Source organism: Nicotiana tomentosiformis, chromosome 4 (assembly GCF_000390325.3).
Source record: "Nicotiana tomentosiformis chromosome 4, ASM39032v3, whole genome shotgun sequence".
Taxonomy (NCBI): domain Eukaryota; kingdom Viridiplantae; phylum Streptophyta; class Magnoliopsida; order Solanales; family Solanaceae; genus Nicotiana; species Nicotiana tomentosiformis.
In genome coordinates this window covers 14,261,552-14,333,640 of record NC_090815.1, presented here as the reverse complement: position 1 = coordinate 14,333,640, position 72,089 = coordinate 14,261,552, and the positions used below count along the sequence as shown (strand labels likewise).

At 37.9% G+C, this 72,089-nt stretch overlaps 3 protein-coding genes and 1 pseudogene across 4 annotated transcripts; 1 reads left to right on the top strand and 3 right to left on the bottom strand.

Annotated features, from left to right (window-relative positions):
• Positions 1-460: 460 nt before the first annotated feature.
• LOC104108354 (calcium-dependent protein kinase 1-like) lies at positions 461-5,567 on the bottom strand. Of its 2 annotated transcripts, XR_011415273.1 has the most exons (8): positions 4,185-5,567; positions 3,661-3,804; positions 3,324-3,476; positions 2,954-3,069; positions 2,692-2,859; positions 1,138-1,362; positions 902-982; positions 702-747 (listed from the first exon to the last, which is right to left on the bottom strand). XR_011415273.1 is itself a non-coding variant. In XM_009617367.4 (7 exons), exons 1-7 carry the CDS (start codon positions 4,996-4,998, stop codon positions 620-622), a joined length of 1,746 nt encoding a protein of 581 aa, XP_009615662.1. In that variant the 5' UTR covers positions 4,999-5,567; the 3' UTR covers positions 461-619. The 2 variants fall into 2 exon arrangements, 1 of the variants encoding a protein (XP_009615662.1); XM_009617367.4 differs by lacking the exon at positions 902-982 and having other exon boundaries at positions 461-745.
• Positions 5,568-21,558: 15,991 nt separating this feature from the next.
• On the bottom strand, positions 21,559-30,629 carry LOC104108355 (phosphoribosylaminoimidazole carboxylase, chloroplastic-like; annotated as a pseudogene).
• A 4,601-nt stretch (positions 30,630-35,230) lies between these two features.
• On the top strand, positions 35,231-36,064 carry LOC138909297 (uncharacterized). The gene is made up of 3 exons (XM_070200481.1): positions 35,231-35,329; positions 35,381-35,809; positions 35,948-36,064. The coding sequence occupies exons 1-3, from the start codon at positions 35,231-35,233 to the stop codon at positions 36,062-36,064; spliced, it is 645 nt and encodes a 214-aa protein (XP_070056582.1).
• Positions 36,065-51,987: 15,923 nt separating this feature from the next.
• Positions 51,988-61,989, bottom strand: LOC104116584 (protein PELOTA 1). Its single transcript, XM_009627470.4, has 16 exons — positions 61,774-61,989; positions 61,564-61,646; positions 60,566-60,641; positions 59,736-59,810; positions 59,597-59,653; positions 57,580-57,625; positions 56,969-57,044; positions 56,679-56,754; positions 56,556-56,588; positions 56,413-56,481; positions 56,135-56,241; positions 55,922-55,994; positions 55,763-55,801; positions 54,443-54,537; positions 52,707-52,813; positions 51,988-52,433 (listed from the first exon to the last, which is right to left on the bottom strand). The coding sequence occupies exons 1-16, from the start codon at positions 61,822-61,824 to the stop codon at positions 52,360-52,362; spliced, it is 1,137 nt and encodes a 378-aa protein (XP_009625765.1). The 5' UTR covers positions 61,825-61,989; the 3' UTR covers positions 51,988-52,359.
• Between the last annotated feature and the right edge of the window lie 10,100 nt (positions 61,990-72,089).

The following is a 72,089-nucleotide window of genomic DNA, read 5'->3' as shown; positions in this document are numbered from 1 at the left end:
TTGTGAGATTATACTGGGTTGTTGTTATACCTCTTGGATTCCATAATATCAAAACATCCATGCACCCTCCATCTTCAAACTGTCACTCAACATTCAGTAAACTCAGTAACCTCTCCCTAATAATTGAGTAGAACTTAGCAAATTATGTGATACAAGTTTCTTGCCATGCAGCATATAGACACAGAAGCAAATGAAACTATGTTGCACAGACTCTCCAGAATACTGCCGTACCTATGTTGGACCCTCCAAAAATGCACTATTTTTGGAGGATCCGACGCGCACCCACCGACATTTTCGAAGAGTCCGAGCAACATAAAAATGAACTCTATCCTAGAAGATGGAACTAAACAAGGTTACGAAAAGGTAGATTCTAATCTCCTTACCTCCAGAGTTATACATGATAACTCAGTAAGTTCACTGCTAAAGCTGGGGAGGGAAAAAAAGGATTTTTTTGCAAAACTGGAAAAAATGTGAAGTGCATTGGAAAAGCAAGGTTACTGCTTGGCAAGCACTAGTTTCTACTATACAATCCTAAAAACAAAAAACTTTTCCACATAGGAAATGAAGCAAATTAAGACAACCAAACTAAAGAAAAAGAAAATCTCGAAAGGCAAAGGCTCTAAAGTCTTAGAGCCTCTCTAAATCCGGTGCTGAAACTGTGTTCTAGACCTTTCTTGCCACCGCCAATCACTGGATTTCCCTTTTGCATCATAGCAACGAACTCATTGTAATCAATTCGTCCATCCTGAAAATTTAAGGTGAAGAGAGGTCAACATTTTACCATGAATGAAATTACACACTCAAGAAGCGTCTTGCACATATAAACATCATCGTTATATGATAAGAGATAGGTAATGACATTATTAACCCCAATTTAAATCAACAACGAAGACATTTTCCTTCATCCTTAAACGATGACTTCCATTAGATCTCCGACAAATGTCAACCAATACTACCTTTGGACATCTTTTGTTAAGTATGTCTGGTACCAAAAGAGAGTGGAGTAAAATCGGCAGTTTCTAATAGATAGATATTGTGGTTGAAAGATAGATTCATCTATTTCTTTCTACCACACTATTTATTAGCTAGAAAGTAGTTCCAAATATAAAAAAATAAAAGTTAAAAAATGAAACTTACATTGTCCTGATCGGCGTCTCTTATCATATCTTCCAGATGGACGTCCCCAATGCCAAATTCCTCACAAGCTTGTTGAAGCTCGTCTGCAGTAATGTAGCCACTGCCATCTTTATCAAAGTAAGAGAAAGCAGCAAATAGATGATCTTCTCTTTCAATTTTGTTAAAATGTAATGTTGCCGCTATAAATTCCCCATAATCAATTGTGCCGCTGTTATCAACATCTGCCTGCAATTTCAGACAAGATGGGGAGTTACTTGAGATTGCTATCATTTAGCTGTTGGTTGAACATGAGATGTAAGGATGTCATGGGAATATGAACCAACACAGAGAAAAGAGGGTGAAAAGTGCCAAATCATTCTGTCTGACTCTTTTTTGCCATACCGACTAGACCGCAAGTAAGTTCAAGAGCACAATTTCTTTTTTCCAATTGCTACTGTCTGTTTATTGCTTCATTTTCACTTCTTTTGAGCCGAGGGTCTTTCGGAAACAGCCTCTCTACCTTCATTAGGTAGGGGTAAAGTCTGCGTACACTTCACCCTCCCCGGACCCCACTTGTGGGATTTCACTGGGCTTGTTGTTGTTTACTAATATTAGTAGCTTCACATAGTCCCCTTCACCTTTTAGCAATCAAACCATGTAAGAATCTTCCACAATAATCTTGATGCTACTGAACAATGGATGAGGAGATGATTGATATTTTCATCCGAACCCTTGCACATAAAGCACTAGCTGACATAAGTAACCTACCTCTTCCTCGCTATTCAAAGTGAACTATTACCTTTCTTGGTACCTTACGGATCCAAATCGAACTATACAGAAAGTCCACCTCCTCCAAAATCTTTCAATAATAAGATTTAACCGAGAACATTCCATTATTCCCAGCCCCCGCCTCCATACATCATGGCTATCCTGTGGTGTACTTTGTTTGTGGAGTACATTAATTATATTTTGGAATCCTCCATCTTGTAATCTTCGAACGTGTTGGACGGTCATCTCCTTATGTCAAAAAATTCCATAGTTGTTTGGGAAAGTAATGCTCAAAGTATTATCCCCACACTACCTATGCCCCCAAACATAAATGATGTTGCTTCATTCTTATTTGCGCAATCAAAATGTTATCCAAGTATAATTAACTTCTTTAGATGATTCTACCCATGAAGCTTTTTAGCTTGACATAGACTTGAATTATCTACCGGGCTCCACTTGAAATAACAAGGTAATAAGAGCATGTCTATTTGGGTGCGGAGTGGGGCAGAGAACTTAAAGGAAGAAGAGATGATACTAAAGGATTGTGCAATTTTATCAGTTAGATTAATGCAATAATGTACCAACAAAAATCTCGGATATCTTCACAGAACAGAATTTCAGTACAGTCAATAAAGAAATTTATTTTCAAAAAGACGTGAACAAGAAGTTCGATGAAGGAAATACTAGTCCAGATGGTGTCCGACCTCGTCTATTTCTCTTTAAAACATAGATATCAGACTTATTGCTTGAATTAGAAAAGGAAAAAAAAAAAAAAAAAGAACTATAGAAATTTTTTCTGATACTTACTGCCTGCATAAGATCATAGATCTCGGACTCCTTGAGATTAGCGCCAACTCTTTTTAATCCAACTTTGAGCTCCTCAAAGGTTATTTGACCACTATTGTCTGTATCTATCATCCTGAACATTTCTTTCAGACCAGCAATTTCTTCTTCAGATAGGCTTTCGGCGATGACCTGTAACAGAGGTGTAACTCACAATATTTAGAGGACTAGTTTCAGTCCACAGTTTGTCTGATTCTTGGACGTGTATGTAAATCTATAGACTCACTCTCAAAGCCATTTTCTTGAGCTTGTTCATTGCAGAAAATTGTTTCATTCGACTCAGAACTGCAGAATCCAGAGGCTTATCTGGAGCCACACCATCAACTTGAACCCAACGATGGCCTGCAAAGGTTTCAACATTACTCCTAACTTTTATCCAAATTCGTCATCTCAAGAGAAATGTTTGCAATGGGAAGGATTATGTTCATACTCATAGGATTTTAGGGGATACAAAAATTAAACCACAAGGCTACAATGTACACAATAAGACGATCAATTATGAAATACCAACATAGAAGCTTTAATCCAGCATCTGTGAATTACCAAGTAGAGATGTAAAACCATTTAGCATTACGAACAATGATGAAAATACTTACACAAGACTTCATGAGCAGTTAAACGTTTTTTGGGATCTCGAACAAGCATTCTCCTGACTAAGTCTTTTGCATCTTCTGAAATACTAGGCCATGGATCTGATGAGAAGTCGAGATCACCATGTAGGACTTCTTCGAATATTCCTTGTTCATTTTCTGTATGATAGTATATATTAGTAAAGAGAAATCGTACGAAAAGATAAGATATCATCTGAAGAGCAGTATTTGGTTTCTGCAAAAACCTTTTCTACTTTCCGTTTTCACTGTACTCTCCTTTCTGGGAAAAACACAACCCCAATTTTCTTTTTGGATATTAAAGTTGATAACTTTGGAAACTCACCAGCCCAGAAAGGAGGTACTCCACTTAATAAAATGTACACAATCACACCAGCACTCCAAACATCAGCTTCGGGACCATAGCGTTTTTTGAGAACTTCTGGTGCAACATAGTAAGGACTGCCAACAACATCATTAAATCTGTCACCTGAAAAACGATACATTACTTAATGAGTTGTTTCGTGATATTAAACATTACAACTAATGAACATAGCATACAGGAGAAAGTGATTCAAATTGCGTAAGATGGTATACAGGAGGTTTATCAATAAGAGTTCAATACAATTTGAGTGCAAATGCTGAGTCGAATGCATCTAAATCAATAACAAAGTCATGGACAGAGTTCGATAGAATCTGCACCAAGAATGCCGGGACAAACATGCAAAATTCTTGGACAATACAGGTCAGTTCTCATAGGTCATCTTTTATATAGGAGTAATAAATTTCATGGTCATTACACTCATTAATTCAGAAAGCATCTTAAAGCAGCTTCCACTAAGGTAAATACAAACTAATCGAATGAAGTACCTGGTTTGAAGAAAATTGACAATCCAAAGTCAATTGTTTTGAGTAGTGAATCCTCCTTCTGATTAACAAAAAGAAAATTTTCAGGCTTAAGATCACGATGCATGACGCCCAGAGAATGACAAGCTTCTAGAACTCCAACAATAGTCCTGGTGAGCTCAGCTGCTTTTCTTTCTGTATAGTGCCCGCGCTGAATAATCCTATCGAAAAGCTCACCTCCAGCACAATATTCCATAACGACATGAACAGCGACAGCATCCTCATAAGCCCCTTTTATCGATATAACATTTGGATGCCCCGCCAAGTGGTGCATTATCTGAATTTCCCTTCTAACATCTTCCACATCATCATCTGTCAACAATTTCCTCTTAGCAATCGATTTGCATGCGTACTCCTTCCCTGTTGCCTTTTCGACACATTTAAACGTAGTTCCGAATTGTCCTTGTCCTAATTTCTTTCCTATACTGAAAAACTCCTTTAAGCTGCCAGTTTTCTTCTGTAATACAGAATCAATCCTAAGGCCTGCACTACCTACCCTCTTCATCTGTACCGGCTTCTTAGGCTTTTCCGGTCCCTCTTCCTTTTTCGCCAGTTCCTCTTCCTTCTGCTCAGACTTGGGCATTGTTATCTGTTCTGGTGGCTTACTTTGGACAACCAAATCAGGGTCCTTTCCAGATTCTGCTGTTTCACCTCTGGCACTATCATCATTAGTGGTGGAACCAGAATCATCTGGCACCCGAGTTCGCCACATTGCAGCTGAAACTGACTGAAAGATACCATTTTTAGAAATACTTGGTCCAACACAAGTGTTCCCCATTTAGTACAAACTCTTACTGCTTTCAATTCCTCACTCTCTCTTTATTAACCCCTCCACTTTCAACATCAAGATCTTATTTTTAACATAATGCCCCTTCAAAAATTCAACAAGATCTTGATTCCAAAACCCAAAAAGTCAAACCCCTCCTTTTATCAACTCCAAATTAGTCCAAAAATACTAAAATCAAGAACTTGTTCAAGCTTAGCAAATCAAGAATACAAGATGAACCCAAAATACCATCTAAGTAGCTAGAACTAAACTTGAAATAAAAACTCTAAAAAAACACAAGAATATCAATCAAATACTTCATGTAATCAGCAAAGAACTATAGTAAAAAAAATAAATTATATCAACCTCAAGAAGTAATGAGCAGCCATGGATATAGATTGAATAAGATAGAGCAAAAGCCAAAGTACCCCAAGAGAGAGAAAAAGTGTTGAACTTTGGATAAATATTCAGAAATTTGACTATGTCATGAGAAGGTCAAAAGAAGAGCTAGCGACTACGATATATACAAGGAAAAAAAGTTGAGATCTTGATTATAACATAGTAACAACTAACTAGAGCACACATTGAGCACAATGTAATACTAATTTTTAACACTAACATTAAAGTTAAATCTGTTATAATTATTGATTCAGTGACCTAATATTATAAATATTTAACATGATCCGTGTATATAAAAATAAATAAAAATTAAAAGGACTCAATAAGAATTGGTGTGCAACTCTTAATGAGGTTTTATTTATTTGGTGAAAAAATCCAATATATATAATATAATAATATATTTTACACGCATTTTCCATAAATATGTTGAATTGCCATATAGTATGTACGTGCACTATGTGAACATGTTATAATAATGACATACCCACGAGAAAACCGCGTTTTGTCCAACAGGCATTTAAGATTTTTCATGGGACAATTGTTTCTTGTCGTGTTAATTTGCGTAAACTTAGTGATTGGTTTACCTAGCTTTTTTGTTTCTCATCCCGTATTCAGTAGGTGTATTGGACTCCACTATATTCGGATTCGCACTGCGTAGAACCTCATTCGAGAGGAAGTGTTCATTATCAAAGATTTTTTCCATATTAAGGGCTCGAACTCGAGACCTCTAATTGAGGAAAGAACAATCATATTCACTGCACCACAACCTTGGTGGCCGGCTGCTTTACATTTAGGGATGGCAATGGGGCGGGCTTGATCTTATGCGGGGCGGTGTGGGTTTGATCTTATGCGGGAACGGTTGAAACTGTTTTTTGAAAATTTAATGCGGTGCAGGCGGTTGCGGGTATTGTCGGGTTTACTCCGGACTGCAGTTTGTACAAAGCAAGCATTTTCTTGTTTAATTTTGCTTCTTTATTTTAAAACCTTTTTAAGTAAAGATTTCTTTTATCATTAACCCGTGATTACATTATTTAAATTTTTTTCTGTCATAATGTGTATGTAATAGTAAAAGTTATACTAGTACGCTATATCATTGATTTATCTTATTCAAAAGAAATAAAGATACCAAAAGACTTTAACTTGTAAAGTATCTTGATACTAAAAAAATCGAAGATCTCTATAATAGAAAAATTCAAAAAACAAGTTGTACGTATATCTTAGTTGTAAAAGATGCGGCATAATTTGTTAGCACAAGTTTTTGTTTGGTTTCCTGCATAAAATAAAATTCCATTGAAAGTAGAAAAAATGAGAAGAAAATCATTGACTATTGTATTAAGACAAAAGAAAAATCACCTTCAAATAAATAAAAAGTTGAGTCATAGCATACGGGGATTTAACAATCTGGGAAAAAAAATATTAAACTTGTGTTATTTCATTATTTTTTAAAAATGAAAAAGGGAAATTTTTGGCTTTGCGGGGCGGGGTGGGGCGGGGCGGGTTGAAGTCTTTGCGGGTTAAGGCTAAACCCGTCCCGCAACCGCTCCGCCCCATTGCCATCTCTATATTACATTAGTTGTACTTTTCCATTTCTTTGCCAAACTTTTTTGTTTTCTATTTTCATGTATACATACTAAGGTAACAGTTGAAATTTAATATAAACACTAAAATGGAAGTGAATATAAAATCTTCGGTTTGAAGAGGGGTACTGAAGGTTTAAGGACTCACTTTTATTTCTACCATTATACAAATAGCTTGGTCTAATCTTGATTAGAAATCACATAAAAGTGAATGGAAATTCAACTGTTAAGACGACTTTTGGATTAAAATCTAATAGTATTCAAATGACACTTAAAATTTTGGATTAAAATCTAATAGTATTCAAACGACACTTAAAATTGAGCGAAAGTGGATACTACCGTTGTTGCAGTCATTTGACCAATATTAAATGTGCAAATAATCTCTTAAATGGGAGAGTGTTTATTGGATAAATGTCATTTTGCAAGGTATAAATCCTTAGCGTACCCTATTCAATCAAATTTCAAGGGTTAGCTCAAGTGATAAGGATAAAATTTCTAAGTTTTTGAGATACTTCATATTTGATTCACATCTATTTGAGAATTGAATTGTAATTTGTGGTTACTTTCCCAAGTTTGGTAGAGTTAGTTAATTCTCATCAAATTTCTCAATGGATTAATTAATTTTCTACACATATTAGAGTATTGTAGGGATTGATGTGACGTATTAGAACTGGATTAAGATAACTGGAAAATAATGAGGCAAGTGCACAGATAGTCATTCTCAGAGATGCTATTTAGAGATTAGTCAGTATTTATTTTGTCCTAAAATTTTAAACTAAAAATCTTAACTTCAGGATAATTCAGAATATTTTTGTCTTGAAAAATTAAAATTTATGACGCACTGACTAATTCCTAAATAATAGCCCTTTGGAGTATCTACCTGGTGTCATTTCTATGAAAATAATGTACTATGGGCCTAAGCATAATATTGTTGGGAAAATAACATTGTACAACCTCTCTCAAATTAATAGTCAAAAAAAATATATTTTTCGTATATATATATATATATTATATACAAAAATTATACAAATTTTATACACTTTTTTGACTACTAAATATAAATAATTTCTATTGCGCTAAAAGTGAAAAAACCCAATATTATTAGGTTAAAGTCACCTTTAATTGTTAATTTGTTGGAGGAAAAAAGATAAAAGAACATAGACTAAAGAAAGTGTCTTGGAATGAGGAGACTCGAAAAGAAACAATATTGTGCAGGAGTACCAGCGCAATTCTTGCCGGCCAATGTGCTCCATAATACGAACCCTTATGCATTTATGTCCGATTTGAAGGTCACAATTGAAATTATACATATTTTATTAAAAAAATTACAAATTTACCTACTTTACAAGCAACTCTAGACTTATTAGGTCTGAAGCTAAAAACAATAAGTCTAAAGTGAAAAAATTACACTGCAGATGCACTTAAGGCCAAATAGGTCTGATGTGCAACTAATGGTTTCATGCACTTAAGGCCAATAAGTCTGAAGTGAAAAATTGCACTTTAGATACACTTAAGACCAAAAGGTCTGAAGTGAAAAATTGTACTTCAGATGCACTTAAAGCCAAATAGGTCTGAAGTGTAACCCAACGGTTTCATACACTTAAGGTCTATAAGTCTGAAGTGAAAAATTGTACTTCAGATGCACTTACTGCCAAAAGGTCTGAAGTGCAACCAACGTTTTCATGCACTTAAGACCAAATAGACCTGAAGTGCAAATTGCCAGAAATTTATTTTTCGAATTATAACGATCCAATATATGATTTAATACCTAAATCTACTCCAAATGAACTCAAATTTTAAACATAGCCTCCAAATATCATCTAGAACAAACCTCAATCATCAATTTGTCAAAACAATAATAAATCTAACGAACTTATTTTGCAATTAAGAAAAGGAAGAAGAAACCCTAAGCAATAGTAAAAAAATAAAGCGTCATAATAGCTCACCATTGTAAAACATCATAAACTACCTTAAAATATATTCACAAACACCATATAAAATTACTGTCAAGAAGAAGAAGAAGAAGGAGAAGAAATCACTATCAAAAAGAAGAAGAAGAAGAAGGAGAAGGAGGAGGAGAAAAATGACTGAAGTTGTTTAAAAAGTAAGTACAAGTTAAAATCTTTTTTAAAAAATGGGTATAGATTAAATGGGGGCGACCAAATAGAGTGTTAGTGCAATTTTTCCCGTATTACACCCAAAATGCTATTACATAGTAAAAGCTAAAAAAAATTGTTTACACCAAATCAAAAAATTAGATCGTACTGAAATAAGAGCACGTATCACTTGGTCATAATAAGTGGTTAAAGCTTATGCAAGACACAAGTTTTGCATTCAATTTCTTGACTCAAACATCATATGCCAGTAAGTTTTTTCATCTTCGTGTGTGTCCTATAGTCGGTCAACTTTTTTATAGTTTCGACCGGTTCAACTACTCATTTACTTGTATATATAGTCATATTCATTACACATGAGCTCCCTTACGATGATTTTCCAACCTATTTCATAACGTAAGGAAGTTGGTTTACTGAGACGGCAAGTAATTGTTTATTCAGGACATGCATGTTGATGCTTCTATTAAATAAGCTAATGTTGCAAAGTGCCAAGTCTTAAAACCTCACCAACCAAATATTAAAATAAGAAGAAAAAAGAATGATAGAGATGGAAATTCATTGAACTCAATATTTTTGACGCATAGATTTAACCAGCAAAAACAAAAACAACAACAACAACAATAGCATTGTTTACCCGAAAAACGGATAGAGTTAAATTTGTACGTAGTTATAAGGGTATGTGGTAAAACTTGACACAAATCGTAAGAATGAATAGAAATATCGAGTGTTGACCGTAGAGAATGAAAAATAGGCAAAGTTGGAAAGAAGATGATTTATAGATTAAGCAGGATGAATCAATCTATGAAGCTAAAAAAGGATAACTCTTCAATATATGAGTGTATGACATCTCAGTTACAATGTATGCCAAAAACTTGATCCTTACAGAAATAATAACCATCCATTTTATAGTGGAGGGATCCTACTTTAAATATAATTAAAAATACATAGTGGCAGACCCACGATAAGTCAGATTTTTCATAATTCCTGCTAGGATTCTCTCTTCTAGTGCGATTGCAACAGCTCTTGTCTATGAGCTCGATATTGACTCGAGCTTGATATCGACTCGAGCTCTCGATCTTGACTCGAGCTCGATTCTGACTCGGATCCTTATATTGATTCGGGGTCAGTGTTGGTCGGTCTTTGCCTCATAAGCTCGATAACTTCACTTTGCGTCATAGTTCGATTTGGATTCGAGCTCGATAATGATATCGAGCTCGACATTAATCGGTCTCTAGGGCTCGAAGCTTGGTGACCTGACTTCGGACCTCAACCTGATATTATGAAGATGCTCTTCGATCTGATGCATTACCATTTCGACCAGTTCGTATGAAGGACTAACTGGTTTTGACCATATACAGATAGTCCACTCGTTTCTCAGGAAGGATGTAACGAGAAACGACATGATTTCCCAACGGCTCGATCAGATATAAGCTGACGTTTACATTGGGCTCGATCATGACGCATGTGATAGTTGTCCCGTCGGTTTAGTTTTTCAAGGTATTTAATGCGTGTCAGGCGGTGGTCAGCCACCGATGATGTTGAACCGCCATCGCTCAATCTATAAATAGCCCATCATTTTACCATTTATTACTTTTACATCTCCAAATTTTACAAGCTCTTCTTCTGAGTTCATCTGTAAATCCGTGATCTTTTACTGCAAAATCTTTCTTCAAAAACACCACATCTCTGCTACCTCCTTCTATTTTCGATCTTTAAATCCAAAAATGGCGAAATCATCAAAAATCATTCCTTAGAAAGAAAAAGCTTCTTCTTCACAACTTGCCGCCGATAAAACACCGGTGGAGCCACAGCCTGAGGAGTGCGTTCCTGGGGCCTGCGTTCTTACCTCCGATTTAAAGGTCGATAAAGGCTCGTTGGTTCCCGGCCAATGTGAGTCAGTATCGAGGTATATGTGCTCGATAACCGAGGGGCACCTCGAGCAACTAAAGAAAGATTGCAATTAGGAGAACAAAGAAATTGTAATCCCGTCTTTTGAAGAAGATATCACCACTTACGTGAAAGGGTTTTTAAGTGTGTATACTTACCCTTTCACGTTAGGTCCCCTCGACCCTGTTATTATTGATTCCTGTCGTCAATACCAAATAACCCTAGGCCAGATCCATCCTTCTTTTTGGCGGATCGTTATTTTGATTTGTTACTTCGTGAACAAAATCGAGGGGATGCCTTTCACCCTCGACCATCTTATTCGATTGTACTTCACTCGCCTCTTTCGAGGCGAATTAATAAAATTTCAGTGCCGGGCTACCAAGGTTCTGTTCTCGAGCATAGACGAGGACAGGGATCGAGGCTGGATGGGCAGGTTCGTTCGAGTGAATACTTCAGACCTGATTCCGACTGAAAAGATGCCATTTCCCGAAGAGTGAAACATGAAGCGTAAGTGTAATTCTGCTGTTATCTCCTACTATTTTGCCCCATTTATTTATTTTCTCACCGATATCCCCTTTTTATGATACATCGGTTCCTTGGATGTCCGGTGAAGTTCCTGATCTCAAGAACTGGATACGGGATTTAGCTTCGAGCTCCATATATGCCGAGCGCTCACTACGCGATTTGTCAAAGGGCCGATGAGAGGCCAAAAATAATGGTAAGCCTTTTCTCGTATCTTTGGTAATTCGAACGAGATGTTTTCCAGGTACTTAAATCAATTTTCCTGTATGTAGGTGTGGGCAAAGATGCGCTTCTGAGGCCCCCGCCCTGCGAGGGAGAGGCTTCGATCTCTGTTGCAAAACCGGTGAAGTATAATAAGAGAAAAAAGGCCTTTGCTTCCGAAGATCCAAAATCGAAGACGAGGATGGCTCGTAAGCCGAGGAAGAATACTATCCCTTTAACCATGGAATCAGTTCTGCATCTAAGGGATGAAGACGAGGAAGAAGAAGAAAATGATGGGTCCTTACTGGTGGCCCGAATGAAGAAAACCATCGATGCCCCAAAGGCAGCTGCGTTGATGGTGATTTATAAAGCTCCGCCTCGGACTGAGGAGATATCGGAGGAAGGTTCGGGAAGAGTCCCCGAACCGTTAGAGATCGAGGATGCTTCCCACCGAAGTCAACAAACAGTGGGTATATCAGAAGAGTCCGATCTTGAAGCTCTCCGAACTGAGGAGAATGCCCCAAGCGAGTCGCTTGGGGAAATAGTAATCGGAGACTCACCCAATCTCCCTGCCTTTTCCGAAGGAGCGATTCAGGAAGCCCAAGCTTTGGGGGACCTCGAGATAAACCGATCTCATGAAGGAGAGGACCCCTTCTATGATTTGTTTACTGGGGTCGAGGATGTTGCTGGCCTCAGTGATGTGTCGGGCCTTTTCTGTGAAGTGCAACAAGCTCTAAATCGGGTAAGCTCTAACTCTCTTTGTTGATACCACTTTTATGTTTGCTATTCTTTTCTAACTTTTTTTCTTCTTTCTTCGTAGGCCGCATCAGTTCATCGAGAAGTATGTTCTCAGTCTCGAGCCGAGCTGCATTGATATGAGTTCGACCTATAACGGGTCATGTATGAGAGGAACACCCTTAAATTCCTCTAAGGGCAAAGGGGAGAGGAAATTAAAGACCTCCGAGCTGAGTTGGCCAAGGTCCAAGATCAAACCGATCTGTTCGAGCATATAATGATACTATTAAAAGCCTATGGGCTTGATATCGGAACGATGGCTAATTTTTCGGTCTCACAGCTGCAGCATAAACTTGAGATGATCGGGAAACTCCGTGAGGAGGTCGATGTGATAAAGGCAGAGTACTTGAAGTGGAAAGAAAGTATGGACCGCTTTGCTGCAGAGAAAGAGGCTGCTCGAGCCCAATTATAATCAGCCGAAAACCAACTTCAAAGCATGGAAGAGAAAAGCTCGGTTCAATCAAGAAGAATAGAGGATCTCGAGGCTCGGTTGGCCTCCGAACTTGCCAAGGTCAAATCTGACGCCGAAAAGGCCGTCTATCGGGCCGATGCTGAAGCTGCTCAGGTACAAGTAAGAGAGGCAGCTGAGACCGCCAACATTCAAGCACATTGGGTTGTGATGATGATGATGGTGATACTGATGATGATGGCGATGATGGGAGCAAGATTAGGTCCGAGAGCGGGGAGGAGCTTGATGGAGAAAAGACTGCCCCCGTAGATAATCAAGAAACTTAGCCCTTAGTTTTCATTTTGGTTTTTTCTGTAGGGTCCTGTTCGGACATTGTAAACATACTTGTATATATATAAAGCTCTTTTCTTTTCCCGACTTTCCTCTGTTTTATTCTCTACCTCGTGAAGATTTTGTTTCATTCATGCCTTATGAAGGTTTTCATAAGGCTTTAGGCAATTTTGATCGAGCTTGGACCTTGTAGCCTTTATAACCGAGTGAGTGCTTGCTCAAACCCGAAATAAGGTAGCCCATAGTCTTAGGTAGTCAAGTTGAGTGATTGCTTCGAACTTGAAGTAATGTAGCCCGTAGGCTTATTAGTCGAGTGAGTGATTGTTCGAACTCGAAATAAGAGTAGCACGTAGGCTTAGTAGTCGAGTGAGATCTTTCTCCAACTCGAAGTGATGTAGCCCGTAGGCTTAATGGTCGAGTGAGTGATTTGAACTCGAGGTAATGTAGCCCGTAGGCTTAATGGTCGAGTGAGTGATTTCTAGAACTCGAAATAAAAGGAGCATGTAGGCTTAATGGTCGAGTGAATGTAGCCCGTAGGCTTAATGGTCGAGTGAGTGATTGCTAAAACTCGAAATAAGAGTAGCCCGTAGGCTTAATGCTCGAGTGAATAATTGCTCGAACTCAAAATAAGAGTATCCCATAGGCTTAATGGTCGATGTATCCCATAGGCTTAATGGTCGATTGAGTGATTGCTCGAACTCGAAATAAGAGTAGCCCGTAGGCTTAATGGTCGAGTGAGTGATTGCTCGAACTCAAAATAAGAATGGCCTGTAGGCTTAATAGTCGAGTGAGTGCTTGCTCGAACTCGAAGTGATGTATCCCGTAGGCTTAATGGTCGAGTGAGTGATTCGAACTCGAGATAATGTAGCCCGTAGGCTTAATAGTCGAGTGATTGATTGCTCGAACTCGAAATAAGAATAGCATGTAGGCTTAGTAGTCGAGTGAGTGCTTGCTCGAACTTGAAGTGATGTAGCCCGTAGACTTAATGGTCGAGTGAGTGATTCGAACTCGAAATAATGTAGCCCGTAGGCTTAATAGTCGAGTGAGTACTTGCTCGAACTCGAAGTAATGGTCGGCCCTTGAGCATGTTTGCGTAATAGATCATGAAATAAAGGATGGGTTGTGAGACATGAGATATGGGCAAAGACGTTTCTTTTCATGTCGTTATACATGTGTTTATATTTTGTACCAGGGATCGAGCAATCTATACGAGCATGGTTCGTTTTGACCATTTGGCTCTTACAATATTTCCTATCGGAACCCTGTTGTTATGAAGTAACTTTCTTGCATCGAACTTGATATATTTGAGGGTAATGCCCCACCAGTATTCGAGGTTGATTGTAAAGAGGCCTCGGATACTGTTAAATCGTTCTAAGTTAGCACGATCAATGGTTGCCTCATTAAAAACCTTGCCGAAAAACCCATTTGGGATAAAACCGGTCTAAGGGAAAAAGAGTGCAACGCATGCTTTCAGACCTAAGGCTTCATGTTGAATGATCCATCCTTGTTCTTGATTGAACTCCTGCAAGGGTTAGTTTCAAAATATAAACGAACATGGAAGGGTCGTACCTTAGCAGTAATATCGTTTTAGGTGTGACATGTTCCAATTGCTTGGTAGTTGTTTGCCGTTATAATATCGAGTTTGTAGGATCCTTTACCGACGTTTTCGAGTACTTGATACGGTCCTTCCCAGTTCGGACCCAGTTTTCCTTCGTTTGGATTTCAGGTGCTGAGGGTGACTTTCCTTAGCACTAAGTCCCCGATTTTAAAATGGCGAAGATTGGTTCTTCGATTATAGTATCTTTCGATCCGCTGCTTTTGGGCGGCCAATTGGACGAGAGCGGCTTCTCGTTTTTCATCCAATAGGTCGAGGCTAGTATTCATAGCCTCATGATTTGACTCTTCTGTTGTATATCGATACATGGCACTGGGTTCCCCGACTTCGACTAGAATCAAGGCTTCGGAGCCATATACTAAGGAGAACGGGGTTGCCCCCGTAATGGATTTTGTTGTTGTTCGATATGCCCAAAGAACTTCGGGTAGGATTTCTCTCCATTTTCCCTTAGCTTCGTTCAACCTTTTCTTTAGGTTTTGAATGATAGTCTTGTTCATCGATTCGGCATGTCCGTTCCCACTAGGGTGATACGGTGTCGATAATATCCTTTTTATTTTGTGGTCTTCAAGGAATTTCGTCACTTTGCTGCCGATAAATTGTTTCCCATTGTCACACACTATTTTGGTGGGTATCCCAAATTGACATACGATATGATCCCAGATGAAGTCTATAACCTCTTTCTCTTTTACTTTCTCGAACGCCTGTGCTTCAACCCATTTAGAAAAATAGTCAGTCATAAATAAAATGAACTTAGTTGTACCTGGGGCCGATGGCAGAGGGCCGACGATATCCATTCCACATTTCATGAATGGCCATGGGGATAGGACTGAGTGAAGTTGCACTCCGGGCTGATGGATCATCGGTGCAAACCTTTGAGATTTGTCACATTTTCAAACAAACTCCTTTGCATATTTGTCCATATCGATCCAATAATATCCTGCTCTGATTATTTTTCGGACTAATGAATCGGCACCGGAATGATTTCCACAAGTACCTCTGTGAATCTCACGTAGGATATAGTCGGTGTCTCCTGGACCTAAACATATTGCCAATGGTCCATCGAATGTCCTTCGATATAATGTTCCATCTGCAGTCAATATGAATCGAGCAGCTTTGGTTCGCAGGGCCCTCGAATTTTTAGGGTCCGATGGGAGTTTTCTGTTCTCCAAGTATTCAATATACTTATTCCTCCAATCCCATGTTAAGCTTTTAGAATTTATCTCGGCATGACCTTCTTCAATCACAGACCTTGAGAGTTGAACTACAGTCCCCGAGCTGATCTCATCTTCTTCGATCGATGATCCCAAATTTGCAAGTGCATCGGCCTCAATATTTTGTTCTCGAGGTATATGTTGTAAAGTCCATTATTTGAAACGGTGTAAAGTTACCTGTAGTTTGTCCAAGTACCTTTGCATTCTATCCTCTCGAACTTTGAAGGTTTTGTTTACTTGATTTACCACCAGTAAAGAGTCACACTTGGATTCAATGACTACTGCTCCCAAGCTTTTAGCTAACTCGAGACCTGCAATCATGGCCTCATACTCGTCCTCGTTGTTAGTCAACCTAGTAGTTTTGATAGATTGCCTAATAGTGCTACCCGTATGTGGCTTTAAAACGATGCCTAGCCCAGACCCTTTTAGGTTCGAAGCCCCGCCTGTGAAAAGGGTCCATACACCCAATGATGTACCCGATTTCAACAAGAGTTCTTTTTCGACTTTCGGTACGAGGGTTGGCGTGAAATCGTCCACGAAGTCCGCTAAAATTTGAGACTTGATGGCCGTCCGGGGTTGATATTCGATATCGTACCCACTGAGTTCGACGACCCATTTGACCAATCGGCCTGATAGTTCGGTCTTGTGTAAAATATTACAAAGTGGGTAAGTGGTTAATACGCATATGGGGTGACATTGAAAGTATGGTCTTAACTTTCTAGAGGCGCTTATCAGTGCTAGTGCCAATTTCTCTAAGTGTGGATATCTAGTTTCTGCTTCCCCTAAGGTTCGGCTTACATAATAAACGAAAAATTGTGTACCTTACTCTTCTCGAACTAGGACACTACTTACCGTGATTTTTGATACTGCCAAGTACAAGAAAAGCTTCTCGTCTACCTTTGGAGTGTGGAGCAGTGGTGGGCCCAATAGGTATCGTTTCAATTTCTCTAATGCATGTTGGCATTTCGGGGTCCAGGCGAAATCGTTTTTCTTTTTGAGTAGAGAGAAAAATCCATGACTTCGATCCGACGACCTTGAAATGAATCGGCCTAAGGCAGCAATCCATCTCGTCAGCCTCTGCACGCCTTTTACACTGTCCACGATGGTGATGTCTTCGATGGCCTTGATTTTATCGGGGTTGATCTCGATCCCCCGATTCGATACCATGAAGCCAAGAAACTTGCCTGAACCGACCCCGAAAGCACATTTCTCGGGGTTGAGCTTCATGTTGTATTTCTTTAAAATACCGAATGTTTCCTGCAAATGAGCCAAATGGTCCTCTGCGCGCAAGGACTTAGCTAGCATGTCATCAATATAAACTTCCATTAATTTATCTATTTGTTCCTCGAACATTTCATTTACTAGGAGTTGGTAAGTAATTCCTGCATTTTTTAGCCCGAAGGGCATTACATTATAATAATAGGTTCCATACTTGGTGATAAACAAAGTCTTTTTTCGGTCCTCCGGGTTCATTTGAATTTGATTGTACCCAGAATAGGCATCGAGAAAAGTAAGTATCTCGTGGTCGGCTGTGGCATCGATCATGCGATCGATGTTAGGTAGTGGAAAAGAATCTTTGGGGCACGCCTTGTTTAAATCCTTGTAATCTACACACATTCTAAGTTTGTTCCCTTTTTTAGGGACTACAACTACATTGGCTAACCATTCGGGATAATTCACTTCCCGGATGGACCCTATTTTGAGAAGTTTAGTTACCTCGTTCTTTATGAACGCGTATTTTAACTCGGACTGGGGTCTTCTCTTTTTCTTCATCGGTTTGAACCTAGGGTCCAGGCTTAGCCGATGCGTCGTTATATCCAGCGGGATCCCTGTTATGTTTAAATGGGACCAAGCAAAACAATATATGTTATCAATAAGAAATCGAATAAGCTTTTTTCTGAGTTTGGGGGTTAATCCCATTCCCAGGTATACCTTTCATTCGGACAGATATTCGATTAGTACGACTTGCTCCGGTTCTTCGACCGTTGATTGGGTAGCATCGGAATCATTGGGGACCACGAAAGATCGAGGGATCCCTTGCTCATCATCTTCGTCAATCTTCTGATCTTCTAGTTGGGTCGAAGCTGATGTATGTGCTTGCTATTTGGCATCCCATTCCCCTTTTGAGTCTTGACCCCTTTGTTGACGAAGGTGAGGATATTGGAACTGCTTCTTCGACGGAAAATATTTCTCTTGCGGCCGGTTGTTCTCCGTATACTGTTTTGACTCCCTCCGATGTTGGGAATTTAAGAACCTGGTGGAGGCTAGAAGGTACAACTCTCATATTGTGGATCCATGGCCTTCCAAAAAAGGGCGTTGTACCTCATATCGCCTTCGATTACATGGAACTTCGTTTCCTGGATGGTCCCGGCCACGTTTATCGGCAGAATTATCTCGCCTTTGGTGGTTTCACATGCCATGTTGAATCGGTTTAGAACCATGGTTGCGGGTACGACCTGGTCTTGTAGACCAAGCTATTCTACAACCTTTGATCTAATAATGTTGGCCGAGCTACCTGGATCAATTAACACACGCTTAACTTTAGTTTTATTCATAAGTACGGATATTACTAGTGCATCGTTGTGAGGTTGCATGATTCCTTCTACATCTTCATCATTAAAGGACAAGGTTCCTACGGGTGCGTAATCCTGAGTTCGAGGTCGCTTTTCTCGTATAACCGATGTCTTAGTGCGTTTAAGCACCGACCCTTGAGGGGTATCGATGCCACCGATGATTATGTGGATGATGTGCTGTGGTTCTTCCTGTTCATTTTGTTTACAGAAATCCCTGTTTTTGAAATGGTTTTTGGCCCTGTCGCTTAAAAATTCTCGAAGGTGCCCTTTATTGAATAACCGGGCTACCTCCTCTCTTAGTTGCTTGCAATCTTCCGTTCTGTGGCCATGGGTGCCATGATATTCGCACGTTTGATTGGGGGTCCTCTGGGCAGGATCGGTCTGCATGGGTAGAGGCCATTTAGTATCTTTGATGCGTCCGATAACCGATACGATAGCGGATGCATCGATGCTGAAGTTATACTCCGATAATTGTAGTGCTTTCTTAGGTCCGATAGACCTGTCGAACCCATTTTTGTTCATCAGATCCAGAGACCCTTGACCTCGATCACTCCTTTTGTTGCCTTGTACGGGGTTACGTCTCGATTCATTGATCCTGTGGTTTCCACCATATGGTCGGTATCGGTCCCTGATCGAACCTTGTTCTCGATTGATGTCCCTTCTAGCAGCGGGTTCAGAACCCAACTGATCGTCTTCGACTCTAATTTTTGACTGGTACCGATTATGCACATCGGCCCAAGTAATAGCTGGGTACTCGATCAGGTTATGCTTCAACCCCCGTGAAGCCGTCAAACTTCGTTCGTTCAAAGCTTGAGTGAAAGCCTGAACAGCCCAATCGTCTGTGACTGGTGGCAGATCCATTCGTTCCATTTGAAAACGAGATACGAACTCCCTTAGCATCTCGTTATCCTTTTGTCTTACCTTGAACATGTCTGACTTCCTGGTCTCAACCTTTATGGCCCCGGCGTGTGCTTTTACGAAGGAATTTGCAAGCATAGCAAATGAATCGATAGAATTAGATAGTAAATTATGATAACATATCACTGCTTCCTTTGACAGGGTTTCACCGAATTTCTTCAATAATACGGATTCGATTTCATCGTCCTCTAGGTCGTTTCCTTTAATGGCACATGTGTAAGAGGTGACATGTTCGCTGGGGTTGGTAGTTCCGTTATATTTAGGAATCTCGGGCATGCGGAATTTCGTTGGGATCGGTTTAGGAGCCGCGCTTGGGGGGAAAGGCTTTTGTACGAATTTTTTGGAATCTAAGCTCTTCAGTATCGATGGTGCCCCCGGGATCTGATCAACCCTAGAGTTATATGTTTTCACCTTTTTGTCGTTTGCTTCGATCCTCCTTTCTCCTGATTCTATTCGTTTGGTCAGTTCTTCGAACATCTTGGCAATTTCGGGATTAGTCCCCGACTCTTGCTCATTTGACTTTACTATAGCCAGTTCCGTTCTGTGGTTGATTTCTCGGGGTAGACTGGGCTCCGGCCTACTCTGTATCTGGGTTTGACTTTGCAACTGAGCTATTGCTGCCTGTTGAGCTTGCAACATTTTGAAAATCATACGCAAGCTGACGTTGTTTTCCTTGACGCTATGGGTATCTCGAGTTGCAGATCGAGTGCCACCATGAATGCTATTTTCAGGTTCAGAATGTAGGTTTGCCTCAATGGCCACATGCGAATTAACGTCTAATGGTACTTCGACTCGAGCTCCAACGGCGCCGACAAGCGGCATTCCGACCCTGGGCGTCAAGTTGTTGTTCTCACCTTAAAGACCAGCTTCGTTGTCGATAGGTAAGGCCATTTAATTTGAGAGCTCGACATTGCTAATCCGAAATTAAAGGTATTTCCGAAAATAAGCGTAAAATGGTGTGTTTTTGCAGATTCATATCAAATAATCACTATTATCCTTAGCCCCACTGTGGGCGCCAAACTATTTGCCCGAAAAAACGGATAGAGTTCAATTTGTACTTAGTTCTAAGGGTATGTGGTATAACTTGACACAAATCGTAAGAATGAATAGAAATATCGAGTGTTGACTATGGAGAATGAAAAATAGGCAAAGTTGGAAAGAAGATGATTTATAGATTAAGCAAGATGAATCAATTTATGAAGCTAAAAAAGGATAACTCTTCAATATAAGAGTGTGTGATATCTCAGTTACAATGTATGCTAAAAACTTGGTCCTTACAGAAATAATAATCATTCCTTTTATAGTTGAGGGATCCTACTTTAGATATAATTAAAAATACATAATGGGAGACCCATGATAAGTCAGCTTTTTCATAATTCCTACCAGGATTCTCTCCTCTAGTGCGATTGCAACGACTCTTGTCTATGAGCTCGATATTGACTCGGGCTCGATTCTAACTCGGATCCTTGTATTGATTCGGGGTTAGTGTTGGTCGGTCTCTACTTCATAAGCTCGATAACTTCACTTTGCATCATAGTTCGATTTGGATTCGAGCTCGATAATAATATCAAGCTCGATATTAATCGGTCCCTAGGGCACGATGCTTGGTGACCTGACTTCGGACCTCAACCTGATATTATGAAGACGCTCTTCGATCCAATGCATTACCATTTCGACCAGTTTGTACGAAGGACTAACCAGTTTTGACCGTATAAAAATATACCCAGTATATTCTCAACATGTGGGGTCTGGGGAGGGTAGTGTGTATGTAGACCTTACCCCTACCTAATGAAGGCAGAGTGGATGTTTCCTATAGACCCTCGGGAGGAGGAGGGTCATGTCCTCAGCAGCACCATGTCCTGCCTAATTACCTCTCCCCGTTACTTCTGAGGCCTACCTCGACCTTTTCTCAAACTCGCCATGGCCAACCTCTCACACCTCTTAACAGGAGCATCAATGCTTCTCCTAAACTTTCGACAAATAAAATATGTGAATCTATAATTTTTAAAGTAACAAAAAGCTTAAATGTTGAATCCATCAAGTTTAAATCTTGAATCTGTCTTACATAGCGGTTCATCACGAAGCTATTAGAAATGCAGCTACAAATGAATATCTTAATCTTGCATGTATCAGGACTGAATATAGGTTGATAATTGATTAATTCTCATCCCTGTGCCTTTAGAAGCTGGTTAATATAAACTGCTGATTACATGTAAAATAGGAATCATTTAAGTCCAGATGAAGGTAATTTCCTTTCACCTCGAAATAGTTGATTTGAACCCAAAAGCACATGGTCGAGTTACCTTATTGGTGAGTCTTGGACGGGTTAGTGTTTGACCAAGATCCTAAGCAAAATTACCAACTCTTGACAAAGAAATGCGGCATGACCGCTTTTCCTTCATCAGCCTCAAAGCAAATGAATTTATATCATTTTTGCTCCACCTGATCAGAAGCTGAAATTTTTGAAACAGCACCGATGACTTATATGGCTGTACCTCTGTGCTTTCTAACGTTGACCATCATTGAAAGAAGATTGCACCTTGATAATGCTTCAGGCGCGCGGAGAAACAGCTCGGGCTGGAACTATGAAGAGTTCAGATACTCTTCCCAACCACCTTTTTCTAGCTTCTCCCCCTTGACCAAGACTTCATCTCTTCTGTCCTCTTGGTATTGAGCCATTCTACAAGGTGATGATGAAGTCCCAAATCATTTAATAATTTCAACGAAATTATGTTAATGCTTCATTTTATTTCAAGAGAAGTGATTATCTAACTGATAAATTGTAAGGGAAGGAGACATTACCTAGCTTGTAAGTATACATCACTAATACCTCACAGCTAGTAGACCAGCATTTGTGGCATTGTTGATTGCAACAGTGGCAACTGGGACTCCTCTAGGCATCTAAAAAAAATGCAGAAAAATGTGATCTTGCATTGTTTTGACCGATGATTTCTAAATTGCTGTATGGGTACAGATAAGAAAAAAATGGCATCTAACAACCAAGCTTTGAGAATGCTAATTTATCATCCCTTAAATATCGCTCGAGACAGTAAAAGTGCCTAAATATTTTGCCCAAACACACTATTTTCAGAGCAAGGTTGCAATAATGGCACATCGAATGAAAGACAGCTGAAGCATTTTAAACAAAGAAAATACCTACAACATGAAAAGCTCGTAACCAGTAACCCAATATCAAGCAAATCAGTCTGCAAGAGAGTTAGACTGCCTACTATATTTGTAACGTTGAGTTCAGATTTGAAAGCATACACTTCAAATTTTTAAAAAGAATGCTGAAATCCCAAAGATGTTGAGCTTGAAATGGCTGAATAGTGTCATTTTAGGGGGGAGGCCAAAAGTACCTGAACTATGGACAAGAGGGAGTCAAGTCCATCTAATGTCGAAGCACACACCGGAACACCAATTACAGGTAAGGGTGTCAAAGCAGCAACCATGCCTACTTGAGCAAAGAAAACCTCTGTGCATGAGAAGATGTAAATTACTGCAAATTATTTGGGTTTAATATAGGACAACTGACCAGGCAAGTGGGCAGCGCCACCAGCACCGGCAATGAGCACTTGGATGCCACGATCTCGAGCTGATAAAGCATAAGAAAACATCATCTCAGGTGTACGGTGAGCAGAAACTATTCTTACCTGCATTATTACATAATTATTGCGGTTATTTAGGAATGATGTTGCAAAGGTACCTTGGGAAAGGTAACAAATTAGTTGGAAAACAAGTGCATAATTAATAGAAGATACCTCCGTAGGCACATCAAACTCTTTTAAAATATTTGCAGCATCCTTCATAACAGGAAGATCTGAATCAGAGCCCATTATGATCCCAACACGTGGTGCACCTGCTTAATAAATCACCAATATTTACCGCGACTTCTAAAGTAAAAGATTCGAATATATATATATATATATATGCAGCAGAAAAAGTGCTAACATAATCCACCTTTCTTTTATTTGGAAAAGCTAGTGTATGTCAAACTACATGTCTAAATAATGCAGCTGGAATACAGCTGTACATAGTTTGAGAAAAGAAATGCTAGACAATAGGAGATGGCAGTTGCAGGAAGAAAGCGGAGAGGCAGAAATAGCAGGAACAGAGACAGAAAGCGGAGAGACAAAAACTGAGCTGATATAAACTAGATCAGTAAAAAAGATTACAGTATAATTGAAAGTGCTCATTTAAATGAGCTACTCTCTACGCTGAGAGGTACAGGATGACAGCAAATGTACAAAAAGAGCAGATACAACTTGCAACAAGCTTTAATACAACTTGCAACAAGCTTTAATATCCATATAATGTCAACATGAAAGTAGCATCTGCCCGCCAATGTTGTAGTAATACAAACTAAAATTGCATGTGTGTAGGAAGGAACTAGAAGGACTCAGATGCCGGCTGGCTATCAGTACTATCTTCCTTCAGCATCAATTGTAGCCGTGCTTCGACAATAACCATAGAAGGGCCAACTATTGTGATGTGTCCCATCTTTCGTTTCTTTCGCATCTCTGCAAAGCCATAGAGGCAAATAGTTTCATTATTTTGATCAATTTATCCCATTTCTATTTCATATATATATTTGGGGGGGGGGGGGGGGGTAATCATCTACGTTGATATCCCAAATACATTTGTGTGTGTGTAGGGGTGAAAGCATCTGACATTCCAAATGGGTATAAAGAAAGAGAGAGTAAACAAAGACAAGACATCTCGAAGAACTAAATAAGTTCCACCAACCTGGTTTATCATACCAATGAATAGATGCCCTGAAATTTCCAATGCCCTTCCAATAAGTTGATTAGCTAAACGAAAGCCTGCTTCTCCCTATGAGCAGAAGTGCAATGTGACACAAACATAAGAACAGCGAAGACAAACTCCAAGGATGCATGAAAACCTTTTTATAACTGTCACAAAATCTCATCTGATTGTGGCGAAAAAAGAAGAAGACAGATTACCTCACCCTCACCCAATATATTGTACATGATTGCAGCAGGAGTTTTCATTGATGGATCACCAAGTGGAAGACCAATCACAGCACGCAAATGCTGCTCATATTGTGAAGTGAAACAAGACTCAATTGTGTGATGGCCACTATTATGAGGTCTCGGAACTACTTCATTTAGTAAAATCTGGATGAAGTCCGCCATGATAGATACTGGTTAAGTTTAAGAACTGGAAATATTATTTGAAGAAAAGTGGATATATGTGCACTGATCAGGTCCTTCATAAAATATATTAGAGAAAAATAAGAGATTACTAGACAACCTGACCATCCTCGGTCAAAAACAACTCAACAGCAAACACTCCTGCACCTTCCAAAGAACTAACAGCTCTGGTTGCAACATCAGTTGCAAGTTCCATAATCTTCCAAAATATATTAGCAGGTGACTTCACAATGTGGCAAATGTTATCCCTGTTGATAATAAATAACTTTAATCAAAGGGGAAACTAGTAGAGTTATGCATTTAATTATTTCTGATTCATAAGAATATTGCGTAAAACACAAAGGACACCAAGAATGTTGAATTATTTCAGCAATGAAGCTAAAATCTGACCTGTGATCAGAGGCGGAGCCAGGATTTGAACCTTATGGGTTCAAAATTGTAATCCTTTTAAGTTACCGGGTTCTAAATTAATAAGTTGTACATATTCAATAGATTTTTAAAGACAAATATATAGTTTGAACAAAAGTTATTGGGTTCGGCCGAACCCGCATCTCGCACTCTGCCTCCGCCCCTGCCTGTGAATAGTTTCTACAGCAAGATAACACACAATTGAATTATCCCTTCCCCTTCCCACAATGACAGAGAGCTCCTGAGATTGAAAAAGAAGTACCTAATAAAGCTTTAGAAGTTACTTACAAAATACAGGTGCAGACCTAAGTAGTGGCCAAATGCTAGTAATTTCTTCACATGATTCAAAAATTTGAAATTTTTCTCATCAAGAAAAAAGTAAAACTTCCATCGTCATGTACTCCATAAGCCCACTGCTTGCCACAATTAGATGAATTCAAACTTCTTTTTCTCAACCTTCTAAAGCCCACAGTTTTCAACCATTAAATTGAAAATACTCATTCAACATGCCCGATTATTGTTTTCTTTATTCGCTGGGGCGCTCAGTTCCTTCCTGTTCTCACTTCTCAGAGCTATCATGAAATCCAAATTCACCTTAAATATATTTTTGCAGAAGTGTGACACCTGTTTCAACACATAGAAAACTTCCCCAGACTTTCCAAATAATTATTTCAAATATATACCTGCTCTAACCTGTGTAAATTTCTCTAGGCCACATGAAATGAGACAGGTAGTGGCTTCTTTTCTTCTTTTTTTTTTTTTTAAGCTGGAGCTTCTTGATAATGGTACTGAGCTGTCACTTACATATGGTACAATATAGCACCATATGAGTATCTTATTATCATACGTCATTATCACATGAAGCAAAGAGGAGTATACTGATGATATTTTTCTGTTAGTAACAAGTTGGTTGTTGCTCTATCGAGAAGTGCCTGGTGAATGCATATTTAAACATCTCTTAAACCATAGAGGAGAATGTTGACCTTCACAAATGGCGCCCATTGCTCAACATACAGACTGCGATCATGTCCTCTAAGAGCTACAAAATGGAGTTCATTAAATTATTTGGCGCCGATAAAACTTCAAGTATAATGAAAGAATCAACTAAATACAAGTGGCATATATTCTACAAAGACTGAAAGATGGATAAAGTGATTGTTAACCTCCAGATGCTCTCTCCCACTATTATTAACAGGTTGATCTCCTGATATCAGTGTCATCTCAATATAAAAGCCCAAAAGGGCAGTACTTCCACATAAGACTTACTACTACAAATTTAAAATTAAATAACAAACACCTCAGTGGAAAATTTCTGAAATGAACATGCTATTTTTAAACACCTTGTGTCTTGCTCTGACCATGTTTTCAACTCAATCTCTTGCACCAGTCCCCATATCCTTACCTAATCAACAGACAACGGCCAGACCTCGAAGATCCCACTATGCAAGTAAATTATAGAGTTTAAGGTAAAATCTCAAACATGTTTGCATTTTTCTATTACATGCCAAATTATGAGCAACTAAAGTATTACTGGACCGATCTGTGGTATGGGGACTTCCACATGAACAACAAATTTCTCTCCGGCACACTTCAAAATAAGGACAGGACTTTCTATTAATGTCTCTCACTTCACTAAATATTGTTATCTCCGTCTCTATTGGTTAATTCTGATAATATAATATGGGTTGCCTTCTCTAGTTAAAGAATGACGGATTACCTTATCCAGTTGAAGAATGGAGGTATTAAAAGAGAAACAATACATAGCAAATCCTTGGTCCAAAGAACTTTATCGGCTGATTATAGAGCTTCTTTTGACATCTTCATTTTTTAAAATTCATGAATATGTTACTTCAAATGACTATCAAAATGTTCAAACAATTTAATGTATAGTTTGAGGCACGTTGTATATCTGAAAGTATCACATTCTTTGACCTTGACCCAATACAGAGTCCTGAAGATATCTTTATATCCCCATTTACATGCTTATGAAAGAAAGTATAACTGAGGAGAAGACCCAAAAATGGTGTTATGCATACTGACTGAAACTCAATCAGCCTTATCATGTATATGAGTTTGAAGCATAAGCCCATTTCAGCAGTCAGCTATATGAAAATCAATATTTACTATAAGTAACAAGTCATCGAGATACTTCTTCTCCACTTATCTAGCCTTCTCTTCACCCTAGTTCATTATTTTGGTTTTGCAATATACACTGAAAAAGGCATCACGGGAAATGTTTCGAAAAAAATGCATAATAAAGCAGGCACAGCAAATATTTTGCAATGCATAATAACTATCGAGTCAAAATTTATACATCTTGACAATAACATAATTATAGACGTATTACCATAAACTGCAGAAGAAAGCTCCTCCTCACTGTTAGCTACAGCATTGCCACGCCCATCATATGCCAGCCTCCTGCTCTTAATCATCAGAGGATAACCAAACAGGTTCCCTGCTCGTTTAGCACTTTCAAGATTATCAATCTGTTTTAAGCATATATTTCCATCAATGGTACGTAAAAATATTGAAAATGTATCACAAGGGGAAGAAATATTAGCACAGTAGTCTTATAAGCCAACCTGCATAAATCTAGGAAGTGGAATTGCATGTTGGGAAAAGTGGACCTTCTGAAGATATTTATCCTGTTATAAATACAATAATTGAACCAAACATAGATTGATAATCCTAGGAATAGGAAAACTGAATACTTAAAAAGTAAAATTACTGCAAGCAAAAACCGTTGTTTCATCCAAATTTACAGAATAGAAAGACTAACCTGGATTATACGAATAGTAGAGGCTTTAGGTTGACAATCCACACCTAGTCGTTCAAGCTTCTCAAGTGTGGCGACATCAACATGTTCGATCTCAACTGTTAGAACTCCACACCTAACTTTCACATTTAAATTAACTTGCAGAATAGTCAAAACAACAAACATATGTTTGACCAAAAACCAAACTTTTTTCCAAATTCTTCAACGGTTACACTATCATCATAGCTTCCTACCACATGATCATGTGCTAATGCACTTGCCGGGCAATTCGCCATCGGGTCCAAGACAATCACTTTGAGTGCCATCTCGGATGCTGCTTGACATAGCATACGACCCAGCTGCCCTCCTCCCAATACACCTATAACCATATCAGACACTCCATGGACTGATGAACCGCTGCATTATTTGACATATTCCAGCGCACTATTAATATTATCAACCAGAAAATGTAATGAAACATCATTGCACTCGCGTATAGTAATCAACTCTAATTGAAACAATATAAAGTTTGAAACTTTATCTATCCAACCAACATAATCAGAGCCCCCACTAAAGAAAATTGAAGTACTTGAGTCCTCGCCAAACAACATATACTCCCTTTGTCGCATTTTATGTGGCATATTTTCCTTTGTAGTCTGTCCCAAAAAGAACGACTTTTTCCATATTTAGAAACTAATTGACTTCGAACTTCTTATTTTTACCCTTAATGAGATCATTTATAGCCACACAAAGGTTGGTCTGTTTTAAACCACAAGTTTCAAAAGTTTTCTTTCTTAAACGTCATGCCCAATCAAATGACACCACATAAATTGGGGCGAGAGAATATTATTTACTGACTGAGAATAGTATCAATCAACTGCATTATTAATGAAACAACTTACTTCATCAAAAAAAAGAAGAGAGAAGTATATCAATCTCAAATTAGTTTCCTTTTCTAGTTATCGAGGTTTTGACCAATATTGTCCCTCATCTTTGAGGGTAGGTCCATTTTGGTCCCTCAAATATAACCCTGAGCATATTTAGTCCCTTAAGTATGCTAAAGTGGATCATCTTTAATCTCACTGACAGAGGTTTTGACCAATATTGTCCCTTATCTTTGAGGGTAGGTCTATTTTGGTCCCTCAAATATAACCCTGAGCATATTTAGTCCCTTAAGTATGCTAAAGTGGAACATCTTTAGTCTCACTGACACAATATATTCAAAAACTAACGGTGTTACCCAACTCTGATTCATGAAGCAAATCTTCTGCTCTGAAGCAAAAATGTTTCCTCTCATTTTATTGGATAACGCAAATTATCACTTTAATTCCTTATTTTTAGATAATGTCTTCTAAAATTTTGATCTTGAAAATATCCCATTTTGTGCCAATTTTCAATGAGAAAATGACACTGTATAGCCGATGTTAAAATAATAGCCGAAAAAATGTATAAAATTTGTAAATTGTTTTGTGTATATATATAAATTTAAAAATTTCGGTTGATTTTTCCAAAAAGAAAAGTTAAAATTTGAAAAAAATAGAGCTGCCAGGATCACTTCTAGGCATATTATTGAAGCAAACGAATAACCAGGTTGTATTATCATTTTTAGCCCGTGCCAAAAACTATTTACATTTGGTAGCGGAAAAAGTATATAAAGTTGGTATATTTTTTGTATATTAACATACAAAAAAATTAAAAAGAAATATATATATATATATATATATATATATATATATATATATACAAAATATACAAATTTTATATATTTTTTCGGCTATTATTTTTACAGCGGCTATACAGTGTCATTTTCTCATTGAAAACTGGCACAAAAGGAGATATTTTCAAGGTCGAAATTTTAGAAGACATTATCTAAAAATGAAAAATTAAAGTGATAATTTGCGTTATTGAATAAAAAAAGAGGCAACTTTTGCTTCAGAGCAGAAAATTTGTTTCATGAATCAGAGTTGGGTAACACCGTTAGTTTTTAAACACATTATGTCAGTGAGACTAAAGGTGCTCGACTTTAGCATACTTAAGGGACTAAATATGCTCAGGGCTATATTTGAGGGACCAAAATAGACCTACCCTCAAATATAAGGGACAATATTGGTCAAAACCTCTCTAGTTATCCCTAAAAGAATGACACCTTCTTATGTTTCAAAATAATTTAACTTTAAACTGCCTATCTTTTAGGATTAATGAGATTGATTTATAGTCACGCAAATATCTATTGCCCCTGTTTCAAAACACAAGTTTCAAAAGCCTTTCTTTCTCTCTCGAACTCCGTGTTCAGTCAAATCATATCACATAAAATTGAACAAACTGAGAATCAGTCAAAAACAGAAAAAGGGGAGGGCAGTTTAGTACCTGGGTGAATCTTGCAAAGCTTACAAGGCAATATAGAAGGATAGTGTTGAGCTTGCTGTCTCATTAAATAGGAATTTATTACAAAAGTATGGTTTTTAAGGGTGCTTCTCAAAGGGGTATTATTTTGAGGATTGAACGCTAAAGTTTTTGAAGCAAAGTTGCTTGTTTGATGGATAAAGAATGTTGGGTTAGAGTTGCTTAGGCTCACCATTATTCCCTATTAATTTTCTTCCTACAAAGGCTAAACCGAAACTAGAAGGAGAAAATTGATGAAAAGAAAGAAAAAAACAACTGAAAGAAGAGTTGGACAGCACAGCCGAAACAAAGCCGTTGTCTTTACAAACTTCGAGGAAACAAACAACAGGCCTGTTGAGGGTTGGGTCTTGGGTGTTTTTACTCGTAAACATAGTTATATGAAATAAAAAAAATAAAAAAAAATAAAACTCGTTATGAAAAAGCATTTATTCTTTCTTTTTCTTTTTTTCCTGTGCGGGGTAAATTATTAGAACTTTAGATTTGTTAAAATCTGGTTGATAAAAGAGAATGCGTACCGATAAAGAATGAAAAGTGCATATTTTTTAGTGTGTTTGTGTGTTAATTCTCGCGTGAGTTGCGAGAGTTCACATCGCTTTTAAAATAAAAATATGCTCATTACGTGTATCTTATGGGTAGGAACAAACTTATGCGTAAAAGGATCAAATAGGAGAAAATTGATGAAAAAGAGCTGAAGAGAAAAGTCCCGGACAGCAAAGCGAGGTTCACTTCGCCAGACCGGAACCGGAGCAGAAGAAACTAGAAAAGTCCCGGACAGCGAAGCGAGGTTCACTTCACTAGACCGGGACCGGAGAAAAAAAAACAGATTCTCCAACCCGAAATAGAAGGAAAACTCGCCCCATACAAACCCTATCCGCTATAAATACATCCTAAAACGTGATTTTGGATGGAGCCACTACTCTAGAGAGAGAAGACTTTGGAGAGGCAAGAACACGCTTGGAGCAAGGAGAAGGATTCAACTTCACGTTTTTTTTCTCTTTCTTCCTATTTTTCATTGCTATGAATTCTAGTCTTGTATTTGTGCAAACAACTATCTCATCTAGGGTTTGATGGAACCTATTGAAGGATAATTTTTTCACTGCGTTTAATATAAATTTGCCATTTACTTTTCTCTACTTGCTCAACTATATTATTATTATTGTTGGTTGAAGGGCCCTCACTTGACAGTGCCTATTTAGTGTGTACTGCTCGAGAGAGAGTACACATTTAGGTAGTTGTTGAACAACATCACTCACAACGTATTTGAGAGATCAACACGGAGGGTTTAAAGGTGGGATTAGAGATAACGAAACCTTGGTGCGATCGTAGTGAGCGATGAATTAAAGCCAGCTAGCGTAGTTCGAGAGAATACGTTTAGTAAATTATGGTAGTTGCTCGAGAGAGAGCTACGACACTCAAAGTACTCACGATAGGTAGAGAATACTTGGGCGAATTTATAGAAAACGTAGCAGGGAGGTTCCGACAATAAGGGGAATCAAAAATCCTAGACTTTTTCAATCTTGTCTACAACATTTGCTTTGTTAGTAATAAAATTACAGCTTTCTAAAACACTCAAACCATTATTTAATATTTCTGAAGGTTGATTACTTGAATTCTTGCGAAACTAGTAGTTGTGATTAGTAGGTTAATTTCATGTGGGATTCGACTCCAAACGTGTAAATCGGATTATATTTGCAACGACCACCAAACCTCTTAGGAGGCATAGTTGGGTGTGATCAAATTTTGGCGTCGTTGCCGGGGAATTAACGGTGTTATTAATTACAGCTAAAAGAATTGTTAGAATTCGTAGTTTAGTCAACTTTCTCGACTTGAAATTCATTATATTGAAACTTTAACATTTGTAGTCTTGTGTGCTACATGTGTATGCCTAGAAACAGCTCAAGAACTGGTGAATTATTTGAAGTATTATCGGATAATGAGAAAGCGTTCAAGGCATTAAATCGTGCAAACAGGAAGGACAAACGACAACAACACCCAAGAGAACAAATTGAATTAGACATGGGTGACATTTTGGACAATCAAAACAATCGAAACAATGTGAATGACCCGAACAATCAAGGTGTGGCACCTCTTATGCCAGAAGCATCCTTATATGATTGGGCACAACCCACTGCTGAAAATATAGCAACCGCATTTGCAGTTCCTCAGATACAAGTAAAGTCATTTCAAATCACAAACATCATGCTACATCTGTTGCAGAACAAGGGACTGTTCTCTAGTTCTTACATTGAAGATCCATAGCACCACTTGAAAAAATTTCTGTCAATTTGTGTCACTCAAAGGCAGTCGAATGTGACACTGAAAGCAATCAAACTATTATTGTTTTCGTTTTTCGTGACTGGAGGCGCTCAGACTTAGCTTAATTCGCTCCCCATTAACTCAATCACTACTTGAGAGGAATTAGTCAAGCAGTTTTGAACAAGTTCTACCCACCAAATAAGACTGCCAAGCAAGTTGATGAGATATTGAGCTTCAGGCAGAAACCAGCCCAAACATTGCAAGAGACGTGGGAGAGATTCAAAGGGTTGCTGGTTAAGTGTCCACACCATGGTATTCTAGATCAAATGTTGGGACATAGGTTTTACATGGGATTGGCAGACAGCTTGAAAGCCAATGTTGATGTTTCAGCAGGTGGAGCATTTTTTAGCAAATCATTCAGAAAGTGTAAGGTCTTGCTTGATAAAATAGCTCAAAACTCATGATGGATGACAGGGGACTCTACAATTACTCCGGTAGTTCACTCAGTAGCTCTAGACCCAAACAATTACATGGCTGAGAATATGGCTACTATGATGATGCAATTGAGTATCCTCACCAAAAAGATTGATGAGTCGGGCCAAAAACAGGTGCACATAATTGACACGACAAATGGAGGATTATGCACACCATGCATTAACCAGCCATATGTGTGCTCGTGGAGTGGTGAGAGTGACAATCAGAACCTTCAAGAGAATATGAACTATGTGAAAATTACGGAGGCCAACTGCAAGATGGTAAAAATTGGGGGCAACAGAATCAGCAGTATAGACCAGCACATCAACAGTACAATAACAATAACAATCTTGGAGCTATGCGACCACAGAGTCAAGTTGTGCCTTACCAAAGGCAATAGAGGTACATTCAGCAAAATCAGCAGCTAGCTAATCAATAGCCTCAACAACAACAGATAGTGAGACAAGATGACGGGCTGTTCAAAATTAAAGGAATGCTGCAACAACTCATTGGGTCCAATAGAAAATGGAAGAAAAGGTCCACCAGCACACCAGATGCACGAAAAGGTAGTATCACACGACTCAGCTATCAAGGGCATTGATATTCAACTAGGGAAAATATACATGGACCTTAACAACCTTCCTCACGGGACATTACCTGCAGATACACATGTTAACCCAAAAGAGCAACGCCTGATAAGTGAGGATTTTGACTACTTATTAGCACCTGTGGCTTTTGTTTTAGTCTAAAAGTATTGAATTGTGTTCCCGAAGCTGATGAAATGTGCTAAATTGCAGGAATATTGAAAGATGGACTCCCGAGATGAAATCCAACTCAAAAAGGAGTAATCTACACTCAAGGCAATAAAAGGCACAAAAGCTCACAAAGTGCGGACCATAGAAATTCATCTGCGGTCGCAGATGTTGAAGGAAAGTCTAGCAAACTTTTGTGCAAAGTGTGCACCACACATGAATTATGCGGCCGTAAAATCTGGGCTAGGAACAAAGTTCAGAGAATGTGAAAATTCCCAAGTTCCAAGTCCCTTAGAAGTGCGGCCGCAGAAGAAGTGCCTTGCGGCCACACAAGTAAAAGTGCGGACCGCAGAACCAAGTTGCGACCGCAGTTACAAATCTGCGGACCGCAGAAAGAATGCCTCGCAGCCGCAAATCAGAATTATGCGACCGCAAAACTCCAAGTCCTGACAAGTTGAAGAAATATGCGGACCGCATATGGAATTGTGCGGCCACAGAACCTCCCGAGGGGAAGTTTTGTCTGAAATTGTCAGCTTTGTATGAATAGAAGAGTTTCACGAAATTCGGTCAACTTTTGACATCAGCAGCTACAGTAGCCATTTCTCTTTACTTCTTTTAGTAGTTTTTAATATTTTGGGATATTTTAACATAGATTTTATCATTTTGATTTCACACTATGAGTTTATTTATCATTTCTTCTTCTATTTCTTCAATCTCAAGCATGAGTAGCTAAATTTTAACTAGGGTTGTGACCCAACCCTAGTGTGTAAACCTTTTGGGTATTTAACTTAATGCTTGTTTATGGTTGGGTGTTTATTATTTAGCCTTGTTCATGCTTTAATTTGTGGAATTAATGATTGCAAATATTAGTTCATGCTTTTTTGACTTAGCCTCTACTTGAGAAAGAGAGATTTAGTCTAGGACAACTTGGCTAACAAGAAATTGGGTCAATCTAGAGATTGATAATCCCAATTAAAAGGGTTCAACCTAGAGATAGTAATAACCCGACTTGATCTTTTATCAACTATTTTGTGCAATACCCATTTGGACTTGAGAAAGTCAAATTGGGCAAAATTAGTCTCTTACTGAGAGGTATTGAGTGGGTAATTGAGGGTTGATAGTTATAATACACCCCGATCAACAAAACAAGCATTTCTAAGGCAAACACCTAGGTGATGGTCATAGCCCTAGGCTTTTTACAAAATTTGAAAAACAACAAAAATAATTTCTTAGTTTCATTTCTTAACTTTGCAATCTTAGCTTAAATTAGACATAGAATCAACCCCAATTTGTGGAAGTGTAAATTGAGGTGGTTCAAACTTACGTACTACAATATATACGCCTAACTCCCATATATAACTCCCTGTAAAAATCGATCCCGACTCTTGTTGGGTACTATTATTGAAATCGACCATTTTATAACCTTGAATTGAGGTATGAAATTGGACAAGATCAGCGCCCGAAGCAGTTGATGGCTGTGAGTCTGAGAAATGGTAGAGATCTTGATTTAGAGCAAGAAATTGCTCGCGGGAGCCGACCAACTGAGATACTTGTGACAGTACCAATTGAGGTAGATGAGTCAACTGAGCTAACAGAAGTAAGAGTGCAGCCAACCCAATAGGAACTAAACAAAGAAAATGAGGTTGCAAAGGAGACTAAGAAAGTGCAAGAAAAGGTATTAGAAAAAGTGCCTAAGCAGGATCTAACTCAAGCCACAAGAAAGAAGCGACCTCCAGCACCTTTCCCACAGAGGTTGGCCAAATATCATAAGGATGAGCAATATAAGAAATTCATGGAGATGTTAAAGCAGATTCAGGTGAACATCCCATTGATTGATGCCTTAAGGGAGATGCATGGTTATGAAAAAATGATGAAGGACTTGATGCCTCGCAAGTTCGACTTTCAAGACTTGTCCACTGTTACACAGACTCAGACATGTAGTGTTGTCGTGACAAGACCCATAGCCGAGAAGCTATCCGATCAAGGGAGTTTCATAATTCCGTGCACCATAGGCAGCTATGCTTTTTCTAAAACATTGTATGATTTGGGGGTGAGCATAAACTTGATGCCCTTGTCTATATATAAAAGGTTAGGTATTGGAAGGGCAAGACCCACATCCATGTTACTACAACTAGCCGACTGAACGGTGAAAATGCCATCAGGTATACTTGATGATGTACTTGTGCAGGTTGGAAAGTTTGTGTTTCCGGCAGATTTTGTCATTCTGGACTGCCAGGTTGATGAAGAGATTCCCATAATTTTAGGAAGGCCATTCTTGGCCACAGGGAGAGCTCTGATTGATTGAGAGAATGGGGAGCTAAAGATGAGACAGAATGGTGAAGAAATAACGTTGAATGTGCAAAAGTCTATGCGGCGACCTAGTGAGTTTGCTAATTGCTCTTTGATTGAAGCTGTGGATGTGATTCTGGAGGAGGAAGAGGAGGCACTGAACGCAAAAGACCCCCTCGCAGTCTGCTTGATGAACTTAGAAAAGATAGATGGTGAGGACTTGGCGGAGTGGGTTTTGGCCCTTGAAGGCCAAGGATATTGGAAAAGAGAGCTCCAATTTCTAGCCTTTACACTTAGAAAAAAGAAAGACCCTTCCAGCTAAGCCACCAACTGAAGAGCCACCAAAGTTGGAGCTAAAACCGTTACCGTCTCACCTCAGGTATGCCTTCTTAGGACCTAGTTCGACATTACCTGTTATTATCTCATCTGGTTTGTTAGATGTGCAGGTAGAATAACTTTTGCAGGTTCTGAAGGAGTGCAAGACTGCAATTGGGTGGACCATTGCAGACATAAAGGGTATCAGCCCAATATTTTATATGCATAAGATTCTACTAGAAGATGGGCACAAACCTTCCAGAGAACATCAAAGAAGGATGAACCCTAACATGAAAGAAGTAGTGAAGAAAGAAGTGATCAATTGGTTAGATGCGGGAATCATCTTCCCTATCTCTAACAGCAATTGGGTTAGCCCAGTTCAATATGTGACAAAGAAGGGTAGAATGACTATAGTGCAAAATGAGAACAACGAGTTGATCTCAACAAGAACAATCATGTGATGGCGAATCTGTATGGATTACAGAAGATAGAACAAGGCCACCCGAAAAGACCATTTTCTGCTGCCATTCATTGATCAGATGTTAGATAGATTGGCGGGGAGGTCCCATTTTTGCTTCCTAGATAGATACTCGAGGTATAACCAGATCTCTATTGCCCCAGAAGATAGAGAGAAAATGTCGTTCACCTGTCCGTATGACATCTATGCCTTTCGGAGAAAGCCATTTCGCCTATGCAATGCACCCATCACATTCCAAAGGTGCATGATGGCCATCTTCACAGATATGGTAAAGGACATAATGGATGTTTTCATGGATGACTTCTCAGTGGTGGGGAACTCATTAGATGACTGCCTTATGAATTTAAAAAGAGTATTGAAGAGGTGTGTGGAGACTAATCTAGTACTGACCTAAAAAAGTGCTATTTCATGGTACATGAAGGTATTGTCTTGGGACACCTAGTGTCAAGTAAGGGCATTGAGGTGGACCGTACTAAGGTTGATGTAATTGAGAAGTTGCCTCCACCCACTTCCGTCAAGGCCATATGAATTTGCCTTGGTCACGCCGGCTTCTATAGCTAACCCTTTGTGTAAACTACTTGAAAAAAATCACCCATTTGTGTTTTCTTATGACTGCAGGGTAGCTTTTGAGGAGTTGAAGAAGAGGCTTGTGACTACACCAATCATAGTGGCACCTGACTAGGAGAAACCTTTTGAGCTGATGTGTGATGCAAGCGACTATGTTGTGGGAGCAGTTCTTGGGCAGCGATTAAATAAAGTTATGCACCCAATCTACTATGCAAGTAGAACCTTGAGTGGTGCCCAACTAAATTACACAGTGACCGAGAAGGAGATGCTAACAGTGGTATTCGCATTTGACAAATTCAGGTCATACCTGATAGGCTCGAAAGTAATTGTTTATATTGACCATGTTGCTCTCAGGTACCTAATTGAGAAGAAGGAGTCAAAGCCGCGCCTGATTCGATGGGTGCTACTACTATAAGAATTTGACTTGGAAGTACGTGACTGAAAGGGAAGAGAAAATCAAGCGGCTGATCACTTGCCTAGGCTGGAAGGAGCAGAGAAGAAGGTTGAGATAGAAGAGATTGTGGAGACTTTCCCGGATTAACAACTGTTGGCCATGAGCCTTGAGGTAGTGCCATGGTATGCAGACATTGTAAACTACTTGGCGAGCAGTATTGTCCCCTATGACCTTTCCTCTGTTCAAAATAAAAAGTTCTTTCGTGATTGTCGCACGTATTATTGGGATGAGCCTTATCTGTTCAGGATTTATGTTGATAACATGATCCGGAGATGTATCCCCGAGACAGACCAATCTTCTATTTTGCAGGCTAGTCACGCATCCCTATATGGTGGCCATTTTAGGGGAGTAAGGACAGTTGCAAAAGTGTTGAAGTCAGACTTCTACTGGCCGACATTGTTCAAAGATGCACACCTCTGGGTGAAGGGTTGTGATGAATGCCAATGGACCGGGAATATTTCTCGTCGACATAAGATGTCCATGAACCCAATTCAGGAGGTGGAAGTGTTTGATGTATGGGAAATCGATTTCATGGGGCCGTTTATCAACTCATATAGCAATAAGTACATATTTGTAGCTGTGGACTATATGTCAAAATGGGTGGAAGTTGTGGCACTCCCTACAAATGATGTTAAGGGAGTCATTGGTTTTTTGAGAAAGAATATACTCACCCAGTTTGGCACTCCAAGGGAAATAATCAGTGATGGAGTCACTCACTTCTGCAACCAAGCCTTCACAAAGTCTTTAGAAAAATATGGGGTTCGTCATAAGGTTGCCACCCCATATCATCCACAAACAAGCGGGCAAATAGAGGTGTCGAACAGAGAAATAAAGAGTGTGTTGACAAAGACCGTGAATGCTACGAGAACATATTAGGCGAGAAAGTTAGATGATGCACTCTGGACCTATCGTATCGCTTTTAAAACTCCAATTGACATGTCGCCAGATAAACTGGTATTTGGGAAAGTGTGTCACTTACCCGTAGAGTTGGAGCATAGAGCTTTATGGGCATTCAGGCAACTGAATCTCGATATGGAAATTACGGGTACAGGTAGAGTCAAAGAGTTGCACGAGCTTGATGTGTTTCTTTACCATGATTTTGAGAGCACAAGGCTATATAAGGAGAGAATGAAGATGATGCATGACAAAAATATTCTTGAGCGAAATTTTAAACCTAGAGACGTGGTATTTCTATATAACTCAAGATTGATATTATTTTCGGGTAAGCTGAAATCTAGATAGTCGGGACCATTCAGAGTAGTGCAGGTGCTCTCAAATGGAGCTACAGAAATTGAGTCCGAGGATAGGGCGAACAAGTTTTGTAATGATCCAACCGGTTATTTTGCTTTCTAGATCCTCGTTCTTCCAAATAAGACTCCTTGTATGTGCTTATACTATTTTATGACCTGCGGGGACGGTTAGATCGGATTTGGAAGGGTTCAGGTTGAAATCGGAACGCTTAGTTCCTTAGTTGGCTTTTAAAAGGCTAAGTTTGATTTTGGTCAACATTTTTAGTAAACGACTTCAGAACCGGGGTTTGACGGTTCCAATATATTTGTATGATGATTTTGGACTTGGGCGTGTGTTCAGATCGAGTTTTGGATGACCCGGGAGTATTTCAGCGCTTAATGTTGAAAGTTGGCTTATTGAAGGTTTAAAAGTTCTTTAAATTTGGTTTGGAGTAGTTTTGGTATTATCAAGGTCCATTTGGGATTACGAGCCTGGGAATAGCTCTGTATGGTGATTTAAGACTTGCACACAAAATTTGGTGTCATTCCGAGTAGTTTAGGTATGATTCGGCACGTTTGGAGCGAGTAGGAAGAACTTGAAGTTCATAAGTTGATCCTATTGGTTTTGGGTTGCAATTCTTAGTTCTAATGATGTTTTCCGCGTTCTGAGGGTACGAGCGAGTCTGTTTTATGTTTATAAACTTGTTGGTATATTTGGACGAGGCCTCGGTGGTCTCGAGTGCAATCCGGACGATGCACAGATAGAATTAGGACTCAAAAGGGTTGTCGGAGCCCGCAGATCCGAGCTTGTGGCCACAGAAGCGGCTTTAGAGCATTTAGTCAAAGGTCGCAGAAGCGGAGAATCACGCGTAGAAGCGGCCTTGCTTCTGCGATGACTAGCCCACAGGTGCACTTGACCAACCGTAGAAGTGGTATGTTGTCCCGCAGAAGCGGCCAGTGCTGGGCCTGGGGAATTCCGCAGAGGCGGACCTTTCTCTGCAGAAGCGGTGCCGCAGATGTGGCCCATGGACCGCAGATGCAAAAGTATTGGAGGCACTGAGGTCCATTTATTTCGGACTTAGGTCATTTTTGGTTCATTTATTTCACTTCTTGGGACAATTTTGGAGCTTCCTAGAGAAAGATTTCCACCTGGCTATTAGAGGTAAGTAATCTCTATCCAATGTAAGTTAAATACATAGATTATGGGTAGATTTTAACATGAATATTTGTGAAAATTATGGGTTTAGATGAACAACCCTAGGTTTTGATAAAATGGGATCTAACCACGAAAATAGTTATGAGATTGAGTAAAAATTATATATTTGAGTTCGTGAGATTATGGGTAACAACTTTCTTCGAAAATTTTCAGAATCCAGGTACGTGGGCACGAGGGTAAGTTTTAAGAATCTTCCAATTTGGGTTGATTATTACTCTAATAGTTAAATTATGAATTTTGAAACATATGTTGATTAATTTATACACCATTTGACTAGTTTCGGATTTTTCGACATGGAGTTGAGGCTTTAGAGCGAATTTGAGACCGGAAAGCGAACTTTGAGACAAGGTAAGTCTCTTGCCTAACCTTGTAAGAGGAAATTTACCCCATAGGTCATTTAAATTGTTATTTGCTTCTAATTGTGGGGGGCTACGTACGCACGAGATGACGAGAGTGTGTGCGTAGCTACTAACTATGCTTATGTCCGGGTAGCTTAGGACACGAATCATGAAATACTTATAATGTTTGCACCCTACTTGTCAATTAAAGTGCCTAAATTATATCAGAACTTGTTAGAGGAATTGTAAAATACCGAATTTTACTTATTGAGTTTTGGCAGGTTGCTTGACCCTTAATAAAAGTTGTTCATTGTACATTAGCCTTGTATTAGCTCTTAAACCGGTTGTTTATAAAGTATTCTTTCTTCTTGTGGAGCGGGCCGAACGCCTCGGCAGTAGATAGATGTATCTATGGTTCATGCCGCTCGACCCTCAGCAGTGTACACATTATTCTGGATCGGGTCGTACGACCTCAGCATAATCGTGCGTGATAACACTCGGAGTGTAATCATATATTTGATATCTTTTCTCTGGTTTGAGAGGCTAAGATTATATAAGACAGAAATTTATTTGGGACTTTCCATACTTGAAAGAATTATTTACTTTCTGCTTGTTATTGAGTTATCATTATTATTTACATAACCCATGCTTATTTAGAATTCTGCATTTCTTTGCTGTTAGCCCATAGTAAGTGTCGATGTCGACCCTCGTCACTACTTCTTTGAGGTTAGACTTGATACTTACTGGGTACATGTTGTTTATGTACTCACGCTACACTTCTATAATAACCGTGCAGGATCTGAGGCAGGTGCATATGGAGGTTACACCGGCGCGCATCCCCCGATACCTTAAGGCCTAGTGGTGAGTTATTTCCTGAGCCGTTCTGCAACACCTAGAGCCTTTCTTTTGTACTTATTTTCTGTCTATGTTATTTCAGACAGTAGTTAGAGTTTTGTATATTCTACTAGTGCTCATATACTTGTGATACCAGGTCTTGGCACACACTCTAGTAGACCTTATGGCTTTGAAACATTTATATATCGATGATTGCGCTCAATTGTTTTCGTTTTATTTATTAAACTTCCTACTTCTTAAATCTCTTAATAAATAGAAATTTAAATTACTTGGAAACCTATTAAAAGGAGTAATCACGTAGTTATTTCATTGTTGACTTGCCTAGCGGCGACGTTGGGCGCCATCACAACCTATAGGAGAAATTGGGTCGTGACAAGTTTAGAATGAATGGGCAAAGGTTGAAATACTACCTTCAAACGAGTGACGAAAAAGGAGAGAAAGATGTGATATAATTGAACGAACCTCAATATATGAGTGAAGTATAATATGGAAAGTCTGCGTCATGCCGCGACATCAAATACGGCACTTCCTAAGAGGCAACCTATAATTTTGTTGTAATTCGTTTTGTCATGACGTTAAATCAAGAGTTTGTTGGGAGGCAACCCAATTTTCTTATTTTCATCCAGTTGTCAGTTACTTTTCAAAAACAAAAATGAACGTGGGGAGGCAGCACCGAAGCGAAGGTCGCTTCGCGAGACAGAGACCAAGAATGTTGAGGAGAAAACTTTTGGGGGCAGCAAAATGTGTCTCGCTTCGCGAGACTAGGACCAAAGGAGAGAAAAACAAATATAGAGTGGACAGCAAAGTGCCCGTGGCTGCGCGAGACCGGGACTGGCTACAACTAAATAGGTAAAGGGGCGCACCTCCAGGTCCATGCCGTGCGGTCCTGGCGCGACCCCAAGTATTTTCTTAATTTTTTTTCTATTTTTTTATTTTCTAGTTAGTTTATAAAATAAAAAAATTAAAAAAAGGTCTCCCATTCACTTAGGTCATAACACTATTGGCAAATTGAACCAATGAAGCTTAACAAAAGTTGTGCACATAAAGTGTTCAGTGAATTGCCCGAATAAATTTTTTGGTGAGGTTTAGTGAAGTCTGAGTAGCTAACCTACCTCTAGTGGCAATAAGAATATATCTTAAGTGTGGGGTGGTCGTTGGGTGTCTTATGAACTTCAGTTGTGCTCTTTATAAGACAAATATCATTTGCGGCCAACTTAGGCTTGACTGAGGTGCTGCCTAACCCACATGTTATTGAATTGTGTTAATTAATACGGACTAACTATCAAGTTACAAACTGATGCAAAGGGGCTCCAGACAGTTGATTCCAGTGCTACTGATGGCACTATTGTAGAGGAGCCAGGACTAGCCGCGATTTTGAGGGAGTTTCTGACACCCACTCTACTTTTGATCTTGCTTATTTGTATTTTTGTGATATTGTGCAACTGAGGACAGTGCACATTCTTCAGTGTGGGGTGAGGTGTTAGACTAATTTTTGTGGCATGTGCTTAATTTTTAGTGATAAATTTTGAATTGCATGATCACTCTTATGGCCATTGTAATGGTATAATTGTAGTAATTTTTTTATAGTGGCTTAATCCAAGATTTTCTTTAAACCATAGTTCTTTTACGAGGATGCCATTTTCTTAAATAGGGTATATTTAGGTAGATATTTGTTTCAAACTTTGTAAAGAATTGTGGACTTTTTCCGATGATGGATTACCTAGACAGTTTTCTCGAGGGACTAAAGTCTAATGGAAAATACAAAAAGATTTTTTTTGTTTCTCTTTTATTTTGTTTTCTGGTTGAACTGACAGTGGAATTGGAAGAAGCTTGAGTAATTTGTGCTTTTGACATGTTTTATATCGAGGCTTAGGTCTGGAGCATTTGAACTAAGTACTTTCTTCATGATCTCTATAATTACATGCCTTGACAATATATGTGACTTTCTTTTGACACCGAGGCTCATTTTTTTACTCTTGTGATAAATTTTCGTGTGCTGAAATTTTATGATGATTGTGCTAGTTGCTTTAACTCGTGAGTCAGGTCTGGGCTCCTAAGTGAGTCATGTGCATTATGTGAGGTGAGACTTTAGTGTACTCTGTACCATCCTTGCTAGTCTAGAACTTGTCCCGTGTGTGAGTCAAAGCGAAATAATTAAGTCTTATAAGTTTGGGAATCGATATAGGCTTTCTTTGATTGACCATTTAGCATATTTGTCTACCAGTGCTAAATTTATCCGTAGTAATCCCTTTTAAGTATGTAGACCTTTTCTTTGGCAGCCACATTATAAGCTGAATCCCCTTTGTTCTTAGTCAAATCTTGTTAAACCTTTACCTCCGAAAGCACTTAAGTACCTAGAAAAGTAAAGAAAGAGAGTAGGTAGCTTTTGAGTGGAATCATAGAAAGGCCGAAAAGATGCACTTGTGTATAAATTAAAAAAACACTAGCCAGAAATATCAAATTAAGGAGAGTGAAAAAAATGAATAACACCTCTCATATCTTTGTCTGGGCTAGTAAGTAACTATATGTTGATGTGCTTAATAAAGAAGGGCCTAAATGTGCATGATTTCATGGCAAGACATCGAATTGGTCAAGACAAGAAGATGCTTAAAAGTGAAGTGTAGTGTATTAAAGTACTTAGGAGAGTTAGTCACTATTTTCTCAAATATTTCCTACCTGTCCTTTAGCCTACATTACAACCTATAAAGTCCTACTTAATCCTAGACTTTGCAAGTTTAGATTAGCAGAGACTTACACTACGGACAAGCCTATGGTACGAACTTGGGTGGCATAAGAGTTTTTTTGTGAGAGTGAGCAAATTCTTTCGATTTGAGAGTCCTTAAAATATACTTGAACTTATATTGAGTGTGTGAACTACTTTCTCTGTGGTTTGTTGGTAAGGGCACATGATTTGCAAAGGATTGGTAGAGACCTTGATTTTTGAGTTGGCACAAGGAGCTTATCATGGTGTGGAATACATTTGAGTCAAGTTTTGAGGCGAGGATGTTAGAAAGAGCCACATGATTATTTTAAATAATCTTGGCATGAGTTTAAAACTTGAGGAAAGGTATGACAAGTGCATATGCGGGGTTCTAATCATTGATATAAACCATTGTCATTGGTATGATGCTTGAGTATATTTTGAAAGGTAATTCATGCCTATGCTCTTGATTTTAAGTTGCTCGACGACGAGCAAGAGTTTAAGTGTGGGGTGGTGATAACGGATGAAAAGTGCATATTTTGAGTGTGTTTGTGTGTTAATTCTTGTGTGAGTTGCGGGAGTTCACATCTGTTTTGAAGTGAAAATATGCCCATTTCTTATGTGTAGGAACAAACTTATGCGGAAAAGGATCAAATAGGAGAAAAATTGGTGAAAAAAGGAGCTGAAGAGAAAAGTTCCGGACAGCAAAGCGAGGTTCACTTCGCCAGACCGGGACTGAAGCAGAAGAAACTAGAAAAGTCCTGGACAGCGAAGCAACATTCACTTTGCCAGACCAGGACCGGAGAAAAAAAAATCAGATTCTCCAACCCAAAATAGAAGAAGGAAAATTCGCCCCATACAAACTCTAGCCACTATAAATACATCCTAAAATGTGATTTTGGATGGAGCCACTATTCTGGAGAGAGAAAAGACTTTGGAGAGGCAAGAACACGCTTGGAGCAAGGAGAAGGATTCAACTTCACATTTTTTTCTCTTTCTTCCTATTTTCCATTGCTATGAATTCTAGTCTTGTATTTGTGCAAATAACTATTAGTAGCTAAATTCTCATCTAAGGTTTGATGGAACCTATTGAAGGATGATTTTTCTACTGTGTTTAATATAAATTTGCCATTTACTTTTCTCTACTTGTTCAAGTATATTATTATTGTTGTTGGTTGAAGGACCCTCAATTGAATGTGCCTATTTAGTGTGTACTGCTCGAGAGAGAGTACGCATTTAGGTAGTTTTTGAACAACACCACTCCTAACGTATTTGAGAGATCAATACAGAGGGTTTAAAGGTGGGATTAGAGATAATAAAACCTTGGTGCGATCGTAGTGAGCGGTAAATTAGTGTCAGCTAGCGTAGTTCGAGAGAATACGTCTAGTAAATTATGATAGTTGCTCAAGAGAGAGCTACGACACTCAAAGTACTCACGATAGGTAAAGAATACTTGGGCGAATTTATAGGAAACGTAGCGGGGAGGTTCCGATAATAGGAGAAATCTAAAACCCTATACTTTTTCAATCTTGTCTACAACATTTGCTTTGTTAGTAATAAAATTACAGTTGTCTAAATACTTTGCTCTTAGTTAGTAAACACTCAAATTATTATTTAATATTTCTGAAGGTTGATTACTTGAATTCTTGTGAAACTAGTGGTTGTGATTAGTAGGTTAATTCTCTGTGGGATTCGACTCCGGACTTGTAAATCGAATTATATTTGCAACGACCGCTAGTCCTCTTAGGAGGCATAGTTGGGCGTGATCACGCATATTATAAGCAAATATATTGGAAAGCAAACAAGAGCTAGTTTAAATTTGTTTTTCTTTTATATAGCCATTTTATATTTGGAACTAGTGAATATATCTGCGCTTCGCGCGGTTAAAAAAAAGAATACTTAATACATAAAAATTATTTTTTTTTGCAAGTTTAGCTGAGATAGAAGAGATTAATTTTGTTTTATATGATTATACAATTAATTTTATATCATATTATAAATCTTTCATTAGAGTTTTCTTCTCATGGTTGTTCTTTTTATGTACATATCATTAGAATTTAGAACCTTCAATGTCATGTCATACACTTATAATTATTGTGCTGCCAAGAAAGAGAATAGTGAATACATAAAATTAATTTTTGCAAGTTTAGTTGAGACAGAAATGTGAATACATAAAAAATTAATTTTTGCAAGTTTAGTTGAGACAGAAATGTGAATACATAAAAAATTAATTTTTGCAAGTTTAGTTGAGACAGAAGAGATTAAAAAGGTAATGTATATAAGTATAAAATTAATTTTGTATCACAAACATAAATCTTTTCCTAGAGTCTCCTTCTCATGGTTGTTTTTTATTATGTACAAACCTTCAATTTTATGGAAAACACTTGTAACTATTCTTATCCTCATTATAGCAATAAGCATTCTTTCATTTTAACAAAAATATTTGTCGCATGTAATTCTTTGTCAACACTTGATAGTTGTAGTCATGACTCAAAACCTCATTGGTTGACATGAAGGGTTTGGATTGAAAGCGCATAATGAAGTGTTTCTTGATATAAGGAAAGAAAATTATGTAATTAATTAAGAAATTAAATAATAATTTGCATTGTCATTTACCTAAATATTGGAAGATATATTGTGTTATATTGAAAAAATTATTATCATAACTTACATGATTCAATTTTAAAGATCAGCTGTAAATAAATAAAAGAGGGGAAAAAATAGGACATACAACATGCTTATTTAAGAAAAAGTAGATAAAAAAAACATACAATAAGCCTAGACCCCTTATCTCTATGTCTCTTTCCCTAAGCGAATCAACCTGAAACAAAAAAATAAAGTAGATCAAAATCTCAAAGAGTACAACCTCATAAGCATAAAGTAAAGAGCAGTATGTTGTATTATATTAACAAAATAATTATCACGGCTATAAATAAATAAAAGAGAAATAAGAACATACAATATGCTTAAGAAAAAGTACTTATAGAGTGTTAACCCACTTTGCATATTGAGATTATGTCACCTGATCGTAGGCAACACAAGCAGACACCATCAAAATTAGTGGAGATTTTACAATAGTGGCCGATATAAATTAAAGTACAAGAGGATTTCCTCTATTGTTATCCATTATTCTAGGAACAATAGCCATATTTAGATCTTTTTTAAGTTTTTGTGCCGTAAAGTATATGTGTTTTGTAGCTGAGGAATAACAGGAGCATCAACTGAATTAAACATCAAGAAAAGAAGATCCAAATATTATACTAAAGAAAACTCATAGTGAATAAAAATGGCCAAATAAGTATTCATAATTTTACAGCAACAACAACCAAGTATAATCCTACAAGTGTAAATAAGTATTTATAATTTTACAGCAACAACAATTCAGTATAATTTCACAAGTGTAAATAATTATTCATAATTTTAACGTACCTATAATATTAGTTAGTAGTATAAAACAAAAGGAGTGTGGCAGTGGGTTCCCATGCCTATTAATTAGTTGCTCTTCTCTGTGCATTTCTACCTAATACCTAAAGTGAGAAAACCTATGTGTTTTAGAGATATCACAATTCTAACATATATACAAAGCAAACTTTATTGAAAACCATTAGTGGGGAATGTGAATTGGTTGGAAAAAAGGAATATGGACAGACTTAGATGATCAAAACGATGCTTTAGTTAAATGAAATGTTAGAATAATAAATAAGATTAGAATTAGTTAATGAATCACTGCTTGCGTTTTACGAAACGGTGGAGTAATAATTATTAGAATTTATTTTTTAAAATAGCATAAATAGAAAAATATAGCGAAAAGGCCAAAAAAAAAAAGGAGGATAAAGATAAATACAATGCCTAGTATTTGAGAGACGGTAAATATTCTGCAACCAGAATTCATGAAGCTCATATTAATTTGGTTATCTCTGCCGTCATTTGACACTATATCGTACATAAAATAACATAATTTATAATTTGTCTAAATTGAGAACTTAGAATATATGAATGCATTCATCATCTTCTCTAGCGCCGCATACCTTCTTTGGACAAAGCATCAAACTAAGTCTGGAAACCAATATTTTTGAGCTTACAATTCAACCAAATTGCTAGTGCATGTCTAACACGTACCATTTTATTCTTTAAGCTAAAACAAATTCCGTTAACTGTTGAATAGACAGTAGTTTTACCAACAAATCATGATTTAGGCTTTCTAATATACCTAGTAATCTCATATAGGCATATATATAGGTAATACAAAAGAATGACATAAAATAACTCATTAAACAGTATTTAGGACTTGGGAGTTATTGACATAATCACAGATTAAAAGATGTAGCAACGGAATATAGAGGGAGGGGAAAAGTTTGAAAGAGCACATAAATAGATTTTAAGATATCCAATTAAAGATACAATTATGGGGAGGGGAAAAGTTGACTAATTGTACTTGAAGACTTATTTTTTTGGCTATTAAAAATAAGATAAATAGAGAAATGTGGGGAAAAGCCAAAAAAAGGAGAAAAAAGATAAATGAGTTACTTGGCCAAAGAGAGGTGCCAAGTCATCTTTTCAATTCCCTCCTTTATATATATATATATATATATATATATATATATATATATATATATATATATATATATATATATATATATATAGATATATATTATTAGCCCGCACTTGCTTTAAAGAAACTGGGAGATGCCATGATTTTTAGTATTCGTGCTATCCCAAAGAGCATAGAAGACTAGAAAGAAGCGATTGAACTTTAGATTTGGGTAAGGTCAGGCATTTAATGTCATGTTCGATAGGAGCGAGAAGATTTTGACAAGTGAAGGGGATTTAAAGGTCCTTTTAATGGGAAAACCCTTCCTATCAACCTCAAATTTAGTTTAAGAGGGGAGGAATCACATCATCATAGATAGCATTTCTTGATAGTAATCGATCAAGAGTTAGTCTAAATAGCACTTTTATAGTAGTTAGTTTAAATTTAAGTATGTTTGGCACACTCTACGTAGTCAAGATAATTACATTGAGAATACATAATCTTTTTTCTTGAGTTCACGAGTGTAGTGAAGAAATTGGACACAATAGCATGAGTTAGCCAATTTTTGAACTGGTAATCGAAAATAGCTAACATTTACAAAGTCATTAAAAATAGCACTATTTTATTTTTCCAATAAAATAATGGCTATTTTTAATAACTTTGCAAACGCTGACTATAAAATAGCATTATTTTATACGGAGATAAAATCTGAAAAGAAATAACTAGCTGAAACACGAAAAGTTCCAGCATAATATGTTGGATTATGAGGCTCTTGCGTATAAACTTTCAGCATATTATATTGGAACTCCAACACATTATGAAATTCTAGCACATTATGCTAGATCTCATATGTAAAACATTCAAATTCCAGCATATTATGCTGGAATATTTCAGAATTTTTTAAAGTGTTTTTGTTCAGATTTTATTTTTACATAAAAAAAATGACTAAATTTCGATTATTTTTAAAACTGTGACTATTTTTTTCAATTAACAGTTGTAAATCACACTATTTCCGATTTTCTCCCGAGAAGTTTAGTCCAAGCAAACTCCAGATAGTGGCGGTGGTCTGGTTCCTGTTATCTACTTCAGACCGCATGTATTTTACGAATTCTGTTTACACCTAAACTTCATTTATGATAAACATAAATGAGAAAAATTAAATCCATGAGAAATTTAAAAAGACCCCTGATCCATAAGGATGTCTTTGCTTTGACAACACTATGTAATTCCCACGATAACAACCTTCATTTAAATAATATAGACAATCGTAATTATTTAAATAAGCCATTATTACATTATCGATTTTATTTTTAAATCATTAATCAAAACATGTCTATATATTAGTTGAAGTGATAAAATTGCTTTAATTAAAATAGGGATTAAAATTTAAATCAAGCAAAAATTCCGAACCAAACTGGCCGTCCGGTAGACTATGTATTCACATAAACGGATTATATGGTAGAAATAATTAAAAGTTGATTATATAATTACGCGTTACTTTGCTTCAAATTCAACATTAGACTTCTGTTTATACAAGATTTCATTAATGATTGACATAAATCAAGAAATCAAATATCCGATTAACTTAAAAACTCTCCTAATACATATGAATCTCTTGCTACACAACCCTATAAAATCCCCGCCATACCTACTTTAATATTTCATCTTAAAATACAAACTCTAAATTTCTCAATTATTAACCATGGCTAAGAAAGGTTTATTTTCTTGTTTTTTCACTTTTGTCATTTGCATTCTCCTGCTTCTCAATCTATGTTTTGCAGCTGAGAACGTAGTTACTGGGGAAAAATCTGATTCGTCTTCACAAGATAAAGAATTAGATTGGTACCATCCATGGTTCCATCTACATCCATGGTTCCGTCATCCACATCCATGGCTACATCCACATCCGTGGCCATTCGTTCATCCTCCAATGCCTGCTAGCGGTTTTCATCATGTATGGCCATTCCCGCATCCACCCATGCCTGTTGGTGGTTTTCATAAGTTTCCTCATCCATGGTTTCGTCATCATCCATGGCCATTCATGCATCCACCAGTTCCATCTCCACCTAAAGCAGACAAAGGAGAGAAGAATTAAGAATTATTTAAGACATTGAAGTGTTAGATCAATATTTTATTGATCATACATTTTTTTTTTAGGTTATTATCTTTAGGGTTTATGTGTTATTAGGTTTTGATAAAAATAAATAATGGTTTGATAGTAGTTATTTTAATTTTTGAGATTTTCTATTTAGTTTTCGTTGGTAATAAGTGCTACTTATTTGATTTGGCTTATCATGAAAAAAATTCCATTTTTTAATTTATGTTGATTGTTCTCCACTTCTATTATTAACAGACCTTTCTATGTAAAAGAACTGTGTCTTTCAAATTACGTGATCACTACATTTGTGACAATTGAGCTTTGGGAATAGTTGTCATAAAAGATGAAAAATTACCATATAAAGTTGTGATGGGGTCGTAGATACCACTCCATCATTAACCAAAAGTCTCGAATTCCAGCTCTAGGAATTGAGTCACCTTTAATAGGAAGTTATTACTCCAAAAGTGGAAGTTCCTAGCGAATCTAGATCCGGTTTAGTCGAACCCCAAAGCGGGAAAAAAACTTATGAAAAATTGGTTGAGATGTTGCCAATATTCTTTGGCAATTGACACTCAAAACTCCAGAGAAGGGGTTTCCCCAGTCGACTTGTTCCTTTACAGTGAAACATTTTCAAGACTGGGTAAATTAAAAAAAGAATAAGGAAACACTACACTTGATAAAATTTGTGTGAATAAGCAAAGACTTGGATCAATGATGCCATTTTCTGGAGGGAAATTACTTCAATTTGGTTAACCAGCTGCAGCAAGATGATAGATAAATTTTGCAGACTGGAAAATATCTTTCCAATCTATTCTCTTGAAATTCACTTTCACATCTGGTGCCGCACATAAATAATTAAATAAGAAGAATTTTGTAGTTGGTTTATCTCGTTTTATGAATTTACAAAGAAAAAAGGGTAACCCGGTGCACTAAGCTCCCGCCCGGGGTCCGGAGTATTTCCATGGCTTGAACCCGTGACCTCCTCACATGGCAAGCTACTTCATCAGTTACGTCAAGGCTACCCTTCTATGAATGTACAAAGGAAAACGGAAAATTAAATCTGGAAAATGAGAGGAAACAAGCCAAACTCCTGAGAAACAATAAAAAGAATCAAAACAATGTGATTGTAAAAGAAAGAACAGCAAAACCAAAGCACCTGTCAACAACAAGAGAACTTCACTTAAAAATCAAGAGTCCAAAGACTTGTTACATCAGCGTACCACTGAATTAAGATATTCTAATTGAACATGAAAGAAGTGAATACATTAAAATGGGGCTCCTATAAGCAGAAACCTGCGATGAAAAATGCCGCTACAATGATATAGTACTTCTCTATAGTCAACGATACATTACATTTAAATTAATAAAAAAGACAAAATTCGAATGTACAACAACACGGCCATCTCCATTCCTAAGAATGCATTACAGCTTCAGTTTCTCACTCTTTCTACAGTGAATAGTCTGTTCTGGTGTATATGGCACTTTTAAGAGTATAGATATACCATTACCCACAAACGGCCTGTCTTCATTCACATCTCTATATCTTCCAGTTCCGGCAAAGGAAAACGAAGGATTGCAGCAATGCCAGTTAGCTGTGCCAATTCTGTGCCCCCAACCAAAAATTATTTCAATCAGCCTAACTAAATTTGCAGTAAAACATGTGGGTTTGCAGGGAGAAAAAAAAGTTTAAAGCGTGAATGTGACAATGAACATGTGCACAGAAAGGGAAATATTATTTGAGTCGCTAGACGAATCAATTTCGGACTTGTTCCGTAAAACGCTACCAAAGGCCGAGTAAAATAAAGTCTGACTGGGAATGCCAGATGTAAATGCTGGGAGGAAAAGGAAATCAACAATAAAGTAACTATATACTCACGTTCTCCTGAAACATGCATTGACGAGAAAATGAGAGCAGTACCACCTGAATCCTTGACTGAATCAACCAGATTAGCATACTTTTTCCTCGTTGCTACATCAGAACTCCTGTCAACAGATCAGAAGATGTTAGATATTTCTCATATACAATCAACCAACTATTTACACAAAGGAGTGAAAGAGATACAGTAAGATGTTTACACCTAACCAAGTTACTACACAAAGCCCTAGCCAACGACTTACTCCCACCACTCACATGTTCCTCTAAAATAAAGTCGGTTTAAGGATAGCATGTATCCGATTTCTAAGAAACAGACAACTAAATTGGCAGGTTCATTAATGCGAAAAAAGTAAGAAACGAAAACAAAAGAAAATGAAGGGAAGTAGTTCTATTTCACCCATGAAACAGGGTTTGGCACTCTGCACAAGCGCTTGAGGGTAGACCTGTTAAATGGGTCGACCCGAACCCGTCGACTCTTGGCCCATGGGTCCTTAACCGGCCTGGACCGGTTCACTTTCTTATAGGGGGCGGTCCGGATTTGACCCATTAATCAAAACATGTTGACCCGACCCGGAACCCGTAACCCGGGCCTTAACGGGCAGAATCCAATTTAATTAAAAAAAGTTAAAAACTAATAAATGATAAAAATTTCAAATTTTATACATATATACGAACTTGAAATTACTATATGTCCTTAAAGCCGGTTAGAATAAAAATGAATGAAAAATCATACTTTATTAACAATAACACTTGAGATACATATAGAATTCGACTATTTCTATAACTAATAGTCTAAAACACATGGAATTCGACTATTTTGACAAGACGCCTCATAGTGTATGGTACTATATATATATACTCCCTCCATTCACTTTTACTTGTCCACTATTGATTTTGCACACCCCTTAAGAAATAATAAATAAAGTGCATAATTTACCATGATACCCGTATTAATTGGTGTATAGTCTTAATAAATTTGAAAAATAATTTGGAATGAGCAATTAATGCCAAGGGCAAAATAAGAAAAAAAAATTATTTCTCTTGATATGCGAAAGTGGACAAGTAAAATTGAAAATCTATTTTTAGACTAGTGGACAAGTAAAAGTGAACGGACGTATATGTGAGCTGGTCTGGGCCGGTTGACCCGTGGGTCAGCTACCGGTTCGGGTCCGGGCCGGTTCAGTGGGTCAAAATATTATAGCCCGGCCCAGGCCCCTTAAATTAATAGGTTGGTCCGGTTAGAGTTTCGTGGGTCATGGGCCGGTTAAAGGATCAATTTTAATGGGTTATGTGTGCCGGTTCGTGGGTCGACCCGGCCCATTTGACAGGTTTACTTGAGGGAGATGTTCTATTGATCTTCTGGACCATGTATTGACACGGTACATGAATGTTTAAATCTTAGAGGCCACTTTTGAATTTCACATAAAGAGTAGATATGTTGGACAAAATATCTCATGAAAGCCGCCTCTCCTCTTGACCATTTATAATCAGATATGAAGATACAAAGTTATTACATGTTAAAATATGACAACAGAAATGAAATAGACAAATCCTATGCACCAAAGACACCATTTTAAAAAGCTAAGCACGTAAAAAGAGATATATATCAACTAGAAGAACATGAGTTGCAGGTAAATATATTATCAAGCTATATCTTAATCCAAACAACAATACACTTTCATTTTTATTGCTCGTACAGCCCATCAGTTCAACCCGGGAAACATTAGATAGCTCACCTAAAGAGCTCATCAGTAATGAGAAGTGTCTGGACAGCCATTCGTTCATGAGCAACTTCAACATGCTTTGGTCCGTAGCATGCACGGTCGGGATCCTAGGGAAGTACCAAAAAAGCAATTTTAACTTCCACTAAAATATATATTAAAATAAGAAAAAGAAAACACTCCAATATCAAATTCTAACATAAACATAAGCTTCCACTACTAAAATATACTTAAAAATAAGGAAAAAAACACTTCAATATCAAATTCTGACGTACTTGTTGTGGCAATGTAACTATACAGCTATGCTGTAATTTTGTATTACCTCCTTTTTGACAAGTGGAAGTACATTTAACTTCATAAATGGTGAAGTTCGTTCATATAAATATTAGAGATTCAGTAAAGAAGACATGCCATAAATTTATTGCAGGTTCTTAAAAAAAGAGAGGAAAAAACTTATAACCAAGGGTGTTATCCTTCTCAGTTACTTCAAAAAAATGAAAAGCACCGTTGCAGGGGGGGCATCTCAGATGATAATTTTTCCTCTAGCCCTCTCGTATCAATATGGCGTCACCGTTGCAGACGAATACTCCTCGCACTAAATTCAACATTGGTCAACTAAAGATCCAACTAAGAAACTCGTAGTGGTATTTCAGATATATTGATTAGCAAGAATTTACAGCTTCCATTTGCAGAATTTCCAGCTAAAAAGAATTTCTTTCTTAGTCTAGAAGCTTTACAAAGAATATGAGCCAGCCTCTGATGTTTCAAATACTCAACAGCCAAAACCTACTTACTCATAAGCCTCAAATCATCCTCAACTTATGCATTCCTAGGTGAGAAGAGTGTGAATGTTTTAGTTTCAAAGAATGGTTCACTCGTCAAGTAGGCAGATCGCTAAGTAGCATCAAACTCATTGCACATTTCAGATACAGCTGAGATGCCCTAAAATTTAATAAAAGTTCAAAATTGTTGATTGGAAATATCTAAGAATTATGACAGATCCTTGCTGAAAATAAATTCAACCAAGTTAGGTTGCAAATGAATCTGTTCTTAATATTGAAATATTTCAGATTAGTCCACCTTGATTTCCTTAAAACAGGGATCTCCATCATGCATAGTAAAACACCTCGACTTTTACTTGAAATTCTCAGGCCTAACAAAGAACCCAAGATGACAGATAGATAAAAACAAACACCAAAAAGAGCCCGCAATATAACTTCAAAGACAAACAATCTGCTTGCATTTTTAGCTAATGAAAGAAAACAATCTGCAATATCCCAAATTTATTAAGAAACATTAAAAAAAAAAATAGAGAGATCAAGGGTAGAAACGAACATTTGAAAGCATGGCGAAAAATTCCTTTAGGGCTTGGACCTGATTAAGATTGGAAGAGAAGAAGAAACTGTAATTCCAAATGAGTAAGAAAAAGACTTTTAAACATAAGTATAAAGAATAATAAAGATCATAATACGTTGAGCAAGGGTCATGAAATACCTCTTTGGCAGCTTTTGTATCTTTTATCATATTCATTACATTTGGGGCCTCCAAAACCTCTTTCAAACTATGTCTGTTAACCAGATAAAAACTTTTGGGCTTAAACAATCGTGCTTGACAATGATTTTACATCATAAATCATAACATATCAACTAGACAAAAAAAGTAGGTGAATTGTACTAAAATAGGAGAGAAAGATAGAGATGGGCGCACTTGTATCCCGAGGTTGTATGGACAAGAATTATGCGTGACTTATTTTCTATTATAGGTCTTAGCTGTTTCCTTTCGGCTTCCAACAACAGGTGACGATGAAACTGATCCTGCACATTTAAAACGCAAAAAAAGATTGAAGATATATACCACTATTAAATAACATATGCATAGTAGAGATAAACTTAGGTATTCACGTTCTTTCAGTTATAACATAGCATAAATGTTACTTGCCAAGAAGTGTAACTTTACAAGAAAGAACAGCCAAAAACAAAGAATACCTTGGTGAATCCTGGACTTGCAATCACAGCACAGCGAACTACCTTGAAATCAACATGCTTAATAACGGCCTGAAACAGAAATAAGAACTTGTCACACATTGCTTATGAACATTAAGCAACATTAAGAAGTTGGCAAAGTCTACCTGTAGAACATTATCAAAGAACTTGTTTAACGCCTGCAAAACAAAGTTAAGAACTCAAATTCACTAAGATATCATGTTCAAGATAATTAAATAATACAAAAGCTGAAACAAAAGGAGACGTACCTTATCATAACCTGCAATAGCTGGTCCATGCTTGCGTGGTATAGAAGTCTCTATACGAGAACGAGTAATAGTCACGCTGTTAACACAACATTAACAAGTACATAAGGCTAAATTATGCCAGACTATCTAGTTGACCCAGCCTTAAGCATTCATATAAGTCCGCAATAGAAATTCTGTCATCCACATTCGCCTTTTAAATCATACCATCTTATTTGAATAAAAGAAAAGGAGAGACTCAAGATCTGTTTTAAAATTTGTATTCAAGAGGATTATCAGATTGTCAAGCTTACCTTTTACCAATAAGAAGTATGTGTGCCAATCCTTCTTGCATCAGAACCACAGCCAGATCAGCGCTTGCAGATGGATCTGAATCATCAAATTGGCAAACCGAATTCAGCATAATGAAAGGGAAAACTAAGAGCAGTACTAAATCACATATCCATGTTGGAAGCAATACTGTCAAAACATCAACATTTTTGTAGGGAAACTTTTCATCAGTTCAAGAGCACCCTGTAACGCACACGAAATTGCAGCGGATAATCATGTTCTCACCACCAGTGTACGAGTGGAGAAGGAACCTCTGCAAAAATAAAGGCTAAAGCACACCTAGACTGAAACAAGCTACCTGAGAACTAATGCACCTATAAAGCAGTTTCACTATCATGTCAATTGATTATTAATCTAACCATGTACTAATGCGTAACTGCTTATTCATCAAATCAGCTCCAGCACTTAAAAGTAATTTTCGGCACTTGGTGCTTAAAAGCTACTTTACTTCAACTAAGCCAGAGGAGCTCAAAGTCAGGCTATGAATTAAAACACCTAATATTGCAGATAATGGTAATGGCAGCACTTGAACAGCTAAAAATTTAATTTTGTTAAAGTGTACTGTAAAAAATACCAGAAGCTTGACGAAGAACCTCCCGCGCCAGTGAGTCCCATACCACCTAAATTAGATAATCTTGGTCAAAACTAATATATATGTAAACTATTGTAAAAATCAACTCTGTTTAGATAAGACTACGATTGAAGAAAAACAAAACAGCACATGATCATAAATTTGCTAATAAGAAAACATATGAAATCAGAAGGGAAGATGATAAAGGAAAGAACAATCACTTTGAATCACTATATACAAAGAAATCCAAAATAATTACTGTCCATGCATAGATGGAAGTATATACAGATTACAAACAAAAGTTTTAAACGAAAACGCAAATACCTTTAAAAAATGTTCTTTTGATAAGTGTATACCTTTAAGTAATATATCTAGCAGCAAAAGAAATTTTGGCAAATTTCATTCAGCATGTACGCTGATCCACATACTTTCAAGTTTTACCTTTAATTCTCAGCTCAGGTTTTCATATTTCGATCCAAAGTATTCCTTCAGTTTCCTATGGAAGCCTCAGGTGACAACTACGAATAAAAGATTTTTTTTTTTTGTTGAAGTACTACGAATGACAAATAATAGACATCACAAGATTGAGTACGTGTTATCTCCGTTTTCTCTAATTTCAGATCTTCTCTTTTATCCCATACCTTAAATGTCTTGTCTTTTACTCATTCTTTTTACTGCTAAACCTTCTTTCTTTTTTACAATAACCACAATTAAGAAACACTAGTCTGTTTACCGAAACTGACGATGGAAGACTAATCTCTACTAAGTTAACCAAGTGGTCGAAAAGATATCTCGAGGGTCCTTTGGTTTGTCCATAACTGTAAGACTTAAGTACATCATAAAATTTGTCTTATTCCACAAAACTGAAGATTGTATGTGCGTTATTACAATCAATGTTCCTGTTAGGAAGAGTTTGAGGTGCTCTCCAAATGTAAAAGAGCTCATAAATTGAGAATATTTTGCAACATGAAAATTAAAGTAAAATGATTTAGCATAAGGCTTTTGGGGTCCTTTTTTTAAAACTGCTTTATGGACCATTTGGCTGGGATAATATAAATAATATCCTGATTATTGTACCTAATTCATCTCCTATCACTCATTTAGTCTCTAACATAAAACCTTATCAAAAAATTTAGCCTCTAATATAAAAGAATACACCTTGGTTATATTGATTATGCAGCAACTTTGTATAAAGCAGAAAACAAATTTTAGGAAATTTTACCAAATTTCTTGTACTCCCTAAGTATACGAAAAGAATTTCTTCTACCTGAACCCAGATTGTTGCATCACTTAAATATACATTAACTAGGTAACTCAAACCCTTCATTTACCCTATCATTGCCCCGACCCCTACCTGTGTTGGACGAACAAGGGGACATAGATCCTTCATACTACATATAAAACAAGCTGAAAAAAGATAATAACCCCCTCGGTACATTCGGTATTGGTTATTCTCACCGAAGTCCAGATAATGTATAATAAAGGAGTTAATAACAAATTAACAAGCAGTGACACCTTAAGGAAATTCTCCAACCATTGTAAACTTGTTTATGAGAGAACAATGACAATATATTTGGTGTGTGCTTTTTTGACGTGTACTGAACAACACTTAACTTTTTCTTGGGTTATTTGGCATGGAATCAGATACGAAAATAACCACGGTGGAATTATCATTGATGTAGACGGGTTGTTCAGCCTAGAAGGCAGCCAGAAAGTATTATATGTACACCTTTTGTGCATGGTGTGAACTGCCTCGAAGGGGCATCAGTGGCGAGACATAAGCTGAAATATAGTTGCTTAAGTAACTTGTTCTCTTCTTTTTTCTTTCGGTCGGTGTGTTCATATTAATGTAAATGGCCTGGATAATTTTATAGACTTTTTGTGCTCGGTTGAGATGCAATTCTAAAGAAAATGTACCACCAGCTTGATAGCTTTTGAAATTCAAAAAAAAAATATCTCAAAAGTTTTAAAAGAAAACACAGAGTGATAGGTGGAAAAGAATCAAACGGCAGCATTGTACCTTTCTTAGCACAAAAGGCCTGTGTAGCTCAATCTCCAGAGTGTGAAAGGCCCCTATCTGCAATAAAATAATTAGAGTTTTTTGCCGCAGCATCAAAGCAAGGAACTTAATCAAAAAGATTAAGTTGAATGATACACACCTTTACATGTTCATTCTCCAGGATATTCTTCCCACGAATACGCAAGGCAGAACCTTCTTTGTCGTACTCAACATTCTAAAACACCAAATTACTTACACATTATACAACTTTGGAACGCAATAGACTCAAATGAAAACCCTAGAAAGAGCAACTGTGTGTTTCCTACTTTGTGGTGACACTACAATTATAACCATTACAGTGGAACAAAATTATCAATGTCGCATCTATTGTGATTCATATGAAAGGGAGCATTGATATGTGGCAATCACATCGTATTTCATACACATGTTGTATTGACATCCTCAAAATATATCAAACTACCCAAAAATCCTTCATCTCGACCAAATTAGAAAAGGATTCCTGTATTTTTTCTTTTTATGATCAGTGAAAGACAAAGAAAAGTCTCCTCCACATCCTTTAGTAAATTCTTCTCTATAGTTTATTGATTTCAAAGTTTATCCTTCAATTTCTCTTAACACATCTTATGCTGGAAGGTAAGACCAAGTCCTGATCCAAGGCCCACACCCAATCAAACTATCCTTTTCCCAACTTTGGGACAGATGCACTATATTTTTTTCTTTTTTTTTGGATAAGATAAAGTTTATTGATGGAAGTCAGTGAGAAGCTGGACATGTGTACATCCAAAATAAGCGAGCATTACATGTCGTATAATGAACAAAGAAAGTCAACCATGGAATCTGGCTCTAACTGCACTCAGCTAAATATTTTACTCGGATTCAGAACTAACACTATAAGATGAAATAAACAATTAACAAGAATGTTAAACTTCCCCCTTCACAGCTGAATGATGCGTCTAAATGTTTTCTTACCTCAACTTTAACTTCCAATTTCAGTTTCACTCGTTCAGCATCTCTTCCTCCAGAAGCAGCTTCCCTTAGAACCTTCCTACAGGAAATCACAAGCAATAATGAATGCTTCCAGTAGGTTATTTTGTGATAAGCGGAACTGTGTTCGCAGTCAGCAAAGAGCCACATAACATAATTTGCAAATAATAGTTGCTCTCAATATAAAAATGAGTATTCATCGCTAGCTTTAAGTAACAAAAGTAACTTTATTATATCAACCTGGGCAATCAGTAAAGACTCACAATCTGCAAAAAAATCCAGCTTCCTTCTAGTTACGTTGTCATTCACAATTTCAGTGTCATAAGAAAATCTAAACAAATTTAACTAAGAATTTACTAATCATTAGTAGGTCACTTTGGAAATTATGCAACACCAAAGTTTCAAGATAAATAAGAATATTTAAGAAATAGCTAATTAACAAATAACTGACGGCATAAAACAACATAATTGCTACAAAAAATATAGATTTTGCAGAACGAGAAGTATGTGTGTGTAATTTATATAGAACCAATAATGTATTTGAAAACAAAGTCAGAAGCTTCTAGAAAACTTTCAAACAAACTGAATTTGGACCTAATTAGCTAGAGACACATATTCAAGAGTTCATTCATCCCAAAGATTCCATCTTTCATGATTAAATTTATAAAAGTGCAAGAAACTAACATCTTTTGTAGCACCTACAAGATACCAATTACTCCTTTTATCCCAATTTATGTGATGGTATTTCCTTTTTAGTTTGTTCCAAAAAGAATGACACTTTTGTTTTGTATATTTAGAAACAAATTTTAAATTTAATCTTCGAGTTTTATCCTTGACGAGATGATTTTTAATAAATGTCTATGGCTTATTTTCTTAAAACCCCGCGTACAGTCAAATACCGCCATATAAATTGGGATTGAGGGAGTAAACTCATGTATTGAAATTGAGCAAAATTATATCGAAATTGGGCAAAATTGTAATACCTGACAGTAATAGCTAAGACAGTATCACCTTCAGCTATCAGATTATAGGCAACCCATAAATCATCCGCTTCTTCTGGAACTATCTGTAAACAAAAAATATGATTATTTTTTTTTCAAAATATATAATACCCAAATTAATTTGATCGTTTTCTTTATTTTGGGGTGTCAAAATATAACGAAAATTACTTAATTCAATGAAAAAGAAATTACCTTGACGCTACCAGGGCCATCAGGAACAAGGTCTCTGCGAACAATTTTCATAATTCAATAAGGTTTAACCTCAAAACTTATTGGGAGATTCAAAAATTTTGTTTGTGTGTGTGTGTGTGTGTGTGTGTGAAAGAGGAATAAAACTCTATCTTTGGTTTATTTGTAAGAGAGATTGGTTCAGTTGATGGAAGTTGCAGGTTTTAACGGTTGAGTCTCAGTGTCCTCGTCTGTTTAGGTTTTTTACTATTTAGCTCGATTAGGGGAAGACTTAAGAGTTTTTATTTTTTATTTTTCTCTTTCTTTTGCTTTCATAGCAGCAAAGTCACAATTTTCTTTCCGTCATATTAAGTTTTACTCATAATCAACATATCTTATATCCTGGATGAAAATGGGGTGGTGCGGGTTAAAGACATATACGTGGCGGGATAGAACGGGTTTAGATAAATACGGGTATGGGATAGTACGAAGCGGGTTAAAATATATCTTTTTGAATATCTGTGCGGTGCGGGTGCGGGTGCGAGTTTGTCACTTTGTGCTAATTCTCTTCGGCCTTTTTTGTTCCCCTCTCGGCTCTTCCTCTAAAGACAAAAGTCTAAAGCTCTCTATCAGTGATAGAATGTAGAGGATTCAAATTCTTTATATAAAAATCAAATCATATTAAGTATTAAAATCGTTCTATCATCTAAACCTGTAGAATTAACTTCACAGCAATTAATATATTAAGAATTTAATTTGGTTTATTCTGTGATTTAGCTGTTGATTTCGGTGAAAACTTTCAAATTTTTCTATGCTTATATTTCTTGCAAATAGTGACGGAATCCAGCTTAAATTTACAAATACTTAAGTGAATTATAAAGTAAAAAAGAAAACCCAAATATCAAAAGATATTGTTATTAATGTTCAGTCTTAGTGTTTAGCTTCTGTAGGCTTATCTGCTTAATTGATTACTGTTAAAAAGGAAAAATTTAGATTGACAATGGCATATATACAAATATAATTGAAAGCAAAAATGAATAAACATAAAAATAAAATAAATTTTTAAAAAATGAAAATTTTGGGCGGGGCGGGGCGGGGGCGGGTGGGATGCGGGGCAGGTGAACGTGGGTAAAGTGCTATGCAGGGCGGGGGCGGGACGGGTTGAAATTTTGCGGGTTAAGGCAGAACCCGCCCCGCACCCGCTTGCCACTCCTATCTATATCTATATATTATATTAAAAGTTAGCAAAATGTCGTTCGTCTTTTTTACCCTTTAAAATAAAATTAATACTAGACAAAATAGTCATATTAAATTATTTTTTTAATACTTAGGAATAATATTTAATTAATTATCTAATATTTAGGAATAACTATTTAATTATTTTCCTAATTTAAGGACTTTGATTTCAACTAGTTTTTTGTTAATAATATTTTCCATATTTGAAGTAGGTAGGAATTCAAAATCAACGTATTTCTACTTATAAATATGGTATTGTATTTTGCATCCGATAAAAACTAAATATTCACAATCTTGACATGCACTTTCAAAGACGTATTTTTGATATTGAAAGTTGTTATTAAACTAACTAATTGTTTGGATGGTTGTTACTTATTGTATTGTATCGTATTGTTACTTTAAATACAATGTTTCTTTTGGTTGTTACTTGAATTTTATTGTATTGTATCGTTAAATACATCGTTACGTAACGACGAAATGTGCCACTTTATGTAACGACCTATTTGGTGTGGTTGCATCGTTATCTTGTCTTTTTCATCATCTCACCCTTCATTATTATTAAATAATTTTATTTTATCATTTGCTTACCTTTTTATATAATAAACTTACCCTATATCATAATTTTTCTTTATAATATTGCAAGTTTATTCTTCATATTTGTCACGACCCAAAATCTCACATGTCGTGATGGTGCCTATCTCAATACTAGGCAAGCCGACAATCTCAATAAACCACCATATCTTCTAAATTTGAAAACATAATATTTAAATTCAACGGAAGAAATCTCACAAATACAGATATAAATATCCCAAAATCTGATGTCACTGAGTACATGAGTATCTAAATGAATACAAAGTCTGACTGATAAAAACACTGTCTGAAAATATAGAACAGTATAATAACTGAAGGGAAGAGAGACAAGGTCAGCGGACACCAAGCAACTACCTTGATAGTCTCCAATTGGTAACACACCGAGGTCTAATAGTCGCCGTGTCCAGAAGCATCTGGATCTGCACACGAGGTGCAGAGTGTAGTATGAGTACAACCAACTCAATAAGTAACAAGACTAACCTCTGGACTAAAAGTAGTGATGAGCTCCGCAGGTACAGTCCAGTACATAAATGATGGTACAGAAATGTAGGCATGCTTTCAAGTTCAACAGTTAAACTTAGTACAAGCAAAATAGATTAATATTGCATGAGATGAGGAATGTGACATCTCAATGGAAAGACCTCATGCACTACTGGTCACTAATCATTCGATCATTCGATACTGTTTATGGCCAATCCAACCCAGGAATATTCTATCCCGTATATATATACACATCGACTGACAGCCGGTCACTCAGTACCGTATAAGGCCAATCCAGCCTTGGGGTAATTTATCCCCAAATATAAATGATACGGACAAGATCCATATCCAAGGAAAATTCATCACAATATAAATAAGTAAGGCAAGTTCATGCCCTGGGAAGTCCATCCCGAATATATATATATATATATTCATCTACGCTCACTGGGGTGTGTAAAGACTCCGGATGAGCTCCTTCCGCCCAAGCGTGATGTAAAGCCGATATGGCCTGCTGCAAGCGGGCAACCTCGATCCATATAATGATAAAGCCTATAAGACCTGCTGCAGGCGGGCAGCCCCCTTCCCATAAATACCCTCACAATGGATGAACATGACTGAGTATGAAATATGCATTTTAAAATAATTAAATTCAACAGCAACACGACTCTGTGGGTCCCAAAACATCGACACGTAGCCTAATCATGATCTTTAATATGAGTTCAGCTCAATTTTCTAACACGTGGAGAATATACAAATAATTACACGATTCTTCAATTTTACAACTTCATATGATTTATTCAAGTCACAACACGTCCACATGTTCTTTACCTATCATGTGCATCACCTCCAAATAATTTATATCATACCAAATTCGGGGATTCATACCCTCAGAACCAAGTTTAGAAGTGTTACTTACCTCAAACCGTGTAATTTCTTACTCCGTTATGCCCTTGCCTCGCGAATTGGTCTCTGAAAGCCTCGAATCTAGTCATAATTAATTTGATTCAGTCAATACAAATTATTGGAATTAATTCCATACGAAAATACTAATTTTTCAATAAAAATCCGAAATTTAGCTCAAAAATCGCATGTGGGCCCACGTCTCGAAACCCGAAAAAAATTACAAAATGTGAATGCCCGTTCAACCACGAGTCTAACCATATAAATTTTTCTAAATTCCCGATTTACACCTCAAAAATACGTAATTTAGACGGATTATTCGATGATAATTTAATATTATGGAGTAGAAATGATTGCAAGTGACTTACCTCAAGTTTTCCGTGAATTCTCTCTGAAAATTGCCCCAAAAACCGTGCTCGAAGGTCCAAAAAAGGCAAAACTCGGAACCCCTTCGAAATGTATAATGTCCAGGGGTTCCGCACCTGCGACTCACTTAGCCGCTTCTGTGGTCTCGCAGGTGCGCGATTCCAACTGCATTTGCGACTTTTCCCGCTTTTGCGGACTCGCTTCTGCGAAGAAGTATCCGCTTCTGCTGTTTTGCCCAGCTTTCCTTGCCTCCGCATCTGCAACCTTGGTGTCGCTTCTAAGGATTCGCTTCTGCGAGATTCTGTTCGCTTCTGCGGGCTTCCCGCTTCTGCGAGCTTGCACCTACGAGCCATATTCTGCAGGTACGATTGCATGAGAAGGTAGAAATTTCCAGATTTCTTCCAAATCCAAAATTTAGTTCGTTAACCATTAAAACTCACCTGAGACCCCTAGGACCTCAACCAAATACACCAACAATTCCTAAAATATTATACGAACTTAGTCGAAACCTCAAATCACATCAAACAACGCTAAAATCGCGAATCATACCCCAATTCAAGGCTAATGAAACTAAGAACTTTCAACTTCTACATTCGATGCCGAAACCTATCAATCAAATTCCAATTGACCTCAAATTTTGCGCACAAGTCATAAATGACATAACAGAGCTATGAAAATTTTCAGAACTGGATTTCGACTCCGATATCAAAAAGTCAACTCCCCGGTCAAACTTTCAAACTTAAATTTTTATTTAAGCCATTTCAAGCCTAATTTAGCTACTGGCTTCCAAATAATTTTTCGGACACGCCCCTAAATTCAAAATCACCATACAGAGCTATTGGAATCATCAAACTTTATTCCGGAGTCGTTTAGACATAAATCGACATCCGATCACTATTTTAACTTAAGCTTTAAACCTTGGAACTAAGTGTTCCAATTCATTCTAAAACCTCACCGGACCCGAACCAATCACCCTGGCAAGTTACATAACAAATGTAAAGCATAAATTGAGCAGTAAATGGGGGGAACAGGGTCGTAATACTCAAAACGACCGGCTGGGTCGTTACATTCTCCCCCTCTTAAACAAACGTTCGTCCTCGAACGGGTTTAGAATTATACATGGAGTCTCAAATAGGTGTGGATATTTGCTAGGCATCTCCCGCTTAGTCACCTAAGTAGCTTCTCCGACTGGCTGGCCTTTCCACTGTACTTTCCCAGAAGCTATGTTTTTTTATCTCAACTTTCGAACCTGCTAATCTAAAATGGCCATCGGCTCCACATCATAAGTCAAATTACCATCTAACTGCACTCTGCTGAAATTCAAAACATGCGACAGATCCCCGACATACTTTCGGAGCATAGATACATGAAATACTGGATGAACACTTGATAGACTAGGAGGCAAGGCAAGTTCATAAGCCATTACTCCAATCTTCTTAAGTACCTCGAATGGTCTAATATACCGAGGGCTTAACTTGCCCTCCTTCACGAACCTCAGCACACCCTTCATGGGCGAAATCTTGAGCAGAACGTTCTCCCCAACCATGTGTGCAAAATCACGTACTTTCCCGTCGGCATAACTCTTCTGTCTAGATTGCGTCGTGCGAAGCCGCTCCTGAATCAATTTAACCTTCTCCAAAGCATCCTGAACCAAATCAGTACCCAATAGCCTAGCCTCACCCAGATCAAACCAACCCACCAGAGACTGACACCTTCTCCCATATAAAGCCTCATACGAAGCCATCTGAATGCTCGATTGTTAGTTGTTATTATAAGCAAACTTTGCAAGTGGCAGAAACTGATCTCAAGAACCTCCAAAATCTATAACACAAGCGCATAACATATCTTCCAATATCTGAATAGTGCGCTCGGACTGTCCGTCCATCTGAGGGTGAAATGCGGTACTCAACTGAACCTGTGTACCTAATTCTTGCTGCACTGCTCTCCAAGACTGTGATGTAAACTGCGTGCCCTGGTCCGAAATGATTGACACTGGAACCCCGTGTAGGCGAACAATCTCACGAATATAAATCTCAGCCAACCGCTCTGAAGAATAAGTAGTACCAACTGGAATGAAATATGCGGACTTGGTCAACCGATCTACAATCACCCAAACATCATCAAACTTTCTCAAAGTCTGTAGGAGCCCAACTACGAAGTCCATGGTAATACGCTCCCACTTCCACTTCGGAATTTCAAGTTTCTGAAGCAATCCGCCCGATCTCTGATGCTCGTATTTCACCTGTTGACAATTTAAACTATATCTTTCTTCATTCGCCTCTACCAATAGTATTGCCTTAAATCCTAATACATCTTCGCGACACCTAGATGAATGGAGTACCGCGAACTGTGAGCCTCCAGGAAAATCAACTCACGCAAACCATCTACATTAGGCACACATAGCCTGCCATGCATCTGTAATACATCGTCATCCCCAATTATGACCTCCTTGGCATCACCGTGTTGAACCGTGTCTTTAAGGACAAGTAGATGGGGTTCATCATACTGACGTTCTCTAATTTGATCATAAAGAGAAGATTGAGAAACCACACAAGCCAACACTCGGCTTGGCTGAAATATCCAATTTGACAAACTGATTGGCCAAGGCTTGAACATCCAAGGCTAAAGGCCTCTCTGCTACCGGTAAGTATGCTAAGCTACCCAAACTCTACGCTTTACGACTCAAGGCATCGGCCACCACATTGGCCTTTCCAGGATGATAGATAATGGTGATATCATAATCCTTAAGCACCTCCAACCACCTCCGTTGCCGCAAATTAAGATCCTTCTATTTAAACAGATGTTGTAGACTCCGGTGATCGGTATAAACCTCACAATGGACACCGTACAAATAATGCTGCCAAATTTTTAATGCATGAACAATAGCTGCTAACTCAAGGTTGTGGACCAGATAATTCTTCTGATGTACCTTTAACTGTCTGATCGCATAGGCAATCACCCTACCGTCTTGCATCAGCACTATGTCGAGACCAATGCGCGACGCATCATAATACACAATATAAGACCCTAAACCTGTAGGCAACACCAATACTGGGTTGTAGTCAAAGCTATTTTGAGCTTCTGAAAGCTCTCTTCACACTCATCCGACCACCTGAACGGAGCACCCTTCTGGGTCAATTTAGTCATAGGCATCGCAATAGACAAGAAACCCTCCACGAAGCGACGATAATAACCTGCCAAGCCGAGAAAATTCTGAATCTCAGTAACTGAAGATGGCTTGGGCCAGTTCTGAACTACCTCTATATTCTTCGGATCCACCTTAATCCCTTCATTGGACACTATGTATCCCAAGAATGCCACTGAACTAAGCCATAACTCACACTTAGAGAATTTAGCATAAAGTTTCTCCCCTTTTAGCCTCTGTAATACAATACCCAAGTGTTGTGCATGCTCTTTCTGGCTACGTGAGTACCTGCAAGACATCATCAATAAATACCACGACAAATGAATCAAGATACGGCTGGAATACGCTTTTTATTAAGTGCATAAATGTTGCTAGGGCGTTGGTCAACCCAAAAGACATCACGAGAAATTCATATTAACCATAACGGGTCCTGAATGCCGTCTTTAGAATATCCGAATCCCGAATTTTCAACTGGTGATACCCAAATCTCAAATCAATTTTGGATAATACCCTCGCTCCCTGAAGCTGGTCAAATAAGTCATCAATACGGGGCAAAGGATATTTATTCGTGATTGTAACTTTGTTCAACTGCTTATAATCGATACACATCCGCATAGTACCATCCTTTTTTTCACAAACAGAACCGGTGCACCCCAAGGCGATACACTAGGCCTAATAAACCCCTTATCAAGAAGTTCCTGAAGTTGCTCTTTCAATTCTTTTAACTCAGCTAGTGTCATACGATATGGAGTAATAGAAATGGGCTGAGTGCCCGATACCAAGTTAATACCGAAATCAATATCCTTGTCGGGTGGCATACCCGGTAGGTCTGCAGGAAATATATCCAGAAAGTCTCGCACGACTGGTACTGAATCAATAGTAGGAGTATCTGCATAAACATCTCTCACAAAGGCCAAATATGAAAAGCACCCCTTCCCAACCATACGTTGGGCTTTCAAATAAGAAATTACCCTACTGGGAATATAATCTAGAGAACCTCTCTATTCGACCTTCAGCAACCTCGGCATCGCCAATGTCACAGTTTTTGCGTGACAGTCCAGAATCCCATGACATGGAGACAACCAATCCATACCCAGAATTACATCAAAATCAACTATACTAAGCAATAAAAGATCAACTCTAGTCTCCAGTCCCCTAATAGTTACCATACACGACCGATACACACGGTCCATAGTAATAGTATCGCCCACCAGCATCGATACACAAACATGTGAAACTAAAGACTCACGGGGCATATCCAGATAATGAGAAAAATATGGTGATCCATACGAATAAGTGGAACCAAGGTCAAATAATATAGAAGCCTCCCTGTGGCACACTAAAACAGTAATTGTGATCACTGCATCTGAAGCAACATCATCTGGCCTGGCAGGAAAAGCATAGAATCGAGCCTGACCGCTACCTGATCGGCCTCCCCCTCTTGGGCGACCCCTAGTTGACTGAGCCCCACCCCGAGCTGGCTAGGCGGGTGGTGGAGAAACTGGTGCACAAACAATAGCCTGACTCCTCTACTGAACTGGACCTAGTGAAAGGCGGGGACAATATTTACTCACATGACCCAGCTCTCCACACTCATAGCAATGCCTCTCAAACAATGGTGGCAAGTTCTGAACCGGACCTCGAGAGCCAGAATAACTACCAGAAGAACCTGGTACAGATGAACCCTGAACTGATGGTGCACTGGGGGTACTCTGGTCTGGCAGGGGCACTGAGAGATAACTGACCCTAATGAGAACTGTATGAACCATGGATGGATGATGCACCACGGTGAACTGGATGACCCGTCTAAGCGTGCATGTACGGACGACCCCTTTTGTGGTAGGACTGCCCTCCAGAAGGTACCCCATCAGAACCGCCTGAATCTCGAGGCCTCTTAACCTCCCTCTCACCACGCTCCTGGCTACGGACCACCTCTATCTTTCGAGCAATGTCAACCACCTCGTCAAAAGTGGAACCAGATACCCTCTCCCTAATCATAAGCAATCGCAAATGGTAAGTGAGGCCATCAATGAACCTCATAATCCTCTCCCTATCAATGGGAACCAACCAAACTGCGTGACGAGCCAACTCATAAAACCTCATCTCGTACTGGGTCACAGACATGCCATCCTGTCAAAGCTGCTCAAACCGTCTACGCAGCTCCTCCGTGTGAGACTGCGATACGAACTTCTCCAAAAAGAGAACAGAGAACTTCTGTCATGTAAGTGGTACTGCACCGACCAACCTGCGCCTCTCATAAGCCTCCCACCATCTAAAGGCGGCCCTAGAAAACTAAAAAGTAGTGAACGAGACCCCACTAGTCTCCAGAATGCCCGTTGTCCGAAGCATCTGCTAGCACTTATCCAGAATTCCATGAGCATCCTTTGATTAAGCACCGCTAAATGATATAGGTCAAAGCCTCCCAAATCTCTCAAGTCTTCTATGCTGATCATCTATCATAATGGGGACTACCAAGGCCTGAACAATTGCAGTCGGCTGGGCTGGTAGTGCCCCCGGTATCTGAAGTTAGTGCACTCCCTGCTCTGGAGTAAGAGCAACAGGGGTATGAGTACCTCCCCCGGCCTAAAAAGTGGTAGATGCGGCCTGAGCCGAAACCACCTGAGAAAGGCCAGTGTAAACTGTCAATATCTAGGCCAAAGCCTCTTGAACGACTCGAATCACAATGGGCACAGTTGGTGCCTAAGCTAGTCCTGTCGGCTCAGCTATGTCTAGAATCTGCTCCTGAGCTGGAGCAACTGGTGGTGCTGCTCCAACTGCTGTACGAGCTACACCTTTACCTCTACCTTGGCCCTGGCCTCTCGCAGCTCTAACTGGTGGCACTGGTGACTGACCATCTAATCCAGTAGTACGTGGCCTTACCATCTGTAAGATAATAAAATAACATAACTTTAGTTCCCGGAATCAATAAATTCGCACGACAGAGTACAAGAAAGTAAAATTTTTCTAAGGGTTCGACAACCTCTCGAAGATAAATACAAACGTCTTCGTACCGATCCGCAAGACTCTACTAAACCTGATCATGACTTGTGAGACCTATGTAACCTAGGCTCTGATACTAACTTGTCAAGACCCAAAATCTCACCTGTCGTGATGACGCCTATCTCAATACTAGGCAAGCCGACAATCTCAATAAACCACCATATCTTTTAAATTTGAAAATATAATATTTAAATTCAGCGGAAGAAATCTCACAAATACAGATATAAACACTTCCAAAACCCGGTGTCACTCAGTACATGAGCATCTAAATGAATACAAAGTCTGACTGATAAAAACACTGTCTGAAAATATAGAACAATACAATAACTGAAGGGAAGAGAGACAAGGTCAGCGGACGCCAAGCAGTTACCTTGATAGTCTCTAAATGGTAACATACTGAGGTCTAACATTCGCCGTGTCCGAAAGCACCTGGATCTACACACGAGGTGTAGAGTGTAGTATGAGTACAACCAACTCAATAAGTAACAAGACTAACCACTGGAGTGAAAGTAGTGACGAGCTCCGCAGGTACAGTCCAATACATAAATGATGGTACAGAAATGTAGGCATGCTTTCAAGTTCAACAGTTAAACTTAGTTTAAGCAAAATAGATCAATAGTGC

Coding starts and splice junctions, on each gene's coding strand:
- LOC138909297 (XM_070200481.1), top strand. CDS start 35,231: ATGGCTGTGAGTCTGAGAAATGGTAGAGATCTTGATTTAGAGCAAGAA. Junction 35,330..35,380: donor TTGTGACAGTACCAATTGAG/GTAGATGAGTCA, acceptor CCAACCCAATAG/GAACTAAACAAAGAAAATGA. Junction 35,810..35,947: donor AAACATTGTATGATTTGGGG/GTGAGCATAAAC, acceptor GTACTTGTGCAG/GTTGGAAAGTTTGTGTTTCC.
- LOC104116584 (XM_009627470.4), bottom strand. CDS start 61,824: ATGAAAATTGTTCGCAGAGACCTTGTTCCTGATGGCCCTGGTAGCGTC. Junction 57,045..57,579: donor GGTTCTTCGTCAAGCTTCTG/GTATTTTTTACA, acceptor TTGATGATTCAG/ATCCATCTGCAAGCGCTGAT. Junction 56,589..56,678: donor CTATTGCAGGTTATGATAAG/GTACGTCTCCTT, acceptor TTTGTTTTGCAG/GCGTTAAACAAGTTCTTTGA.
- LOC104108354 (XM_009617367.4), bottom strand. CDS start 4,998: ATGGGGAACACTTGTGTTGGACCAAGTATTTCTAAAAATGGTATCTTT. Junction 3,805..4,184: donor GTCAATTTTCTTCAAACCAG/GTACTTCATTCG, acceptor ATCGTTTTTCAG/GTGACAGATTTAATGATGTT. Junction 2,860..2,953: donor TCAAGAAAATGGCTTTGAGA/GTGAGTCTATAG, acceptor CCTCTGTTACAG/GTCATCGCCGAAAGCCTATC.